This window comes from Labrus mixtus, chromosome 9 (assembly GCF_963584025.1).
Source record: "Labrus mixtus chromosome 9, fLabMix1.1, whole genome shotgun sequence".
Lineage (NCBI taxonomy): Eukaryota > Metazoa > Chordata > Actinopteri > Labriformes > Labridae > Labrus > Labrus mixtus.
In genome coordinates, this window is record NC_083620.1 from 13512146 (window position 1) to 13584045 (window position 71900).

Genomic DNA, 71900 nt, shown 5'->3' on the forward strand with positions numbered 1-71900 from the left:
GTCCAGTTTCTCTGGTAATTGTTGTGTTTTCTTCCATACTGTATGTTCAGTCTTTACGTTGATGGCCCCTTTGGAAGCCCATCAGAGGAAGTGTTCAACTACGATGTCAGCCTTTGCGTTGCTGGAGGAATAGGAGTCACGCCGTTCGCCTGCGTTCTGCATGCTCTGCTGTGAGTTATAATAAAAAATATCAACTGACTTCTGATGAACATTTAGAGTATTTTGCTATTGGTATGAATCTTTTCTTCCTTTCTTCCTCCTTGCTGTACACCCAGTGACGGCTGGACTGGTTTCAGGTTGCAGAGGTTGTACTTTGTGTGGGTCTGCAGGGAGCTCCAGTCCTTCTACTGGTTCGCTGAACTCCTGTGTGCTGTTCATCATAAGGTCCGGGAACGTTTTTTATTCTAAAGCCTTCTTTTTATTTGAACTCAAACACATGAGAATGTAAATTGAGTTAAAACTGTGGTTTATCCTCATAGTTTGATAACTGCTTGATCAGAATTAAAGTATCATGATGCTTGAATGTCAAAATAAGCACAGAGGGTTCACTTTCTGGAATTTATATTAACTGAGCCTCTGCAGCTTAAAATGTCTGTATATGCCCCTAAACGGTTAACTGGAAAATGTCGCCACTTTTCAGCAAAGAAAGTCCACTTGCCGTAGGCTATAAGAGTTAGAAACTTTCCATACCGGTGTGTCTCTTCTCCCAGTCAGGTCAAAGACAGTTTTGTGGGTTGAAAGGGGAAGAAGAGGGTCAAAGGTGAAAAGTGTAAAAGACTGCAGATTAGTAGGGAGTCATAACTGTGGCACCTGTGATTTCAAAGTCTAATAACATCAACCTCTGTATACTGTTGCTTTCACTGAAACATTTACTGAGTGACAATAAATAGTTTTTTACATTTTTAAATATAGATGAACGTAAATACACAGAAATGTCAGACTGTTGCCAGTGTGAGATTTATTGTATCCGGCGCCATCTTGTGGCTGTTTGTGTATTTTGCTGTCTTTGTTGTTTTTTTTATTAAGAAACAAATGTTGCATTTTAACCTACAAATAACTTTATTTGATCATACCAGATTTGTCAACGCCCCATGAAACATTAAATCTGTGTTTGTCATTTAGCTTTGGCAGGAAAACAGACCAGACTACTTTAATCTGAAACTGTACGTCAGTCAGCCGGACAGCCTGCAGGTAGGAAGGACACACACACACACACACACACACACACACACACACACACACACACACACACACACACACACACACACACACACAGTCTAACTTTTTATGTACATCACTTAATTTCTTTGTGTTTCCTAACCTGTTCATCCAAACATTCATTCATCCATTCATTGCAAGAGTGTATGTAAGTCCTTCTCCACTAGAGGGCAGCATAAGACAGAGAATGACTATCCTCATAAATGACACTGAGGTCTACTATTCTTTTTTTTGTGTGTGCCAGAGTTTAAAAATGTATGAACTTGTTAAGTAATTTATATTTTTCAAATCCACATTTTGATCAAAATGTCTAGCTGTGGCAAACAGCAATTGGAGACAATTTATAAAATCATTTTACAATACTTTTTTTAATGTGACAATTATCATACAAAAACTTTTTTTATTTGTCTTCCTCGGTTAAAAATAAAAACAGATATAGAGAAGAGCTACAGAGGAACAATTAACAAAACTGTTACCGATTTCATTTGACACACTTGTTTGGTAGTAGCCTACTGTTAAATCACTGCTAATGTTTCCCCCTTAGTGTTTCTAAAATGATCTAACTCTTTAAAAACAATCCAAACTCCTTCGAACGTCTGGTCTAGGAATGAATCGAATAAATAAGTCAGCCCAGATCATTTCAGTCGATTGAGAATAGTCCCATGGGTTGCTGGCTTCCCTTCAAACTGGGTCATATGATCTGAGAAGCTCAGCTCCTCGTTAGTATAGTGGTGAGTATCCCCGCCTGTCACGCGGGAGACCGGGGTTCAATTCCCCGACGGGGAGAGACATACCTTTTTAAAGGCACAGAGTGTAGAAGACGCTTTAGAACCAGCCTGTCATGACTCAGTGGAGTGTTAGGGGGAAGCAGCAACACTGCTAAAATGTCTTCATACAGATTTTTTTTGTTTCCACTTTTAGAGTCTCATGGTCCTGATGCGTGAGGCTAAAAGCTTCTACTCTGCACAGACATACAGATGTATTGATCTTGACTGTAAGACAGGCCTCATATATTACCTTTGTTGGTGTTTCCTCAACCTGCCATAGAAAGATCTGGACCTGGATCAGAGTTTCTCTGGGCCAAAAGCATTAACCTAAGACTTGTCACAAACTGACTGGCTATAAATAGACCACAAGTTGACCTTAGTGTCTATTTAAGGTCATGTCACACCCATGTCTTGAATGGCTTGAGAGATATTTAATTTACAGGCTTCTCAGTCTCTTACTCACAAACTGAAAAATCAGTCCTTAAGTTTCTTTGCTGACAGCTGACCACAGCTGCTTTTACTACAGATACCATTTAATGGCTCTCAGATTGCATAGACTGCTTTAATATGTAGACTGGAAGTGTAGGAAAGTGTAGAAGGAAAGTGTAGAATCTGGAGACTGATACTGAAGCCTGTAGATTGCAATTTATCAATGTTAGCAGTGCTATTCTGATCTTTTGCACTCATCGCCACTGCACTATTGTCTTATTTAGTCATGTCCATTTAGTCTTTGTTTATTTGATTGTTAATATTTAATTTGATATTTCTGTACACGGAGAGCACAGTTCATCAAATTCCTTGTATGTGTGAGCACATCTGGCCAATAAAGCTGATTCTGAGCTGAAACAAGCTGCTCTGTTTTTGGAGAATTTCCATTAAAGAAGGTGCATAGGGAATCTTGTTCATTGTCTTGAGAGTAATCATTTGTCTAAAAAGATTTTTTACCTTTAAAGCTTTTGCCAAGGTAACATGACTTTTTTTCTATATCTCATGTCATTAGATTTTTTTTCTGGTTATCAAACAGTCCCAAATTAACACTGAAGTCTGACCTTCAGTGGCAAAGAAGACCTTCAGCACAAAGATCGATCATTTTATTTTGTTATTTTTAACTGAAACTGCAGCCGCAAGGTAGATGTCAGATATATTGATAAACTAAATGCTACAGAAAAATCATTTTTTTTCATTTTTCGATAGCTTAAGTTCTTGGTGTGTGATACGTTTGTTAAAGGAGGATCAGATTTTTCATCAACACACAGTATTAAAACATTTACATGCACAGAACAAAATCATAGACCTCATGAATCATGGACATAGTCTCAGGGTGCATTCACACCTAAGCTGTTGATAAAATTGTCTTTACATTTTTTCCGTGTGTGATGTTTGTTCCAGTGCATGTCCGAGGAGAGGTATCGTCCGCTCACATCGAGACTGCTGGTTGGTCGTCCCAAATGGAAGTTACTGTTTGATGAGATTGCAAAGACTAATAAGCAGTGAGTAAAGCGAACGTTTTAACCAATCCACTATGACCCAAGTTTTCTATTAACTGTTGACATCCTGCTCACTCTGCCTCTCTCTCCCTCTGGTTTCAGTAAGAAAGTCGGGGTTTTCTGCTGTGGACCTAAAGGCATCTCCAGCACTCTCCACAGACTGTGTAACTCAGCCCGATCCTCTGGAACCACCTTTGAATTCAACAAGGAGTCCTTCAGCTGAACAATCATCGATAGACGGATGCATTTTCAGACATTTTTGTGGCAAATCTTCTACATTTGAAGTCAACCTTGGTTACTTGAAATTTTTTATTTACCAACTTGATATAAGTAGTGCCAACAGGCCAAAATATTTTGTAAACACTGTACTACTGTCCCTACTCATGATCCAGAAAGGCTCAGCAGGACACTTCAGCATTAGGGCCTTTTCCTCCCTGAGGGCGCTAGAAGCTACACCTGAAGCATCGGATCAAACCAACTCTGAGAAAAACCAAAGAGACCAGCTCAGTGGTTTGATGTGCCACTCTGCTTCAGATTTAATCCTTTCTGTGATACACATCAGTGTGGAGCAAATTCGTTTTTCTCGCATTGGAGTCCAATATGAGATAAAAAAAAAGCAACAACATAACCTGCAATTCCATGATGACAAACATGACAAGATGTCCCACAGGAGGTATTTCATCCCTTCGTGGATCAGAGCTGCAGCAGCATTCAAGGATCTGACAAACTGTTTTCTAGCCCAAACTCTAAAGAAACACCTAACTGGTACCAAACATCATCGCTCTACACTGAAACGTTTCAGCTATAGAGGGCGCCACATAGTGTCATTTCTTAGTTAACTTTTTGTCTCACTAGCTTTCCAAATCAATTGGTATTAGGTACAATATGAGACACTTCCAAGTCATTTTAACTGAGATAAAACTCATGTTTTCTTCACATCCAGAAACTACAGCTCCCACACTGTAGGTCATGATGGAAAAGTGTTGTCACAACCCCACTGGAGATTTTGCCTTTTAATGCTCAATTAACACCATTATTTCACAATCGTGTTTGAACTTATAGTTACAAGGAAACCATACACAGTTTGAGAAATCGAAACAAAGTCTAGCTGGATAAACGGACGGAACTGAAGCTCTCCAAAGTTCTGTTAGCTCTGGGTTCGACTTCTTTTGTCTGATCTCGGATAGAGAACTGATTATTGGATCGCTCCGTCACTCATCAAAATCCAACTTCGTTTGCTTTCATCAGAATGAAGCTGTCAAACCAAAATGGACTCATAATGGACACTTCTTTGTTTTTATGTTTTTAATGTTACTGTTCATGCTCATGTACAGGATGTTGATTTAATATGTTTCGATACAAAGCAAACCACTACACCTCATGCCAGTATATTTGAGTTTGTTACAATTTATTTATATTGTTAAACGTTGTTTTATATTGTGTGAAAACCTTCTGCAGGGCTTAGGCAATTTCTTAACAAGTGTCATTTTCTCTTTTTTATATCTTCAGAAAGTAAAGTTTCTGATTTAAAAGAAAAACTTGGATATGGTGGAATTTCAACCAATAGCATTACATTTGAAATGTTATTTGTAATACTTAAATGTTGAATGGTGTGCTATTATTTCAGAAAGCAACGTTCTGCAAACACTGTAAAATAATACTTTCATGACTGAAACACATGTTTTCTCCCAAAATGTAATCAGCTACAATTTATTTCCTTTTTAAAATTTTAAATGTATTTAAACTTTGAATTGTATGTCTATTTTCAGGATCGTCCTCTTTTTTTGAAGAACAAGACAAAGCCTGAAATAAAACACATTTTCTATTAATTTTTTGAATACTTTGACATAGTTAGGGAGACAATGTGTATTTTTCACCCATTATGCATTATTATTATTATTATGCCATTATGCATAGAGTTATTATTATTATTAAGGATATTTTAAAGAAACAGTGTTATTTTGACATTAGCTTGACATCTTGTAGCATTATTATCTCATGAAGTAGCCATAAATATATTAGCAGATGCTATTCAATATTACAAAACCCTGTTAGTGTAGGCTATAGCTAACAAATTCATGACCAAACATATTCCATATATTATTCCCAACATGACCAACGGGCACACACAAAAAAATCACACTGAGGGAATCTGTTTTGATCTTCTTTTAATGTGTTATGGACCAACTTATGATTCATCCTTGTCTTCATCATACTGCCTACATTATACACACTGTGTACCGCACACTGTTGTTCTTTAGCACCGGTGATATTTCACAAAAGAGTGTTGAAGTGATGTCACTTCAGCTTTATAGAGCAGGGTTTGAAGTGAATCGTGAATTTTAAATTGAAGAAAATCTGTGAATTTTCTGACCTATAGAAAGTTACACTGGAGATTTACATGACCATTCTACAGACACATATCTACAATGCAGTTTGGTTCATAGCTACTTTTAAAATTACAAAATGCATTTATCATCATCATTAATTATCTTCAATTTTATTCTAAAACTGATTTAGTAACTGTAGGTGCAAAGAACCTGACTTTTACACCATAAGATGACACTAAATCTAAAGTACAGCAGACTGTTCTGTCACATACTTCCCTCCATCTCACTTTTCAGATGAATTTTATTTGGTTCTCTCACATACAGCATCCACGTGTGTGAATTGTAAATAGAATCATAGATAAACAGAGCTCCATTCAATGGAAAGAAAAATGAATTTTGTTTTGCAGTTTGAATCTGTGTTTCAGGCTGGAAAGGAAAAAAGTTGCCAAGGAGCTCAGAATTCATTATTTGATGACCAGACAACAACATCGAGCACATAGATGTACTCCAGGTAAGTGCTTTAACCTGACACAAGTCACAGTTTGAGTATACATGAGAAAATGTTCTGTGTTGTTTAGACATCCTACATCTTTACGTCCTATTACACCTAATGGTTCTAATGTTTTTATATATCCTAAATGTACTATCTAGTTTTAATTTAGAGACTTTATCAGGGAGATATATCAAATATACTTCCCTATCTATCTTCACATTTGGATAAATTAGTTAATACTGTATTTGTTAAGTGAAATCATTATGAAACAAAGTCTTTCGCTGGGATCCATCTCATTCATTCTCCACGTATATAGCGAGTGTCCCTAATGGTTTGTGCATTCTCATGCAGCAGTTGCTGTAAGCTCAGTATCTGTGTGTTTTTTTTACAGAGTATTCTGATATGAAGTTGATCCATCATCTGAGCTGCTGTGCAGGAGCGGCTGTCTCTCTCCGAAGCTCGGCACCCTCTTCCTCCTCTGGTTTCGTTTCCATTTCCTTCTTACGACAACAATAATTCCAGCAACGATTGCTGCAATCAGTGCTCCGAGCATCCCGGCTCCCAGCAGCCACTGCCAGATGCGCTGCGCCTGCTCAAGGTATGGTGTTATGAACTCTTGAAGGAATCTCTGCCCTGTAGTGAAGAAACAAAAGGCGAGACAGTTTTGCTATGCATGACATGTTTACGACACGTTCATTTACTGAACATGAACAGTGTTTTGTACATACCAGGGTCCAACAGGTAGGCATACTCAAATCCTAGAACCTTGTTGGACAGAAAGTAGTCTCCGTTTCTGTAGAGAGGCAGGAAGGGCACCATGTAGTAACCGTCGTTATGGCCAATAGGGGCATTGGCAGTGGGGTAAATGGTGCGGGGAGGCTGGTGGGTCCTGAGCCAGCGCTCAAAGATGCTGGAGAAGAGAAGGAGGAAGCAGAGCGATGAGAAGGAGCACAAAAAAATAGAGAAGGAAAAATACATTTTCATGTCTAAACGTCCGTAACAAACGTCTTTATTTAAAGCAGTTTCATTTTATTTATTTAAAAATAGGGACAGTAAACATTAATGGACATAAACATGTAAATATGCCAGATTGTAGTCAAAGGCTTATATCCATCTGTAGTCCCTTGGCAGGTTGGTGCTACACACAAATACATACACTTTCTGAAAAGCACCATATCATTTAGATCTCATCTGGTGGCGTCAGCAGAAGTGCTCATAGTGAGTTGAGCTGAGTGGAGAGTTGTCAGAATTTTGTAGGCATGCATTCGTCCCATACATCATACTTAGAGAAGTTTGTGTGTTTCATCACCGCTGTACCTGTCAATAAAAGCGTGATGCAGCAGGAATATGGGGTCGTTGGCTGACCCCTGAACTGAGGACATGGTGCCGTTCATAAAGAGGTGCAGGGCGTTGTGCATTGTGCTCTGACCCGGCACTGCCATACCGGTCTCTGGACTGGCAAAACCTGCAGCAGGGTATGAAAAGAGGAAAAAAACTAGCACATGAAAGAGGATTGAGGGACATAAGGGCTTTAAATACATTAACACTAAATGTGCGCACAGACTGCCTCAAAATGAAGCAAAAGCATTTACTAGCTTAGACCAAAGATTAATGTTTGTAAGATAAAGCATTTCTAGTTTTGGTGCTCCTTTTTAGTGTGGGTGCTCCTTTGTGTGTGGGGGTTAGTGTGTGTCTGTGTATGGTGTATGATTCCTACCCTCCAGAGCATTTCTAAAGCTCATATTGGCGAAACGGTCCATGGGTCCCGTCTCGTACTGCTGGAGGCCCACAGTGAAGTCCACGTCACCTGATGTCGGGAGACGGGATACACGGGAAGGATCATGATTACCAGGGTTGCGCAACAGTGGACCCTCCCCAGAAGCATTGCACAGGACCTCTCGGTTGTTGTAATCTTCTGGCTGAGTGCAAATCACCTACACACAGACACACAGACACACACACACACACACACACACACACACTGAGTGAGCTACATTTACAGTGGTTAACATAGATGTTCATCGACTCCATCCATCTATTTGGGTTTAATGATAGGGACCTTTCATAGGAACATTTCTTGCAACATTGAAACGTAGGCAATATGCTATTCTGTTGTTTACATAATTTCTCATAAACTTCAGTCTGCCTAACTCGTAGTTAGTGATGACAAATGGCAACCAAGTAGATAATGAGTGCTGGTTGAAGTTCAAACTACAGAATACTACAAAATGTGTGATAACTTTCACTAATTTGCTTAGAATTAAGAAGCTGTCTTTGGTAAAATTGGATTTTCAATCAACTGGATTGACACTTAACAACACTTGAAAGTGAATTCAGATATAACATGTTTTGCTTTTGAAGGGAAAATAAACCATCCAATGTTTTCCAGTTGTACTAAAGACATTTCACTCTAAAACACAAGTTAGATCTGCTAATGTTCCACACACACTCAAATTTATGCTTTAACTCACATCAGAAAATGTTTCTTACCTTCCATGAGGAGAAGACTGAAGCAGGGCTGATCTGGTTGGGATTAAAAGAGCTGCGTGCACCCATCAGAGAATCGGTGCATACCTCACAGGTCTTGGCGTCCCTCCAGTCCCAGTATGGAAGGGTGAAGTTAAAATCTCCTGTGAGCTTCCGAATCTCGCTCTCCCACATGAGCAGGAAAACTCTGTGCCAGGGTAGAAATGCTGCAGATTCGTGGGCAAAGTCAATGTCTGCCCAAACGTTGCCCGGCCCTCCTAGGAGGGCATCCCGGGACACATAGTAGTGCATCCAGACAAACAGGTCATAGGTATTGATGTTGGCGAACAGGGGGTTCTCTCCATTTTCACCCATCTCTTTTCTCGTTCCTGTGGTGATGACAAACTCTCTGCTGACTGTGTTCTTGGCCAAATTCAGATAAGAAATAAACTTCTGTTGCTCAGCAGTCGACATGGTCAGGATGTTCCTGCGCACTGACACCCTGTACTCAGCACAGTTTGAACCCCAGTAACCAAACCTGCATTCACCACAATTATAACCTCCATAGTTTCCAGCACAACGACATGTCCTGTTGAAGAAAGCTAAAGGCCAGCGCTCTCTGTCATCAACCCCCCTGTGCGGGTACTGGGGCCCATGGGGCTCTTCAGAGACCACCACATCAGCACAAAACCCACGGCCTGACAGGGCACCACAGGCTGAGCCGTCACCCTCCCACACCGGGCAACACACTTTGGTCCGTAGGCCCTCTGAAGTCGCACATGCGCGAGGAAATTGGCAGAAACAGGTCCCAATGAGCTGTAGCAAAACTAAAGATACACATAGGATCCTCATAATGAAAAGTGAGAGCAAGTCAAACCTCAAGCACAGCAGAAAGGTAGAGTCCTGCTGAAAAACTGAACACAACACTCACAAACTGTGCAGATGAAGAGGATCTACTCAAAAAGCAGCAGCACAGAGGAGAAGAGTCACCTCTCTCTAGTGGAGAGTTCTTGTTTCAACCAAATCTGATAAAAGAAAAAGCATCTAAAGTTGAATAAAAAAGTAAAAACATCTACAAACTCCTCTGGCACTGAATTTAAAAGAAGGAACTGATGATTTTTGAGACAGGCTAATCCTCTATTCTATCATCTAAGTCACTAGAAAACCTCCTTCCAGCTCTTTCTTACACCCAGCCAACAGTCTCTAGTTCTCCCCCTACTCATTGAGGCGTTTTGGGGGCCGTCCTCTACCAAAGTGTGTGATCTCATTGTGATTTCACACACTTAGTAAGGCACACACACACACCCACATCCACATAGAACAAGCATGTGCGTTCACGAACCATCACATGCTCAGGATAATATTCCTGATTCCTCTTTAATTTTGTCTTGAGACCAGCTGACCTCTGCTCCACTATACCTCAGGCAGAAATGAGGTTGTGTTAGCTTGTGTATGTATATTTGCACACGACCCCCTCCTCTTGGCCTGCCTGGAATTTCTGCATGATCATGTGTGAAGTTGATAGGCTGTTGAAACAGAAAAAAAAGTGATAGATGAAAAAGAAATTGAAGATAAGGATGTGGAAAATTGTTATTACATAGTTAATTAAGAGAATGTGGTGTGCCACAGGCCTGAGGTTTATCTCAGTTTGTCCTTAGCTAAAGGAGTGCTGACTTGTGTTATTTTATTGAATTCTTTATTAAAAAGCTTTTTGTTTGTTTTTGTTTCAAGAGAAACCTTGAAAGACATTTTTCTTCTAGCTTTGTTGTTAATTTCCATTTAAGAATGCTAATATGTGTGTATAGGGACACTAGGCTGAAATCTTGAGGGACGATTAGAATACAGAAATGTAGTTTTGTTGTATTTAAATAAAGCTAATGTTTGACAATTTAAATGTATTAAAGATATTTAATACAAGATCAGCAGAAAAAGTGTGCATAACAATTTAAAGTAGCAGAGAAAATATTATTAGTGTTTATGGTGAATAAAAGAGGACTAAGAATAGACCCTTGTGGGACATCTAATAAAACTAAGCTCACTTGATTTTAAACAATGTTAAAATACAGAGATTTTTAAAGAGAAATAACCATAAAACCATTAAATGTGCTGTTCCTCAAGTCTTCACAAGGATTGCTCCTCTAAAAAAATATCATGACTCGCCAATGAAAAGTCTTAGCTCTGTAAAAAAGTGCATCACAGTGCTGATGATTGTCCAAGGCATTAACATAATCTAAGAGAAAAAACGTTTTGAAAAGCACAATACATACAGATCTTAGATTATTAGTCACACTGGGCCATGGATTAAAGAGTTCCAAAGATCAAAGATGCTATTTGTGCTGGCTAATCGGGTAAATTCTGACATGGACGAGAAAGGGCAGAGTCATCATTAGAGCCTTGATTTTTGAGTTCATATGTTGTTAACGTCAGTTTGACTCTCATTTAATGACACTTTGAAATTAAGTAATGCCCCCTGATTCTATTATGGAGACATGAATTAAGGATAACTTAAACATCAGCAACATATTATTGGTATAATTTATAAGCTTTGTTTCTGTATAAATATGTCTGTCTCCTGTCTGCTGTCTACCTGTCTGTCAGTTTCCTTCTTGGCCTAGCCATTTGAGATAGCAGCTAACCAATCATTTTTATTCTGCTTGAGGCTTCATGCCTCTCTTGCCAAGTGCTCGCTCAGTGAAGAATTAATGTCTGGTCTCTGTAATTCTCATCACAGAATATTGTCTAGACATTCTCTCTATTTGGGGCTAATAAGTAAAATAATTGTATTGATTGGTTGATGGATTTTTATCTCTGAAATAGGCTACTACTCTTTCATCAAGATTTTCACGAGTGACTGATGGATAGGAAGCTACTAACTTAGAAACTGTAAAGTTGATGAAAAGCAGCATATTCCATCAATCGTACCCTAAATGGTATCTGTGTTAGATCGAATGTGTTTACAGTATTAACAGTATGCAGATCACGGTGGCATTAATAGTCTTGTGTGAACACTTCTGTTTAACAAGTTAACTTTAAAAGATTAAGCCTATTAAATGTAATCATGTCTTAAAATAATACTATACAGTAGAATAATACTATACACTGTATTTTTAATTGCATTCCAGTACTTTGCAGTCTGACAGTGTTGTACACAAAGTCCGCACAATGCAAGGACGTAGGCCTACTACTTAAGGAACCTTTCCCGGAGGGTAAAGAGAGAGAAAGAGAGACAGAGAGAGAGAGAGAGAGAGAGAGAGAGGTTATGTTCTCATATTTTTTGTCTCCTTAGGTTCTGCAGGCTCGTATACAGTCGGGCTCAGGGGCAGACAATCATCTGCGCAATCCTAGGGATCACAAGCCGGTCACATGCTTCCGTAGCCAGGCACGGGTTGCAGCTTATCCCGCTGCAGGAACGCAGTAGAGCGCACAGGAATGACCATCACAGGATAAACCTGTCCGCAGGGCTCCTCTGCACAGACAGTGCGCACGGGTATGAGAGTGGGAGAAAGGAGCTTTTTCATTGAACCTACTGGAAATGTCACCTTCTGTTAAGCCCCCAAGTACACACAAGTAACTCCTGAATACTTCAACAACCATGTGAGATCACGTACGCACAATTACTCTTTAATCGCCTTTTCTTTTGTCCCTACCGGCCACTAGAGGGCAGCACGACCGTTTATAGCACAGCAAGACACTACAGGTGACTGACTGTCACAACACAGTTGGTGCAACCAGTCAAGAGTTTTCTCCTCATCAGCTGTTATTAAATACAGGAAAGGAGGGAGAATAAAAGATCTAAACCAGCTGGTGGTGTTTCTCCCAGATATTTAACTGATTTTCTCATCTTATCGAGATCATTACTATTAAAATAGATGATAAGTACATTTATACCACAGGGGAGAAACATTTGCACCAGTTTGCCTTCGCAGATCATTTGTTTTTAGGCAAAGAAACTGTTTTTCAGCCAAGTCTTGAAATCAGAAGCAGCTGTATCTAACTGGTTTGGTACTCTACGAGAAATCAAGTGAACGTCTGGCTCACAGGGGTGATGTAGGGAGGACGTTGTTGGTATAAAGGTATTGATCACGAGTGTGTGTGTACTTAAGGAAATAATATGAGCTTTAGATGTGGTTTTGTGGCTCTGAGTCAGTAAACGTTTGAGGGTATAAACTCCTGACCCCTGACTGGATGCTCCTCTTCTGAATCTAGACGGAGAGAGGAAGATGGATTGAATGTAAATCAGATGATCAATAAGTTGATGGACAGATAATCCATCAGCAACTACTCCCATTCATTTATTAATGGTTTAATATCAGGGGGTTTTATGCAACATTTTACAAGTTCTGTTGACTTTTTTTTTGCTATTTACTGCTTCATCAGACAAAGTAATCAATTAGATTAGGAAAATACACTAATTAATCAATGGTGAAAATAACCATTATTGCAGCCCTAAGATATATATTTAAATTGTGTCTTCCAATTCATTTCTGCAGGGTAACATTGCAGCATCCCCAGTGTGTGTGCTGTCCCTGTTATCAGGGCGTCTAGAGACAGCATGGCAGCTTGTCAACCTGTGCTGACAGTTAACACCGACACTGAGGCGGCTTTTAGTTTGTATGCACCCAGACTCTGGAACAGCCTGCAGAAGGATATGAAGACATTCTCACTCGATGAAGTGCGCTGAATTTGCATTTCTTTGCTTAAAGTGTGACAAATAAACAGAGTGATATGTATTACATATACTAAATGTAGGCTTGTCTCATAAGGGAGATACATGTAATCTTTTCCTAAAAATAATAAAGATAAGGATCAGGACAAACTTTATCATCCCCTGAGGGATATTTATCTTGGACAACATTGCAACACAATGCTGTAATCTTACTGGTAATCTTATAATTTGGTATAAATCTGCCAAAGAGGTAAGACTTTTTCACATGATTACAATGTATTTCAAATCACTTTCACATGTTTGCAGTCTCTTTGCATAATGTTGAGGTAGATGGACATATCTGCCTTTTTGTCAAAGTGTCACTTGAAACAAGCTTTTTCATAATTAAAAAATAAACGTATGTCATAATCATGATCACATTTAATGTTTGTGAAAACATGATGATGACATGAGCAAAACAATTGAGATCATCAGGTTTATTAGAATAAAACCACACAGAGTGAATCTACTATTGCACATTTTTGTGAGTAATATTCTTAAAACAAAAACACATGAATACTCAAATCTTCACTTGTTGAATGAAGCAGGAATGCAGCGGCATGTGACCGTGGATGTTTCATAACCGTTTCTCTGTTGGCATGATGCAGTTATAGTGCCTTTTTTCTCTATTTGTCCTACTTAGAGTGGGAATATCACATTCAAATGACAACCCTGTAAATCAGCTGTGTGTCTATGGCAACCATGGGTATCCACTTTTTTCTGAAATACCATTGAATAATTGATTTTCAAACTGTGACACTGCCTGTGTTGTGCTTGTGATTTGCGGAGGAGTGTGGTGAAAAGAGAATTTTACCCTATAGATGTTAAGATGTGTGCTTTACACTTATACACGGTTACGCACACACGCACACACGCATGCAAACACAGTACAGGTATGTTTCATGTGGTGCCCTTGTAGAAGTTTTTATGTTGCTGTAATCTTATTTTCTTCCAACCAGCAGACCTGTCGCTTTAATGATGAACTCCACCGTAGCCCACACACTCTGCTTAACAGTGTTAGATTACACACATACAGTGTGCTAACTGGATGATATTCATCTCTCATTCCCCACAATCCAATTCTCCATGCTTCTCACACTGCCCTATTCCATGTTTCAATATTAATTCAATTATTGATCCTAATTTGTATCAATCAGCTCCATGTGTCCTTCTTAGCGATTGATGAGCAGCTTGTTTGTGTGTTACTGTGTGTGTGTTTTATTGTGTGTCAGAGAGAGAGAGAGAGAGATTTTGACGTGCATCACATGAAAAATTGAAAATCGAGCTGATCCATTGGCTGCTTGTTGATTCTTTGTTTCAGTTTGTTTGTGTCGAATGATGACACCAAACATTTTGACATTTTATCAGTCTCAAACTGCAGTTATTTAAGGATAAAGAACATGATGGGATGACAGCAGGTGCAGAAACTCTTAAGTGTCAGGGTGTACATGTACTGTTGCTGTGTGTTAGAATGATCAAGTAAATCAAGAGATCTGTGCGCAGTTGTTTGTTTGAAGAGATTCACTGATGGAAAAGCAACAGTTCTATTTATTTATTGACATAGAAAGATCTTTCAGGTCTAACCTCTAATATTCTAACAAGTGTACATTTTCAACACAACTTGTTTCTTTGCAGCACACATCTGAAGAATCACTGCAGCCATCAGAGTCCCATAATCCATACAGTATATTCATAGTGCAGTCAAGTGATTGTGTTAATGTCATCAGTCAATGTGACATCATCTGTATGAATAACCTGGAAGTTCTTGCATGCATACTCATTATGTTGGTCATGATAATATTTAGATATTTATGTCGATGCATTCACCAATTTCAGTGGGAATGATAAAGCTCGTACATTGCTAACTCGTCCTCGATCAGGTACCCTTATGGAAATATTCTGAGCATCCACCTTTCTGGATGGGTTCCTTCAGAAGATCCAGTTCTGTGATTGACAGCTTCAGTGTTAAATTTATGGGACATCACCATGGTTACCTAGTTCAACTTAACGACATCATAATTTAAAGATATCATTTATATAGCTTTATTCTTAATACTTCTTAAAGCACATGATCATTATGTTATATGAGTATACTATATTGCAACTTACCTTTTTTCTGTCTCATTTTCGGGACCATAGAAGAAGGTCTAAAGGCACAGAGTGGGCAACAGGAACCTTCTGTGCCCAATTTGATTAATTGTAAATGTACTCAGGATTAGGAGACAAGCCTAAAATACAATTGGATATTATAGCTATGCAACAGTTTTTTTTGACTCATGGCCCCTTTAAAAAGCCTCAAAGTTGAAGGTAAATTTAAAAGCAGTATGTGCTTTAGGCCCATTTCATTTAAATTTGCACAGTCAGGATAATAAAATGAATCAACTTTGCCACAAAGTTAACCTGGGGTCCTTGGGGTCCATAAAGGGAAACAGCTTTGATGATTCTTTACCTTAGAAATATAAAACACACATCATTTTTTATTAGATTAAAATTGATTGTGTTTATGTGAGCAGGTACATTGGTAGTCCTTTGTTGTCCTGTTCCCATGTTTTAGCTTCTGAACTGGCTCAGAAAAGTGAAAGGGATCGACAGAGAGGGAGAGATATAGAGGTCAGGGTTAGTAAGGCTATCAGCTAAAGCCGAGTGTGTGTGTGAGAGAAAGAGGGTGTGTGAATTAGAGTAGTTGTGTACGTGAGTGCGTGCTTGGGTATGTCTATGCTCTTTTAATGGTCTACTAATCCCAAATGCATTTGGCTGGCAAATTAATCCAAGCCTTGTCATTGCCAAGCTCTAATACTTCCTCTCCTACCCAAAGCCTGCATGCTCCCCATCTCTCCTTCCATCGTTACTTCTTTCGTCCCGGGCTACTCTCGAGTCTCGATCAGTATCTTTCTCCAGATGGTATCTTGGAGGTAGGTGTGATATCGAGAGAGAGACAGACAGCAGACAGAGAAAGAGAGAGAGAGAGAGAGAGAGAGAGAGGATGACTGACCTGTGACGCGAGCGCAGCCTCCTCATTGGAGCGCGTGGCGCAGCGGTGAAAGAGAGAGAGAGGGAGAGGGAGAGGGAGAGAGAGAGAGAGAGAGAGAGAGAGAGAGAGAGAGAGAGAGAGAGAGGACAAGGGGTTTATTTGTTGCCATAGTGAAAAAGTAGATTACCCGCTGCCAGCATGATGCCGTGATGGACGCATGAGGGATGCTGCGTTTCTCCAGGAGCAGTCACCTGTTCTACATGCAAAGGTATGTGACTCTGCTCTTTGTTTTTGTTTTTGTTGAGGGAGGCTTGACCGGGTGAAGGCGTTTACCAGCAATTCATTTGTCCTGAGCCAGCGAAGTTCGCGTTTGGGAATGCATTACAAAGTGACAACAACAGGAGGGGGCTGGCTTCTCCAGAATCCCGCCTTTACGTGTTATTGACCCATAGGACTGGTCAGTAAAATAATAAGAGAGTTGATAGTTTGCACGTGTGGTAGGCCTATTTTATATGTCCTAGGCTACTATTATTCAACGTGCCATGGTGTTGTTTTAGCTACTAAAGCCAACTACTAATGACAAGCCATGAAGTGTAAAATTCCCCTTAGTGGATGCCTTAAGTAAGGGTTGATTTCCATTCAAAAATCCATAAGAGCGTGCAAGTTTTTATTGGGCTTTTTGATGATAAAAACGTAGGCTATTGTCACTCATTTAAGCCAAATAAAATAACTAACTTAAATGATTAAGAAATGATTTGAATCTACCATGCCTTAAAAGGCTGCACAGACAAAACTGCATTCAATATAGGCCTACCTTGGTTGCACGCAGTGGGCAGTGACAGTCTGTGTCCGTGTCATACGACTAGAGACGTTTGCAGGAGGAGCGGCAGGATGTTTCTGTTAGATTTGTATTGATTTTTAATCTTTGATGATTTGATCTCTGTGGGGTTTTTAAGTTGGGCGTCAGTTGAAGCTTTATAGGTTAATGGCTCTCCACTTCCGTGACCGCTATGAAACTTCAGATGTTATCGATCTCTTCCTCTGTCTCGTTTTCCCAGAACGCGGTGTCACCTCGGATGTCTATTTGATTGGGGGTGGGGGCAATAAGTCCTAATGCAAGAAAAGCAATACATAAAGCAATTCACAGGATTGGTGTCTTTAATTCTGATCAAGTTCATCAGAAGGCTATTTCAACTATAGGCCTATACTCCTATATGCCAAAGGCGTTTGTGAATAAAACAATTTTAAAAAGGCTGTGCATGGGGCCAACTGAGGGCACATGATGTGAAAAACACGTTTAGGTAGACAGAAGAAAATAGAGACAGTAACAGGTCACATAAATCATATTGAGGAGAGATGGTTATAGGTCTGGAGGATTCATTTTTTAAAGATGGGGAGTGGGAGAGGGGATGAGAAGGGAACATGAGGGAGGGTGAGAAACTTGCAGAAAGCAGAGGTGGGATGGGAGAGGGAGAGGGAGAGAGAGAGAGAGGAGTGGAGGGAGAGGGGCTGAGGAGAGGAGGAGCAGAAGAAGAGAGGACAAGGGGGTGGGATGAGGTGTTTGGAGAGAGACTCAGGTGTGCGTGACTTGAAAACGGAGGAAGGGTCTCGGAGGCTGCACAGCAATCAGAGGCAGCTCCGGTGAGTTGACATTGGATTACACAGTATCGGCATTATCTTATTATCTGTGATTATAACTTACAACCTAATTATAAAGCGGGACCTTGGTAATGACGTCAGAGAGAATCGGAGCTTCCAATAAGGTAAGGACTGTTAAGATTTCACAGAATTGTGTCCTTTCCACCAAACTCTAAATGATTTTGTCGCACTTTGTCATCTAGTGTTATCTCGAGCTTCCTAAGGGGGCATACTTGTAACGACATCTGGACCAGTTATCCTTGAAGTATGCTGCGAGGTTATTCCCCACAACTGTGCAACCCAGTTAAAGGGAAACAGCCAGTTGCACAGTTGAGTAGGATAGATCGCCTATAGTCATGCCAAGAAGACAGAGAGAGACCACAAACGAGCATTTATTCGGTGCACGCGTTGGCAATGTTCATTTCAGACGGTGTCTCTGTCATGCCTTGCACCAGTCGCTTTAACAAAACCGTGTGTGTTTGATTCGGTGCAAACGATAGACTACGATCTCCCATTGCGGTTGAGGGATGCAGCGCTGCGCCAGTCGTTGTCGTCTCCGGGTTCTTATTTCCCCTTGGAGAGAGGCAGTTTGACCAGACGCTGTGTGCATGCCAGTGATTAAGTATTTCCATAATATTCTTCACAACAGAGATGATGTATGGACGATTAAAGTAACCTATAGATATAACGTGTTAATAGCAATTAGGTCGTTAAGAAAACGATTGACTTGGTCACCAGTGAAGGCTGCAAGACCCTGCCGAAACAATCAATGCTCAATGAAGGGATTTAAGGTCAGAGCTTGTTTGTGGGACTTGTGCATGCTCTGTCTCACCTTGTCTGATGTGCTGCTGCAGCAGGTAGAGCTGTTACTGTGTTGGCACTCCCTGGCAGCATCAACTAAAGGAGAGTAGGTAACGTGACATACTTTTTTTGGCTATCTGATGTGAGAGGCTATATTGGCTTTGTCTCCACAGTGATATGGGCTCAGAGAGATTTAGATGATATTTGACATTGGCACACCCTTAACTGTCTGAAACGGTCCTTCACTATCACGCCAGATCTATTTATTGAGACGTTTTTAAACTGGATGTTTGGAGTACACGCACCTCCTGGCCAAATGGATGCCCTTCATCATAAGCAAGATCAGCTCTCTACTGGCGCATGATTCAAATAACTAGCAATTGATGGAAATGAATCACAATGCATCCCGGGGCTGAGGAAGAAGTGACAGTAACAAGTATACTGCAGTCCAGTTTTGAACAGCATTGTTGCATGCCTCAGCAAAAGCTTTCCCAAAATATTGCCGCTTCCTTAAATTGTGTAAACATCGTGAAGGCATATGACTCCCTTTAGTTGCAAGGTGATAATTGGAAAACACTATGATGCAATCGGTTGATGATGCTTTTTTTTTTTTTTGTTGCACCATGCGTCTATGGAAAATTCTGAATTCTCTTCTGTATTGGCAAGTCGGAATGTTACTGAAAGGCTCAGACATTCTCCATTATGTTCACGGGTAGATAGCCTATGTCAAAACTTTAAAGATGGTATTCCTTCAAGGGATGACCAAAAGACGACAGATACAAAGCATGCGTGTGAATGCACATCTCTCATGGTGGTGCACACAAGGTGCTTTCATGTTACATGTGCTGGGCCAATGATTTAAGTCAGTGTGTCCTGATGGAAATGTATCCTTATATGTTTCTTTCTCCCTTAATGAACGAATCATAAAAGGCAGTCTGTAAAGTTGTTCAGCTGCTCAGGTTATTAAACAATTAAATAACCAAATAATCTATGATGAAAACTGCAGACCCGGCCCCCTGCCCTGTTATTAATTACAAATACAAAAGTCTGTGTGTCATGCAGGTCAAGATAGAGCAAACAAATGTGTTTTCACCTCAGGGATTCTTTCATATGAATTATAATCCTCTTTGTCTGCTTTTTATGGGTGGTAAATTAAATGCCCTCCAATATATAAACATATCTGTCATCATCTATTGAAACTTACTGACCTGAACGAGGGAAGAGAAGGACGCTGAATGTTTTTCTCTGAGAGTGTTGTGTGTAAATATCTGTATAAAAGTTGAATAGAAAGGTTTTCTAACACCCGTGTACTTGGGATAGAGATGTAGATATAAATGCCTAATGGTGTGTATGTTTGCTTGAGGAATCAGGATTTGAGTCAGGCCTATGCAACAAGAGCTGATCACAGAGGAGCAGCACGACAGAGAGACACAGTATGTGACTGTGAGTGTGGGAGAAAGACAGACTGGAGGGCTGAAAATGAAACAGTGCCTTGTGGAGAAAGAAATATTTTGTATGGGGGGGAAAATGCTGTGACATTTTTAGTTGGAAGAGTTGAAATGATATTTGAAACTTTAAATGATTGTGCCAGTCGATGAAGAGAATGGGAGCTGGAGAAAGTGTGTGTGTGTGTGTGTGTGTGTTGGAGGGAGCTGAGTTTGATTTGTTCATTACTGGCGCAGTAGTTAGCCCTGTTGCCATCCTGACACTGTCATGTTAATTATGTTCAGTGAGACTCTCTGTCCCTCGATACCTTTTTTTCATCACTCTCACCTTCTTCTTCTTCTGTTTCCTGTCTTATCTACTCCTCTTTTCTTCTCTCTCTTTCTTCCTCTGCCGCTTCCTTCAAACACATCCTCTGTCGTCTCCAACCTTTCCCTATTTCTTATTCTCTCTTATCACGTACGTTCGTTTCTTTTTCATCTACCGTTCTCTTTTTCCTTCCTTTCCTTTATTTTTCCTCACATCCTTTCCTTCTTCTGCATCAACGCACTCAGCTTACCCACCAACTCCCCTGTCACGACCTTGATCCTGTTTTGCAAAAGCAATGGAGGCCAACCTCTGCTGTCTAAATGGTCCCCTGCTGTTTACGGTCAATTAAATTGCTCCATTGCAGTAAACGTAAGCATTGGTGTAGCCCCGAGGTTAAGAAAATTACAAGACTCACACATTAATGCAGAGGGATGGCTACTTGAAACTTTGCTCAAGGGAGGAAAGTGATGTCCCTCCCATTTGGCTGACTATTAAACACCATGTGCCGGCTGTATTACTTCTTGTTGTAGCTTGATGTGTCTCGTATGTCTTTCTGAACCATCCACTAAGGGGGTGACCTGCCCAAATATTGCAAAAGGGATTATTCACTGTTTCTAAACTGTCCTAGTCTATGTTTCAAATTTGAAACAATTAAAATTCTAATGAGAACAATGCGTTCCATTTGAGAGAGAAGACCCAAAAGCTTGTTAGAAAGTGATACCACAAAAGCAGCAGGAGGAAAGTATATAGAACATACTTTTGATTTGAGTAGGGATGAGGGACAGACACTAAAGGAAGAACATCTGGTATGATGATGGCTTTTTTGTACTAGTGGAGTTAATTGTCTAGGTTTCAAACTAATTGAAAATTAAGCAAAGTATGTGACTGCCAGTGGTTTTATGTGGCCTGGTTGGCGTCACAGATTTACGCGTGGGTGCTGTAAAAAGCTCGTCGGACAACCAAAGATTTCTCACCGCAGCTGTGAGGTGTGAGATGATGTTGCGATTGTATTACTGCTTTTAGTGTTGACACAGTGGTGGTGACTATGGTGATTTTAGAGCCGACCAGAGCCAGTACTCCAGTCATCACATTAAGCTTCATTAGAGAACAAACAGTAACTGCTCATTATGCTGGTCACCATAATGGCTGATGCAGCGGCCATTATCTTGATTTCATTTGCGCAGTTTGCATTCCCATTTCAATGAAATATAAAGTGTGCTGCTGAGAGTTACATTTATGGTGAAACAGGTGCACACACTGTCTAGGGAGAGTGAACAACATGCACAGGCTTTAAATGACTCAGTATTCATAGGAAGTATAGTTGCTGAAAACACCAAGTGTGGTTGGAAATGGGTTGTAAAGAAAAGGAAACCTTTTGAAAATGTTTGCATGCTTAAATTCTTTTAAACTTTACTCATATTTAAGGTGTTTTACAAAATATTGGTGTTCTTTTCTGTTGAGGTAATTTGTAAGACTTGACTTCACACAAGAATGATTCAGGAGACTCAGATGGCTTCTGCTGAAGAAAGTCTATATAAGATGAATACTCATGAGGAGAATGACTTAACAGAACACATATGAACTTGTGTTCTGCCAAACCAAATCTGCCAGACCTTCACCGGAGGCTCTCTATATATCAAAAAGACAATACTAATGTCAGTGCCATATTACCCCACCTAAATGAGGATGTGATGTCTAAAAGAAAGTCCTCCAAAGTCCTCCAAACGTTGCAGATATGAGTGACTGACATCAGGAGCAGTGAATAAACAAAATGCTGTCTGTGCATCTAAATCTAAATAGGTACAGAAATTAGAGACTAGAGACTAGCTATACAAGCGCAAGTCCAGTCACCACTCTACCGAGCCCTTTTGTTTGTCTGAGGTTTTAATGTACATTAGAATCCCTGATCGTAGTGTTGAATATATTTCCTAATTTTACTATGCAATGCACAATATCATGAAAAAATTCAAATGCCATACTTCTCAGAGAAGCACAGGGAAGCGTCCATATTGAACAGGGAGCTGATGAAAATGTAGAAGCTTATTCCCTGAACAATTTGAATACATATTTGTATAAAATGTATGTTCAATGTCTGATCAGCTAACAGTAACATATGGAATTGAGTCAACAGATCATTGTTATATACAGGTAGAAGCAAGTCGATTAAACTTTTGTCTCTAGACAAGTGTGAGGAGCATGCTTTAAATATTCTGCGCCAACTTCGATGTTCAATGTCTTTTCTGCTCTCAGGTTTACGTGAACATGTCTGACTTCATCTTTTACTGTGTAGAGTAACTCTACTTTGTAATTGCCAGCCAATTCTCAGCCAATGACACTAAGCCCAGATGTTTTATTTTTTTTATTTCCCCAGGTTGCACTGCGGCACCTGTCTCAGCTGTTGCAGTGATGGTCCCGTCTTGAAATCTGAAGAAAGGGAAGTTGAAAGAAAGGAATATACTGAAATCATCCATTTTCAAAAGTGTTTCTGAGCCTGGAGCGCATGCCTTTGCCATGGCCAGGAAAAGTGCTTCTAGGACGAGTGGTTTCCTGTGACGGCTCTATCAGCAAATTTGTGAGCAGCTTCTCCTTTGATACCTCAGTCAACCAAGATGATTCTTCGGCTGCTGCTAGTTCTGTCCATTTGGATGGGACCTAATCGAGTTGACTCTGCCCAGTCCAATGAACGGCGAGTTGTAGCTCACATACCTGGCGACATCATCATTGGAGCCTTGTTCTCTGTCCATCATCAGCCTCCTGCCGACAAGGTAATGTTGCAATATTGTGACTGAATATGTCTGCAGGATGGTGTTTATCATATTTATAGGAAATTCAGTTTTCTATGACCATCATGGTGAACCCGTCTGAATTTGAAAGAAGCACTTTGGAAATATTCCAGAAGTAAAGACAAAAAGAACACATTTTCCATTCTGTTGTATAAAGCGTCATTATGATTCTCTGCCTATTAAGACCAAAGAACACATTCAATTTGTAGAATGGGTCCACAAACCTGCTGCCCCAGGAACTCGCAGACACCCACTGACATGTATCATTTTTTCCCATCTCATTATAGATAATTGCCCACCCTGGAAAAAAAATGTTTTAACATGGCATCCATTAAAATAAAATCACTGCTAGTCCAACAGTGAAGCACCATATGTGTTAAATGTGTAATTTAAAAAAAAACGTGTTGATCCAGTCCGCTAAAAAGTTAAAATTTTGATGCCATTATTGGTAATGACAAAATTTAGACTATAGTTATCTAAATGTTGAATTGACTAAATTGGATTCCTTCTCTCAACCTTGTTTACCCTGAACAGGTACACGAGCGCAAGTGTGGTGCAGTGCGAGAGCAGTATGGCATCCAGAGGGTGGAGGCTATGATGCACACACTGGACCGTATCAACGCTGACCAGCACATTCTTCCCAATATCACCCTGGGCTGCGAGATCCGGGACTCTTGTTGGCACTCAGCTGTCGCTCTGGAGCAGAGCATCGAGTTCATTCGGGATTCGCTGGTCTCCTCCGATGAGGCTGAGGAGTGGGGTGGAGGAGTGTCCTGGGGAGGGGGTGGAGGGGGAGGAGGTGGAGGAGCAACGTTGAAGTGCTCAGACCCCTCTGCCACTCCAATGCGGGGCAAGAAACCCATTGTGGGTTTAATTGGACCAGGGTCAAGCTCCGTGGCCATCCAGGTTCAGAACCTTCTACAGCTGTTCAACATACCACAGATTGCCTACTCTGCCACAAGTATGGACCTCAGCGATAAGGTGAGGCCATGTAACCTGTGGCTACAAATGTAGCCCCATACATGTAAAAGAACATCCGAATGTTACATTTTCATTTTGAATAATTAACTTGATTTTATTTCCAATGCCTTTCCAGAGCCTTTTTAAGTACTTTATGCGTGTGGTGCCTTCAGATGCCCAGCAGGCACGAGCTATGGTGGACATTGTCAAGAGATACAACTGGAGCTACGTGTCTGCTATAAACACTGAAGGTAAACCACCTACACACTCTCCTGTCTCTTACATTTAAACATCTCATCCAAGCTCAGATTTGTACACACTCCTCCGCCTTATTATACTGTTTCTGCTCCTCTTTACATGTATTTACCTGGATGTTATCCAGAGTGAATGTCAATAAGCAGAACTGTGGTCCAAATGGAAAGTCCTTGATTGCTCTAAAATGTCACATTAAGGAAGACATTTGTGATTCTTCAAAAAAAGGAAACTCGAGCTGAGGAGAAAATCAGTATTTCTGGTGTAAGGACAAGTAGAAAGAGGAAGGAAGGGGACAGATAAATGTTCCTGAGAAGAGTGTTTATAGCAAGAGTGAAAAGAAGTGTGTTTTTTTAAGAGAGATAGACTGAGAGTTTTCAGCTCCCCGAGGTGAATGTGATTTAAATAGGATTTATTGTTGCCAGGTTGAAGCTAGCTGCTGTAGGAGCCAAGAAGTTGATGAAGCAGTGTTGTAAAAAAAAAAGCGGTATATGTCTTCAGCATGTAATTATTGAATACAGGGGCAAATGGGGTCACGAGATAAGCTAGTGGCCACACTGCTAGAATATCTGGAGGTGATGGAGGGGGGATGAGGGACAGTGGAGACAAAAGACAGTGGAGTCCCAGATAAGCTACACACCGCTTTCCATATTGTAAGAAAATAGAGTTAAAAAGACTCCTTTATTATTAATCCTGATATAAGTAAAAATTTGTTGTATTTCTTATATTGGGGTGGATGTGGCTCAGTTGGTAGAGTTAGTCTGCTCTCAACCAGAAGGTCGGATACCCAGCTCCTGCAGCCAATGTCTGATATGTCCTTAGGCAAGACACTTAACCCCACGTTGCTACGTCAGTGGCGTATGTATGTGTATGAATGGGATTAGTTGCTTCTGATGGTCATAATTGTAGCTCTGTCTTCACTTAGTTTGCATAAATGATTGGGTGCATACAAATCACTCTGCATATTAGTAAACATTTTGTATTAGAAATAACCTTTGTCATGGGTAAGATATTTAATTTTGCCTCGTCATAAGGCCAGGAAGATCTTGACAGGACTGTGTATGTAGTGCGTATGTCCGCATGACGGTGTGCTGCTACAAATCTCAGTTGCATACAGATGGTATGTATGTTTCCATGAATACGTGCTTAAGAGAGGTTTTGTGCCTCTGAGTGCAGATTTGTGTGTTTGTTATGTAAGTATTGGTCTTTCTACCTCATCAGACAGGCGGGTTTCACCTTGAAACTGGTCTTGAAGGTCGGCAGCTGCCTTCTCTAATACAATCATAATCAAACACAGAGAGTCTGAGAGGGAGGGTGGCAGAGAGAAGAAGCAACGAATTAGGAAGGGATAGGAAAGGGGAAGGGAGAGATTCAGAGAGACAGAGAGAGAGAGAGGAAGAAGGAGATAAGGAAGAGAGGCAATGGATAGGGAAGGCATTGGAGGAATTATAAGAGAGGACAAGCAGAGGGGGTTGAGTGAGAGGGGGAGGCTGGGAGGGAATTGAAGAAGGAAGGGAGAGAAGGAGAAAATGAAGGGTTTTAAAAAAAAGAAGAACACAAATGGGGGATGAGAGACAAGGGAGAGAGAATGAGAGAATGCAATGAAAGGAGTGCTAGAAAACCACAGAAGACAGAGTTCAAGGTGTTTGTGTGGCTGTGGATGGAGATAGATGTGCTTGTGCTTTGGAGAGATAAGAGAGCATAGAGGAGCTGCAGATTCAGAGAAAGATGGGAGTGAGTGGGGGGAGTTTATAGAGACTCATTAATTCTCTGCATTAACATTTGCATCTGGAGGCAAGAGACGAAAGAAACTGATACACCAGAAATTAAATAATACATGTAATATCAGCAGAGTAATTACACTGAAGTAACTGAGTAGCATCATTGGAGGGAGAGACACTGTGAATATTATTTTCTTATTGGGAGATAGTAAATATTGTACATGCCTGATTATATGCATGTTAGGTGTAGATTTTACAGCCCTGGAATACATATGGATGGATGGATGGATGGATGAATGATTGGATGGGTGGATGGATGGGAGATAGTAAATATTGTACATGTTATGTGCATGTAAGGTGTAGATTTTACAGCTATGGAATAACAACCAAGTCTCTTGAGGCTGGACTGCATCTCTTTCAAATAAAGGTCACTATGCAAAAGACGATGCACAGCCTAGTCCTATTAGGGTTATCATGATACCAGAATATACATTTCACAAATTGTACTTTGCACAAATACGATGGAACTGTTCCGGTACCATTCGGTACAGACGCACACTTTTTCCAACCTTACTTCTGGAAGGAGCATTATCTCGTAGTCATGCATTATGAATACAGCTGTATCCTCTCCATAAGTGATTTCAATTCATTGCTCAAATGCAGATATGGTATGCAGATTATTACATTCACTTGAAGTAGAATAGGTCTGTAATAAGCACCAGTTCCTTTTTGTTGTTTTTGTAACATCATGTTGTGGATGGATGGATGGCCGGACGGGACGGGACGGACGGACCGACAGACAGACAGACAGACAGACAGACAGACAGACAGACAGACAGACAGACAGATGGATGGTTACGTGAATGTATATAAACCATATTGTAAAGAGATTATGTATGCATATTATGTAACCTATATCGAAATCTTTTATCAAAGTATGTGGTCTGCTTAATCATAAACAATCTTATAAAAAGCCACACATTCCTGCAATTTGCTTTCATTGTTCAGTGTTGTTTCTTTAATGAGAATCAACAATATCGCCCTCCCTGCAGTTTTGTATTCCTTAGTTTCACTCTGCCTCCCGCTCTCATTCCTTCTGGTGTTGCTTTCTTCAGTTCAATTCAATTCAGCTCAATTGGTTTTATTGACCTGAAATGTGACATGTGTCACCAAAGCACGCTCCAACAGAAATTGATCAGTCTCTCAATAATTCTAGATGTCAACCTTCTCTCCACCGCTTCATCGCAACTCTCCATCCTCCCTCCCATTTTCTCTCCTTTCTTTTCCCCATTTTCTGCTTTATTGGCTCTTTTGATCCTGCAATGCTGATTTTCACATTCATCTACCTTGTCCGTCTTCTCTTCCTTTCTTTTCCACTCATACTTTTCTCTCTGTCTGCACTTGGGGGATGACATGCCATGGCCTTTGCAGGACTAGGGAAGATGAAAGTGGGATGGATTTGGAATGAAGTGTTGAGATAGGAATAATGAATGGGGTAGAGAAGATTGACAGAATCTTCTCACATGTTACTGCCGTCTCTGGCACTGTTGACTGAGGTTGACAATACAAAGTGGGTCATGGGCCAGTTTCTGATGGGTCCCCATGTAACGAGAACTGTACTGTGTTTTAATGAGCCTATAGGTCATAGGACTAAATCAACTCAAATTGGCTTGGGCACAGATTAAAAAACTTATGTTCTAAAAATCAATATAACGTCTTCTGGTAAGATAGATGGCTCCTGTTGCCCTGCATTTATCTTTGGCATGAAATAAGTTCTTGAAGAGGGAAAATGTGTTAGCGTTTGTCATGGTAAATACATCAAGAATGTAATTTTCCTGCAACTGTGCAAAAATGTGAGCAAGCAGTTGCAATTAGTGGCACTGACATATGTTGTTGAAAGTGACTGTGATCTGAAACTCTTTAAAGTCCAGAGAGGGAGATTTCTGGGGGTAATGGCCACAATTGAAAGTGGAGACTGAGTAAAAACTACACGGGGTAAACCATGGTTATGCTTGTATAACTGCCGACATGTAGGCCTACAGGTACGTATGCATCCCGTCTGAAGTGTGCAGCTTTTCAAAGGCAGAAATGTGGGGTAATGGATATTATGAAGAAATATCACTTTCTTCACTTTAATTAATACTAGTCCTAATGTAAAATAACTCCTAAAGGGTCGAAGGTTAATAGTTTTTTTCTCCTCATAAAACTCGACTTTATATTTTTTACTAAACCACTACCTGACATTATAACCAAAGTAATTCATGCAGGGATAAATATGTGTTTTAATGTCTTTATTAGATAGACAGGGCAGTGGATAGCGTTGGAAATCAGGGAGAGAGAGCATGGGGTATTATTAGGGAGCCCCCCTAATAACACATACACAGTATTTGACTCACAATCTAGTATTTAATTTTGTTACTGAAACAAACATAAATCATGGTATTTTGTGTTGTGTTATTTAATGATGTGCGCTATTACGCTATTAGCATAATATATATATGTACACATATATATATATATATATATATATATATATATATATATATATATATATAGAGAGAGAGAGAGAGAGAGAGAGTGGGCATTGACTAGCAGCAAAGGAGCCACAGGTCGGACTCGAACCTGGACTGCCCGTCTGAGGAGCGTAGCCTCCATACACAGGGCGTGCAAACTAACCACTAGGCCACCAGCACCCTGGGATAAATATGTTTTGACAAACTATGTTATGGATTGTAACTACAGCTTCATGGTTCTTAATTTAACTCTCTTGAGCTTAATGTCTCACCAGGCCAGAGAAGTGCATGCTAAATGGTTGCAGACCCATCTTCAATCTCCAGAAAAGATTTGCATCCTTCATCGTGTATGTAGTGATGATAACTGTACTTGCCTTTGATAGAACAAAGATGAATCCACTATGTCCACCGCAGTTTGAGGTTTCTCTCTTCATAAAGAATGTGTTTGTCACTGTTACAGTCTGTTAGTTATTAACTCTCTTCATGTCTCAGTGCTAATGCCAGCTGTCATGTACGTGAGTGTTATATCAGCTGTTATGTTATCTGTTACCTTGCTGAACTCTGTGCTCGACACATTATGAGTTTTAGTGAACGTCTTCCCCTGGGTATTATTGTATTTGTCACTTAACTGCACATTGTTTTAGCACCTCAGATGTTATATGGGGTAGTCGTATCAATGGTGAGGAAATAGAAGGAGGATGCCCATCACTAAGCAATGTTCGTTATTTTTCAGTGGGTGAAGCTGTGACTGGGGGGGAAGAGGGAGAAAAAAAGGGGAAAAGAGGAGGAAGGGGAACAGGGAAAGGGGGGGGGGCATGTAATTGCATGTATTAGACCTGATAAGAGTGACAGAGGATAGTAATTGAGTAGGGTGGAGGAAATGTGAGAAGTAGACGGGAGGGATGCAAATGAGGTGGCAAAGACAAAGAACAACCCCTGTCTGTATTTAACAATTGACTTCCATATTTGCACTATGAGAGCTAGGGTTTAAGAAGCAAGTAGCTCGAGGGGGGTGATAAGGGGCTTCACAGACAGTCAGCCGAGGACCCTTCAGCTTTGCATTTGATTGCATGTTGTAAAGTATTGCAAAATACCAGATAAGAAGTAGAGATCAAAGAAGAGGAGTGCAGAGGGGGGCACAGGGGATTTTGTTGTTTTCTTATGTTTTTCAGTTTTTCCCCCCATTTTAACTGTAAGTTTCTGTTCTTGTTTGTCTTTAAAATGAAAGATTTAAATGCAGGGATTAAAGAGAAACACATTTGTGCAGTGAGGTAAAAGGGACAAAGGGCTGAGGGGATATACTGTATTTGAATCAGAGAAGCTGTAAATATGGCATACTGTATGAGCACTGGAGATTCCAGTTGTTGTTTTTTTTTTAAAGATTTATTTTTTGGCTTTTTTGGCCTCTAATGGAGAGATAGGACAGTGGATAGAGTTGGAAATTAGGGAGCGAGAGTGGGGAATGACATGCGGGAAAGGAGCCACAGGTGGGATTTGAACCTGGGCCGCACGCTTGAAAGACTATAGCCTCCATACATGGGGTGCGTGCACTAACCACTGCGCCACCTGCGTCCCTGTTTTTTAGTTTTTTAGTGGAAAATGACAAAGCAGATGACATCATCTCATCTGAGAAGGGAGTTTAAGCGCTCCACATGTAGATGTTGACTACACACTAGTAGTCGGATGTAGTTGAACGTATTCTCGGGAGTTGTGTGTATGTTTCTGTGTGGATTGCAAATAACAATCAAAACTAAACAAAACAAGGGGTAGAAAGGTATGTAGGCGACAAGGAGCATAGAGCTCATATAGCTATAAACACAACGGACACATGCCTTGAAAGAGAGTGGGGTGCAATTTATTGTCTTGCTAATATGGAAATCTAGCAGTGTATTGTACACATAGTTTTGCTAGAGTCTGACAAACATGACGTGTTTGAGATATCAGGTCAGTATTGTTTAAAATTCAGCACCCAACAAGCCTGCGAGTGTGTGAAACCTAGAGTGTTTCAGTGTTTACTGGAAGGCATCCTGCAGAGTGAAGTAGATTTTGGGTTCAGCAGTGAGGGCGAGAGGACAGACAGACACCTTTTTTTTTTGTTCATCTGTTAGCCTACAACGGATCTCGAACTGATGAATGTGTGTGAGTGTGCGTGGGTTTCTGTTTTGGAGAGATTTGGGCAACACGTGTATTTGTGTGAGTGTTCTAGTAATGTAAAGTAGCACAGCGAGTGTGGCTATAAAACTGAGTGATAAAGAGACACATGACAGCATGACAGGCCTACTGAGCTACGGAGAGAGAGACGTCTCACACATAAATCCCAGTTGAGACCAGAGTGAAGTAGGTTACAAGCTTTATCGATTTTGATGAGGGTAACAGTATGGATGTGTGTGTGTGTGTGTGTGTGTGTGTGTGTGCGCGTGTGTGTGTGTGTGTGTGTGTGTGTGTGTGTGTGTGTGTGTGCGCGCGCGCGTGTGTGTGTGTGTGTGTGTGTGTGTGTGTGTGTGTGTGTGTAGGGGAAGGATAGTCTGTTCCATCTGTCTCCCTATCCTCTCACTGAGACACTAATTACAGGACTTTACACTTCGCTCTACCACACTCATCATTGGCCTGACTACACTGACACACACACTGTGATGCAGCAGCAGTCAGGGATTGTGCGACATCCTCTACTTTTAGTCTACATTTCTTTTCCCTCCATTTTCCCCTTTTTTCTCTGTGTGTTCTCCTTTCCCGCCATGACTTACCACCTCTCTCCTTTTTTTCCCTCTTATCTGTATCCTTCCTCATTTTCTTTCTATCACTTTTTCTCCTCTGACCTCTTCTCTTCTCCTCTTTTCCTCATCAGATTAAGCAGAGTGCAGATCAATGCTGCCTAATTAGACCTTATTCTACTCTTGATAACGCCACCAGTATAAAGGAGGAAACATTAGAGGACAAAACAACCTCATTAAGCGTGATCGAGAGGAAGACCGCTAAAAACTGTGAGAAAGAGATGTTTTTGATCTTTCCTTCAATCAACACACTGAAGAGAAAGAGATAAAACGGGAGGGAGAAAATCAAAGAGGGGAATCCTATCAAATTCTTTGCCAGTGTGTACAACCCGTCATTAGCATAAATTCCAGGTCACCCACTTTCTCCGGCAAAGAAATGGGTGCCACAGTGGGGAGACGCTTTCTCTGACATAAATTTCAGCATTTATGGGTGGTGCGGGAGCAGACGGTTTTCTACAATGGGCCTTCATTTGAAAATCAGAAGAAAACATGACTTCTACTGTTATTATTTTGACTAAAATTAATTGTCTATTAGGAGCAATTTGTGATAAGTCATTTTCTAATTCAGTTTGCGAGAGTCAGTCATGACCTGAATTGAATCCATAATGCTCATTGGACATCTTCCTTTTTCTATCTGTCCATTTACTCACATCCATCCATGTTTCTCTGGTTTTTACATAAAAAACTGTACTTAATCAAACCTCCCTTCTCATTATTTCCAGGCAACTATGGTGAAAGTGGGATGGAAGCATTCAAGGACATGGCAGCGAAGGAGGGCATCTGTATTGCCCACTCTGGTAAGATATTCAAGAATCTCAAACATTAACGTGAAATCAAGTTGGAAACCACACTGCATTTCATACATTAGCATTTCCACACAAACAACAATAAGCAACACACACATTTAATTACCTCTAACATTTTGTCGAACAAAGACACCACAGCGGCAGCAGCTGTAAAGAACTCTCCTGCAGTCTTAGCCTACATGCATTCAATAAACAGGAAGACACATATTTTACAGAATAGGTGGACCTGTTGTTTTATTACCTTGTAAAGACTTGTGTTTCACACTTGTGGTGTCAGGTGGTTAACACCTGAGGACAATGATTTCATGAAGTTGAGAAACTGTGACACATAATCAATTGAACCCAAGACTATAGCAAATGAAGAAGTATATATAACAGAGATGTAACGGTCCATGTTTGTATGTGTCTGACATGTTTCTTGCAGGCAAAATCTGGAGCAATGCTGGAGAGCAGAGCTTTGACCGTCTGCTGGAGAGACTCAGGGCCCACCTGCCCAAGGCCAGAGTGGTGGCCTGTTTCTGTGAGGGCATGACTGTCCGCAACATCCTCATGGCCATGAGACGTCAGGGACTGGTCGGGGAGTTTCTCCTCATCGGCAGGTCAGTTGAGCCATTATGTGATGTTTTTCTATATTAAGCTGGTATCACAATGTGGAATAACAATGAAGACTACATCATTTTAATACAGAAAAAGGGTAAAAACAGAATTCAATTACCAACAAAAGTTCCAAACAAATAATCCACAGAAGGGGAAAAAAAAACTCAAGGAGCCACAAGGAGAACTTAAGATAAAATGAAGGAAGGTAGACATAATGAAAATAAAATACATTATAAATATATTATATATCTAAACAAGAAGGCCTCATCCCAGTTGAGCAGTAGGTAGTTTAATTCCTTACATTAAGAATCCACAGTGTTTCCCCTGAAAATAACCTCATTACGTCAACAACATAGCTGGGATGAATCAATTGCTTCTTTTTATCTTCATTTATCCTCGATTGTTTGGTAGTTTGTGGCATTTGAATAAGATTGGATTAGTGAAAACAGTATGGGATTGCTTTTCCAACTAGTGTGTTCCACATTAAAAAGCCAGGCAGCTGTACTCTAACTGTGTGATCCTTTGGGGATTTTAACCACTGGATGTTTTTTGAGGGCAGATGGAGAAGCAGAGCTTTATGTCTACACTGTTTTCAAATATCCCTCTTATGAAAGCTGTTGCTTGTGAACACAGCACCCTGTCAGATATAGGTGTACAGAAGGGATTCATTTCTGTCCCTCATGGTACAAGTTTCAAAAATGGATCCCCCCTAGGGCTTATTATTGGACCTCAAGTGGACCCTTTTTGCAATTGTTAGGCCTTAAAAGGTACATTTATGTTGAAAATGTGAATTGCAAATCACATGTGACTTATAGAGCCACCAAACTGAGAAGTGTCATTTCCTGTTTTTGATTAATTATGATGTGTTTCTTTTTATTTATTAATTAATAACCATTAAGGAAATTAATGATAAGCTGTATAATCCATTCACTATAATTGGCTGAGCTGAGTTTGACCAGTAAAATAAATGTATTTCATTCCTCTTTCCTCTGGTTCTTCTTTACAACAACAAACAACAAGGAAAGTTTGTCATGTGGCTGGCATTCCATTATGAACTATAAGTAATCTCTCTGACTTCATGGTGAAAAAGCTTCAGATTTCTGCCATGTGTTTAGAAATGGCAGCGCAGAGTCTGTAACACCATTACTGAGAAACCTACTGAATGGTGACCAAAACAAAACTGCAACCAGACTTTACAGCAAGACTTTTGCCCATTATGCATTCACGAAAACACACACAGACACACACTTTTAATAATGTTGGAGGTGGTTTTCACCTTGCCTGAATTCCTCCTACAAATCCCTTGCAAAAAAATAACCTTCCAAACCTCTTGGATCTACATCTGTGCGCAAGAGAAGTAAGCCCATGAAGTTTTTGTTTCCATAACAACTGTGTGAGAAATAAAAGATGAATAATTATTTTAGCACCTATGCCGGCCAATACAAAGAGAACAAAACAGCCCTTGAATAGATTTGAATCATCATCACATGACCATTAAATGCCACAAATGTATTTCTGTTCTACTCTTCCTACAGTGATCTACGCTGTGCAGCTAAATTGTAGCCAGCGTCATTTTCGTTTTCATCGCCACCATGATGCTCATTTTCACCATGCTCATCCTCTCATGCTCATCTTCATCTACATCATCCTCGTCATCCTGCTGAGAGCCAGGTATAGTCTAAATCCATAATATAATATGCTGCAGAACATATGAAAACAGAGACAAAGAGGTTCAAGTGAAAAGTGAAAGGGATCAGCTAAAGTTCAGACTCTGACACCATGACATAAGTTGAACTTCTTTTTGTCGTACCAATCCATAATACAGAAGGTGTGATGGGTAGTGTTGGTTCAAATGATATAACACAGCAACACATCATTTTTAAATGCTTGCCTGAGGCTACAAAACAAAGGATAAGCCCACAACTGTGCTCTCCCCTCTGCTAACAATTACCGTGAATTCTGCCCTTGAGCAAAACACTTAACCTCCAACTGGCTCTTTGGAGCTGCTCAATGGTCTCTAGAAGAAATAAATGGAAGCCCCCAAATGTGAATATGTGGATTGGATAAAAGTCAGACTGGAAAGATAAACAAATCATAATCAGAGTTAGGATCCCAAAACTGCCATTCAAAACTGCAGAAACCTTGGAGACACACTGTGCATACCAATGTACCAATAAACTTGTTTTCTTTAGTTTTTTTGTTTTTTTAAAGTGAGTTGAGGATTCTTATCATTGTCACTGGTGTCTCAATGTCATCAACAGGCGGGGGATAATGGGGAACAAAAGAGCAGCTGGATAGCACATGGCTCCTCCTCAGGACAAAAGTTAAATTAGCACGTTATGACAACTACTGAAGGTCATATTTGACAACATGAAAGCAATATTTGATATTAAATCCTTGAATTCAGGCAGAAATTTGTTGCTGCTCGGTGAAAAACAACTTAGTCCTATTTTTTTTAAAGCATGCATCTCCATCTTATTAAGAGTAGACATCCCTCTCTCCCATTTAATACTGAATGGTTATTTGTCACATTTAAACATCTTGCACTAATTAAAAAAGCATTTAAATCAGCTAGTGCTCTCAAGCCATTAGTTTTCCATTTATGGTTTTCTGATGCTCATAGTGTGCAGAATGCAGAAGATCTGAAAGGTGTTTTAAACATGTTCATTTTTGCAGCACATCTTGTAGTCTCCTGCCAGTCAGTTTCGATTAAAAAAGGGTAATTGAATATCAGCCTTCGTTAGTATCAGGACCATAAATGGGCCGTGTTGTAAATTGGAGATGGTCATGGGTGGGTGCCCTTATTACTGGGAGAGTGTTAAAGGAACTTCTGATTAGCCCAGTTGGTCAAACACTTGTTTGATACCAGGATAATTACATTACCAGGAGAGCATACAGACAATGATTTAGTTACCTTGGGCTGATAAAAAGTAATTAATGGAGAAGAATATCAAACCATCTCCAGATCTCAAGATCACATTTTCTCACCGTAGAGATGGATGTGGCGGTGTGCTGGATGCCAAATAATGATTTAACTTAATTGTCTGATCCATCTGGAATGCTCTCTGTCGTCATTGTCTCCTTTTTATTGTCTGTCTCACTCTTCAAATGAGTTTAATGATGGTCAAGATGCTTTTTTTTTTTTTTTTTGCATTTCTTTGATTTTCATACATCCTCCACCTCTCATGATGTCTGGGATCCTAAATAACAAAATTAAAACTTTGATGCAAATGTTGCACCAATTTTCCAGTCTGTATAAACTGATCCATATAACACATTTGCTGTGCATAATATAATTAAAAAGGTATAATGCAAAGCTGTATTTTACAAGTGTTGTATGTGGACCTGATCAAAATAAATGAACATAACATCTAACCAAAGTGTATCTTGTATAACCAGGAAAACTAACCGGTATTATACCGGTATTCTGGTATTATACATGAAATAACAAGGGAAGGTAATATAGAGGGAATGCACTTTACAGTTTGTCAGTGTTTAAAGCCTCAGCAGACATAAGTTGTCAAAGTTTTTTTTTTTTTACATGTTCTTCTTCTAGAAATAATCCTAAAAACCCACATCAGGTCTGGAGGCTAACTGTCATATGACAAGAAAACTATGTCATTCACACACACACACACACACACACACACACACACACACACACACACACACACAAACACACACACACACACACACACACACACACACACACACACACACACACACACACACACACACACACAGTCTGGAATTGGAGCCGGAGTGTATTGATTGCTTCTGTCCTATAATTCCTCATGGTGCCAGCAGGCTACAGACCCATTAATGAATAGCTGGGCTGAGATAAATATCTATTGCCTCATGGGACACACGAACACACATCCACACATCCCAACATACACACTTACCTTCCAGCAAAACTTCAAGCGCTATTTTGTCATTAGTTTTTCACTAAATCATCTTAATGATCTCTTTATCTTTACCCAAATGAAAATTCCCCTTCATTCTCCAACCAGGTTTTATCAATGATGGACACACACTGTTCTGTAATACTATCCTCCAATAGTTTGAAGCCATTCATAAGAACATGTTTCATATATTCATATTGTGTTTGTAGAAAAATGGACTGCTACGCTGTCCCTCTTTGCTATACATTTCAGTCCAGACAATGGAGGGCAGCCAGTGGTCATAGCTTTGACTTATAAAGTTGCCTTCACAGCAACAACATCTCTTTGTTTTATGGTCAGCCATTACTGCTTGAGTTATGTTTCCATTACAAGCACTGTCTGCCTTTTATCTCTTACTGTAAACCTCATTAGTAGTATTCATAAATGGCTCTTTTTTTCTTATGAAACAGATTTTAGGGAAACATAATGTATCCTTGGTGAGGAGACCACTACTGTTAGAGAAAAAGCTCAAACTTAAGTTAGAAAATAAAATTAAAATGTGTCCAACTGAACAAAAGGTTCTATCTAATGTATCGGGCCACAAGTTTTGCAACCTTACAGATCAAGTAGTGGAGTTTCATGTCCAGCCAACATGAAACCAAGCCTTGATCCTCTATGTTCTCATTTTAGACACATACTCTAAAAAGTCTCCACTGTTGAATGAACTCACAGAGAATAGTTTGAATCAAAAGTTAAAAAAACAGACTCTCTCTGGAGATCATCCAGCACAAGGCTGCACCCCTTCTGCCTGCTGTTGCCATGGAAATATCCCCTACCATATTTGGATGAATCCAGCATAGCAGCTGTGGTGAAATGTGGCGCATGCGCATGTGTTTATATGAATGGCTTTGTGCATGTGTGGGAGCATTTATATGAGTGTGTGTGACCGTCAGGGAAGGTGTACTGTTTTCTGTCATATTTAGAGTACCAATCAGCAATATATGAGAAAGGTGTTATTGCTGATGCCAATGGCCAATTCAGTGATATACATAACTCTGTTCTTTTGTTACATTCCTCTTGTATTTCACACTCTCCCTCATACTTATACTCTCATGCTTCATTATCGGTCCCTACTTCTTTCTTTTTCACCCCTATCGTATGTGACTGAATCTCATCCATTCTTTCTTTCTGTTACTCTGTCAAGCTGCTTGCATTTTGTCAGCTGGTAAGAGTGTGTTGTACGAGCACAGAGACCCTGAACTGACCGTTCAACAGAGGTCAGCCCCCTGCAGTGTCCCACTTCACACCACAGCTGTCTGTTAAGGCTGCACTTCCTTGTGGTTTCATGTCGAAATAATTTGAAACAGAGAGGTTGAAGGGCAATCCGATGGCAAAACATCTGAGCGACTCAAGATGTCTCAAACTGCATGCATTTAAAATTGATTTTCCGTGGTTTGTACACCTGCATCGTCGTGAGCAAAGATCAAAGCACCTAGTCAGGGCAGAGCAAAGGAAACAGAGCGGTTAGGGGCAGGAAAGCTGAAGAATGGCAAGGAAATGGAAAGAAGGGAGTAGATGATTGAAAGGAGGAGAGATTTGTAATGGAGGGTATAGAGTAGAGAGAAGACAAGACATGCATGTGTAGTGTGTATGTGTGGCATTCAAAAAGCAATGCAATAAGACATTTCATGTTACACATAAAAAGCATATCGCACACTGTAGGAGAATAATTGACAGAATTCCCGTTTGTCCGGGATGCATCCGCACTCGCAAACACTTACACAAACACACAGAGGTGCTGTAAACACTCACATATACGCTACATGCACACACAAACCAAGTCTAATTCAGTTTGTGAGTTATTGGTTTTGTGTTATGTTTGCTACAATCATGTTAATTAACCCTTGATTAAAACAAGAGATGCTTCATGTCATTTAATTGGCAAAATGATGGAAATTAATTCTGCTCGGTCTTTTCATAGCTTTGCAATAAAAGCCTGCAGGTAATTAAACACATGGGAATATGGAAGAGAAGAAAGATAGTTGGATGACAAGGGAGGAAGGGGGGGGATATGAGAACAAATGCGTTGGTTTTTCATATAAATACATGTGTGTTTGTAAGACTTTACAGTACATTGTATGTGTTAAATGGCCGACATAGCAGGAAGTGTATTTTACTTGACTCAGAAAGAGGGTATGAGATACAGTGACTGTGTGTGTGTTTAAATCTAGTGAGTGATTGATCTCTCTATTCAGTAGTGTTGTCTCAAAGGTAAAGGTAATGAGATCAATAGACGGTCTGTGGCTTCTATGTTGAGGCTGTACACCTGTACATGCACACACATAATGAATGTGTTTGACATTGGTGCTTAAACGTGAGTTCAGAGTCCAAATGGGTTGGAAGTGGGTTCAAAAACTAACAAGGCAAAATCAATGAATGATTTTCCATATAGTCTGGACAATGGTCTCGGGCTTTAAGACTGTTTTGTGTTTTCTGGCTATGTTTGAATTGATGGAAGTGCTCTGTCTTATCAAGCCTAACATTGTCTAAAGATTGTGGCTCCTTTGGGCAAAGAACAAGCCAAATCTGTTCTTCAATTGTGGCATCTTTGTTTGATTTTTAGATCAGACAGGCTTGATTTAAAATGAAAAAAGAAAAAGATGATTGATCCAATATCTGACCTGTCCTCTACTGTATTTTACTTTGTTCTGTGATGCAAGCAATCTCTAACACTTATTACTTTGTCAGGAAACAAAAAACTGTAGCTACTACAGAGACAGTGCAAGCAGAGCAGAGCAATCATTTTTATTGTTAAGCATTTTTCACAACTTTTTGCTGCAGTTTCTGCTTTACAGTGAGAAAACCATCTATGCTGTTTGGTCCTCTTTATACTATTGTTTCGGACATGTCTGAACTAGTAGCAACCCCTGACCTGCAAATTGACTCAAATTATAACTTAATTTCATTAAGGGCTGATGGGTAATCGTGTCTATGGAAGATTTACATATGAAACACTAACTTGCTATTTTGCGAGGCCATACTTAAAGTTATTACGCATTTTGATCTAGACTTTACGTCTAAAACAAAACTTGGTGGTTTCACTATTTTGTTCTCCAACTAGTAAAGAAACAATTTATTGAATTTGCAGTCAGGTCAAAAGCTTTAAGGGTTGGACTCAACTGGTCTTGATTCAAACCAAGGTTGGGGGGATAATTCTCCAAGGCTCTTTCTTCCCAACTTGAAAGGTCAATCCATCCATTTGATATCTGACTTATCACTGATTTCTCTGTTCCATGTTGGCCGTTTGGTCATGTCAACTTTTTGTTGAACCTCTGATTTCTGGTCTTGGTCTTTTATATCAAGAACCTTTTTTTGTCCTCCCTTTCATTGAGTTTGTTGGAACAAAGTCACGCTGACTTATTGTTATGGAATGTCAGTAATTTTCACATTGCCTACACAAAGTGAAGATTAAGTGAAGTGTTTAACACCAAACATGACAGATAATGTATTCTAAATTTCACAAAAACTCCATTATAAAAGTATTAACAAAACTCTTAAGTTGGCAAATAAGCAGTTTTTGTGTCAGAAAAGGAGCCATCAGCCTGCGTGTGATGACAATATATTTTTTGAAAACAGTGGTTTGTCATTAATATTGACATTCTTTTGTTGACAAAAGAAGAAAGTTACAAAGCGGAGAGCCTGAGATGTCTTTCTTTGTTGGAGTCAAAAGTGTCAACCACTTATTAAAGAAGTCTGTCAGCAGGTTTTTATCTTCACAATAAAAACCCCAGTGAAACCTACACTGACTTTCGTTTTCTTTCATCAGGTTGGGTGAAGTCCTCGAAGACAGGTGATCAAAAGTCTGCTGAAGTGAAACGACCAAATATCATAGACATTTTTATTCAACTCGCAGGTTTTTGCTGCCAGTAACTGTCTGTCTCTTCTCCTCCTTCTCTTGTTTTTGTGACTGTACTTTTCCCTCTTCCTGCCATCATTTTTCTGTGCTTTATTCAGGTGTCTGAGTTTAACATGAGACGATGGTCTTATAAATGTCTGAGTAGGAAGACTCATGGAGATATCAAGCACAATAGTTTTCGTTTTTCTCCCCTGAAACTCTTTGCACATAAACAGTTTTGAAAAGAGACTAACTTTAAAACTCAGGACAGCAAACAGCTTCTTTTCTAAACTTTAGGCCATTAGGATGAGAGCCTGCAGAGGCCCGGACAGATAGTACTTTAGAAGTTTTATCAAACAATACAGTATGCAATATTCAAGTATTTACTGAGTTGGTCATAGAAAAAAACTGACACTTAATGAACAATTTCAGTTTTAAAACTGCAGGCTTATTTAGCCTCAATAAAGAGAAAAAGGCTTAAAATCCAGTGGAAACATTCAGCAAACACACAAGAGGGAACATGTACACTCTTCATTATCCCTAAAAAAACAAAAGAAGGGTCCATACTGGACTTCTTCATGACTGTTCCCCTGATCATTGTGCATATTTCTCTGTTTGTTTGTAATGGCAAAGCATAGAGCATACAATTAGTTTTGCTGTAGATTGCATATACATTGCGAAATATATTTACGCAATAACGGGAGTATATTCTAATCTCAAGCTTTGTTGATGAATTTGTGTGATCATTTTCATTTTAAATGACTTTTTTTTTTAGAGAGGTATAAGTGCTACTGTGAATGATGTATTGTGTGTGTTCCCTTTGCAGTAGGTAGTTCTGTACCTGCAGCAGGATTTTAGCTGTGAATATATATGAATGGACACTGAAATACAGTTCTTCATATTGCACCAAGAACTTAATGGACTTGCCTTAGCAAATTGGATTAAGGTTTTCAAGCAACAGAAGTTGAACACTTTGAACTCTTTTAAATAACCCTACCCACACTTGGTACAACTATTAACATTGTGACAGAGAACCAACAGATGACAGTTTGTTTTTGACCTCAGTGGAAAAGAAAGGGAGTTATATCTATAGTAACTATAGTTTAAAAAAAAACCCGTCACAGTTCTTTCTTGTTCCTTGTAAAGAATATCTCCAAGTCATGATTTTTTATTTTTTTGCATTTTAAGAATGTACACAACATTTAAAGAGGATACTACTGAAAAACTAACAAACAGACAGAAACAAACAAAACAAAAAGGAAAAAAGCTGGTTACATAAATTACATAAAAAGACACATCTGTCATAGACAATTAAATCTTAACAACTTGTCTCTGCTTAAGAAAGCCTCTTCTATCCACCCTTCATTTACTTTTGGCCTCAGGAACTGTCAATCTGCTGTGAATAAAACTGAATTTATCCAAGCACTTGCAAAAATGTCAGACATTCAGGCACTTGCCCTTACTGAAACCTGGATCCGCCCAGAAAATACAGTCACACCAGCTGCTCTTTCTGTTGACACAGTGTTCTCACACACACCCTGCTCTGTTGGACGTGGAGGTGGTACAGGTATCCTCATTTCTAATACCTGGAAATTCAATAAACTCTTCCCACTGAGCAACAACTCCTCATTTGAATATCACACAATCATGGTTACTGCTCCTATTAAAATGTACATTGCTATCATTTACCGCCCACCAGGGTGGAATCTGAATGATTTTGTTGTGGAACTGGACATGCTACTCTCAGAAATCCCTGATGATGGAACACCACTGATTGTAATGGGAGACATGAATATACACACTGATAAAGCCCAGGCAACAGACTTCCTTGCTCTCCTATCCTCATTTGACCTCACGCAGGTCCCAACTCCTCCTACCCACAAAGCTGGCAACACTCTTGATTTAATCCTGACTCGGAACCGCTCGACAGCAAACCTGACTGTCACCCCTCTGCATCTTTCAGACCACTTCTTTATTCAATTCACAATCTCCTTGCCAGAACTCCCTCAGGCACAGCCACAAATGGTGTCATACCACCAAAACATGCGATCGCTCAAGCCAGCTCAGCTGTCTAACGAGGTAATGGCTGCCATGCCTGCCCATAAGGTCTTTACCGCACTCTCAACAGACGAGGCTACAGACATACTCTGCTCCACACTAGCCTCATCTCTGAACAAGCTCTGCCCTCTGGTGTCCAAACCCGCTCGCAAAACCCACCCTAGTCCATGGCTCACTGAAGTCATAAGAGAGCAAAGAGCAGGGCTGAGGTCAGCAGAGAGAAAATGGCAAAAATCCAAACAGTCCGCTGACCTCAATGACTATAAGCAAAGACTTGTCTCATTCTCCTCCAGCCTGAAAACAGCCAAGACAACATATTATCAGAACAAGATATGCAATGCCAAAGATACAAGAAAAATGTTTTCTGCTTTTAACTCACTGCTTCAACCACCTCCTCCTCCACCCTCCGATCTGTTCGCACCAGACATGTTTGCCTCATATTTTACTGAAAAGGTTGCATCCATCAGTAACCAGTTTTCTGAGCCTGACCAACTCAGCCCAAAGGCCCCAACCAAAAGTGCCTCACTCGACTCATTCTCCTCTCTGACTGAGGATGAAGTATCTAAGCTTGTGCTAGACTTTCAGCCCACCACCTGTCCTCTGGACCCAATACCATCAAGCCTCCTGCAGACCATTTCCTCTCCGCTTAATGCTGCACTTAAGCATATCATCAACTCCTCTCTGTCAACGGGTGTGTTCCCCACCGCATTCAAGCAAGCTCGGGTCACCCCTCTGCTCAAAAAACCCACACTAAACCCAGCCCAGGTTGAAAACTACAGACCGGTTTCTCTTCTGCCCTTTCTGTCAAAAATACTTGAGCGCACAGTCTTTAAGCAAGTCTCTGAGTTCCTGTCCAGTAACAGAATCGCTATGAGCTGCCAGAGCTGCGGGTCAGTCCTCAGTTCTATTACTGCTAGACCTGTCTGCTGCCTTTGACACAGTCAACCATCAAATCCTCCTATCCACGCTCTCTGGACTTGGCATCTCAGGATCTGCCCTCTTAGAGTGTCGTGGAAGGAAGAAGTGTCCAAAGTGCACAGCTAATCCACAAAGGTACCTCAAGCGTCAATGCTTGGTCCCCTTCTCTTCTCCATATACACAAGCTCACTTGGTTCAATAATCAGTTCTCATGGCTTCTCATACCACTGCTATGCTGACGATACCCAGCTCTTCCTGTCATTCCCGCTAGACGATGTTACAGTCTCAGCAAGAATCTCATCATGCCTTGCTGATATCTCTAAATGGATGAATTAACGCTACCTTCAACTCAATCTTTCAAAGACTGAGCTCCTTGTCATCCAATATCCAGCTTGGAACAACCAAACTCATGCCCACAAAATCTGCCGGAACCTGGGTGTCATGATTGATGACCAGCTAACTTTTAAGGTTCAAGTAGCCTCGATTGCCCGGTCATGTCGATTTGCCCTGTACAACATCAGGAAGATCACCTTACCTGTTAGAACACGCTACACAGCTCCTGGTACAGGCTCTTGTGATATCATGCATCGATTATTGCAACTCTCTACTGGCAGGTCTTCCTACATGCACTATCAAACCTCTGCAGATGATACAAAATGCAGCAGCACGACTGGTCTTCAACCTTCCTAAAAGAGCACATGTCACTCCGCTGTTCATCTCCTTACACTGGCTCCCAGTTACTGCTCACATCAAATTTAAAACTCTCCTGCTCGCTTACAAAACAGCGACAAAAACGGCTCCTCCTTACTTTAACTCTCTCATCCAGGTCTACACTCCCTCCCCCCCACTACGCTCTGCCAATGAAAGGCGTCTGATCCAACCTTCACAACAGGGTCCTAAGACGCTGACTAGACTCTTCTCCTCTGTTGCCCCCCGGTGGTGGAATGAACTTCCAAACTCCATTCGATCTGCAGAGTACCTCTGCACCTTTAAGAAAAAGCTAAAAACCCAGCTCTTTCATGAATACCTACTAACTTAATGATGATGGTCTCGATATTATTGATGATGATGATGGTAGTGACGATGTTTTTTGTTTGATAACGATGACTTATAAGATGGTTTCTATACTGATTAGAGCTCTCAAGAACTGCAGTCAATGTTGTGCTCTGCCTCTGTGCAATGCCTGTCAGCACCTGTGTGTCCAATCGGACTCAAAGCTGATCGTTTGCTCTTACTGACATTGTTCCCTTTTTTCTAGACCCTTGCTTGTGTTGTACTTACTCTCTGATGTACGTCGGTTTGGATAAAAGTGTCTGCTAAGTGAATTGTAGAATTGTAGAATACAGTAGCTAATCAATGTCTGTTACATTTATGTTAGAGGGATACAATGTAGTGTATCAATGGCAACCAGGTATTGTAAATGCATGTGCCTACATACAATCAGATCTGTGTGTACACGTACACACATCTGAATTCACATTTTAGTTAATATGCACATCTGTAAATATACATATTTAAAGGGACATTACGAACACACTATCATTTAACCAGAGGATCATTAAAGGTGACAGAAGTTATATATCTCACACATTTTTCACATCTTTCTTCAAAGATATGAACCTGATTTCTAATTCTCAAAATCATTTTTTCCATTCCATATATTTCATTTACAAGATCCTTTCATTTTGAGTTAATTAAGTTGTCATCTTTTAACCAAACCAAAGAGTAGACATTTCAGTGGTGTCGTTTACATCATCTTTGTACAGTATTTCAGGATTGGACAGTATGTATTATGAATTTAACAAATAAGGAATTTCAACTTCTATCATGCGCTCAACGCTCAATAAAACTAGTCATCCTTTTGTAGAACATGACACTTGAGGCATTTCTTTAAAAAAAAAAAAATCAAATCATGGCTGTTTCTACACATTCCCTTCATCTTTTTTTCTCTCTGTTCCCATTGAACTAGACGGTCTGTTTGATGAGCGTTTGCGCTTGCTCTGCAACATGAGAAGAAAACATTGGCTGATTCAAGAACAAAAGAAGAATTCACAGGAATTGTTAATGGGATTCCAACTCTCACAGTCTCTTGACGGGGAATTAAGAGGTTTTCCATATGTAGGGCAGACCTGCGGGCACGCCAACATTATGTAGACAGACAAATATACTAACACAAATCTATAGATCTATATGTACTATGATGCACATTTGTTTACCAATATCTGCAGCCTACAAAAAAATATACATGTGCATGCATATTACACACACACATAGGCATGGCCTACCCCACAAACACATCTACATACACATATTCATCCTCTTACTGCTCTCACAGGGAAGGGCCTCATCCTCTTACAGCACTCCAATGGGAATAGTGCTGCGAATTAGAGGGAATAGGAGGTGGAGACAGGCAGACTGGTGAAAGAGACAGGGACATAGCAACAGTAGAAAAAGGAGGCAGAAAGTAGGTTATTCCGATTAAATTGATGTCTGTGGTTGGGTGAGTGTGTGGTTCTGACTCCGTGTGCTGGTACAACAAACTGTGTTGTTTGCGCTGTTAGTCTGTTGGAAGTTCTCAATTTGGCATTTTGCTGCTCATTTTCTGAGATTTACACTGTGGGATTAAACCCACTGTTACGTCAGTCAGCCTGGTGGCTCAGCAGACTAACAAACACACACACACACACACACACACACACACACACACACACACACACACACACACACACACACACACACACACACACACAAGCAGGTGCACAAACAACATTTTTTTAGTTGCCTTTTATAGTCGTTGCTATGATAATCACACAAGAATATAAAAAGTTCCCTTTAGGTTTTTCTTTAATTTATTTTACCTGTACTTCTTACTGTACGCTGTTTTTTTTGTGAATAAATTGATGACAACAAATACCTCATTATGATACAAATAACTTTTATTTGTTCTCAGTCGACTTCTGTTTCCATTACCATCCTTCTTTTTCTCTTACTCTCTCTTATGTTTCAATAATCGGCAGCACCTTTTCCACCTGGAAATACACTTGCATCTCATCCATCTGACATTTGAAAGGCTATCTATAATGTGTTGGCCCACTGTCTCCTGAGGTACCTGGACAGGAAATGAATTGGCCTCAAATTTAGCTCTGACTCTGAACTAAGTTTAAGTAATTTAAATAGGTAATTAAAAGAAATATGAATTTGAAGATGAACTGAGAAACGGCCTCTGGTTTCACAAAAACTGTGATTTTACTGAAAAGGGAACTGCAGTTTTTTCAGTAACAATATATAGTTTTTTCTTCTTCTACTGTATGTAAACTGAAATGATATTGAAGAAATGCAATGCAATCTCACAGGCCGAGACAAGAATGCAGCGAATCCTCTTAATGTAACTATTCTCCTTTGTCTTTTTGAGGTTTTTTTGTTAAATAATCTCTCTGCTTTGGAAAACAGATGCTTGTAGTGATGCACCATGCATTATGAGTTGCCGTCTAGTGTGTTAATAAGTAACAGCAAGAAATCTGTCATTAATTTGATTTTCTAATGACTGAAAATGGCTGATTCTCACAAATATATGAGGAATTGGACTGAATTCTGCTTCAAGCCATGTTCAAAATGAACAACTCTGACATCAAATACTGTAAGTGTTGGCTTTTGGAACACACAACTACAACATAAATTGGTGTGTATTGTGCAAGCAGAAACCTCAGGTTCGCTCAAACACACATTTTTCTTACACATGCAGTAGATTGTGGTAAGCGTTTTTCTCTGTAAAGGGTGACAGTGTTGGTTTTGTACTATTACTTAAAGCAGGATGAAGCCTCTGGGTCTTTTGGGCCTTGATGACTTTTTTTTCTTTCTTTTGAATCGTAACAGACTACTTTTAATGGTCATAGGTTCAATGGTCTAGCATTGTACTCTGGCTTAACCTTAATTCACCAACAAGATGTAAAAGCTCAATCATGAAAAAAAAGAGAGAGAGAGAGTTGAAATATGGGGTCATGACCTGCAGATTCTAATCCTTTAGTGGAGGTTGTTGTGCTGCTAAATGGACGAGATGTCAGTGACTGCATTCTAAAGTGGATTGAAAGTTGGACTTTCCTGTCTGAAACTTGGCTGACTGATGTCCCTGCAGTTTGTTTTGTTCGTTTGAAGCTTGGTTAAGATGATGTCAAGGGTCCGTTCACAAAATTGTACGCACCCCGTTTGTTATGTTTTGATGACTTGACACAAGACCCTTTCACAAACTAACTGCAAACAATTTACAGACAATTTTCTGTCATTCACGTCCTGATATTTTCCTCCCCCTTCAAACTTGCCCAACACATCAGGAGATAGCACGACATGCATTCCCACCTAGAAATACTCTACTGTGTGTCTTGGTAGAGCACGCAGAAGTAGTGTCTAGGTAAATATCTTTACAAAATATTAAAGGGCATCTTCACGACACACAGGAGTGAAACAGTGCGCCATGAAATGAGGACGGCAGCCAAGAGTAGTATGCAGAGAAAGTCTTTTCAACATGAAGAACATCATCAATATGCCCATTAATGGGTCGTCATTGCAGCGATTATGACCTTTTTCTTTCCGCTCAAACATCTGCTGTTGACATCATGCAGACTTTGTGCTTGGAGGATGGCAGAAAAAAACGTCTGCTTCAAGCCTGGATGAACAGATTCAGAGATTTGCATTCTAACATAACAGCCTACTGTTATTGTTGGGACATTTTCTAGATTGCAGTGCATGTGTGAAATGGACTAAATCTTCCTCAGTAGTCATTTGATGTTCCAGAGGTATCCAATGATCAGATGAGGCTTTATTTAAACCTCTTTTAATGGACCTGGTTGTAGCATTCACTATTTACTTATATACTTGGTATATATTTCTGCAGCATGCCTTATCCTTCTATTTAGAAAATCACCAAAAACCAGCAACTATCAGTCTTTTGTAAAGGCTTTGATTAAAGTCAGATTAGTTGTGGTGACCTACCATAATCACAAAATATTAAACGCATGAACCACTGACTCATGAGCTATTATTTTCTATTTAGCAATAACAATCCATCGAGTCACGTTTTTAGGTGTTAGATAACCTGATTGTCTTCAATGTGTAGTTATATTGGCACCAGTGACCTTTTTTGTAGATCAGCAGGTTGTAGCCACGTATTGGATGAACCATTTCAAATTGATATAAGGGATACTTTGGATAAAATCTCTGACTACAGCTCTCCATTCTGTTTATCCATGAAACCCGTCACCCGTTCGTTTTCTGTCTCCCTCACTTTCACTCTCTTCCGGTGAGCTCAGTGAAGATGGGTGTGATGTGTGCCGCATCACAGCCCCCGCACAGCTTGTTACCATAGCAACACTGGAGACAGAGAGCCAGAAAATTATAGAAAGTCAGAGATTCAGTGAGAGAGCGAGCGAGAGAGAAGTTTGTCTGTGACAGAGAGGGGTATTAGGATGTTTACTTGTGTGCTATTTAAATGCTTCCATCTGTGTTCTCTTACTATAATGAGGTCAGTTTTTCAAATCTCTGCACTTTCATCCTTTGCTTTCGGTCCGATAAGAGTAGGGAGCAGATTATTTGAATATACATTGTCTTATTCTGTCACTTGTGTGTACCTGACAGAGGGTAATGATCACAGGCAAAGCCATGCCCTCCAACAAGAATCACCTGACTGCAATTATTAAAGTCATTGCTGTGTTAATGTCTGCATACAATTTGTAACTAGCCACATTATAGGTGGACAAACACAAGTCTCCTCCACTTTTGAAAAGAGGCTCTATCTATCCATCCAATGCAATCTAAACTAAATCTGTGTAAAACCTTAACATCTTTTACCGAAGCCAGGGTCAGGTGATATAAGAATAAAGTTTGTTGTTTAGGAAAACCAAAAACATCCTCACAACAGTCGACAAATGTTTTCCCCATGCAGAGAGGAAGTAGAATCTTTTAGCAATGAATGAATGAATGAATGTCCTAAGTAAAGGCTCGCTCACACCAGCTACACCAGTCTTAAGTGAATGTATTATATCATCAGTTTAACTTTTCTTAACCACAAAAGAAAGTTAGAGCAGCACACATTTCATTGTAAGATAATTGTGACCAAATGTAATAGAGATTTGCATATAACCACCTTAATGTCTTACTAACATTTATGAGTTAAAGCACCTGCAGTTCTTAAGCAAGCAAAAACTCAAAGGAGTTATATTTGCATGAATAACTTGCATGGATAATTTAATGAAAATTACCAAAGTTAGGGGAGAGCAGAATCGGGCTCTGGGTGAAAACCACATATCTGCAATCATCATCATCATCATCATCATCATCATCATCATCATCATCATCATCATTATCAGAACTTCTGTCCCTTGTAAATTCACATGTATGTGCTTAAACACTGTCTACGGCCATAGTGTGTATACGAGTTGAAATGATTTAAATGTTTGTACTTGCAGTGCATTTTTTATATTTGAGTTGTACTTTCATCTGGTTTAATAATTACTGATAGCGTCTTTTCTACACGTTGCACCGTATTTGTAATAATAGCTGTCACACATTAATGCAAATAAAGCTTATTTAAATGTATACCAAAGAAACACAGAGACAGAGTGTGAGAAGGGGAAAGAGGAGAGCAGTATCTGAGACATCAGCTACAGAGCCACCAATGAAATGTTGGAGAATGTTATAGAATAACATGCAACTAATATGCTGTAGATCCGTCTTCTACTCTCCTCTCTGTCTTTCTCTGATCACTCTCTCACACACACACTTGCACAAGCACAAGCACACACACACACTCACTCACACACTAACACACATACTCTCACACACGATTCTGTGGGCGATAAGCTGGATGTCTCGTTACTGGGCATTAGCTGCACCTCTCCTTGCTAATCCCTGCTGTCAAACAGACAGGCTGGTGGTGTGTGTGTCTAAGTGTTAGTGTGGGCATGCATGTATGTGTGTGTGCGGACAGACCTACCATTATAATTATTGCCATCGTGTAAAGCAGGGAACAGCTCAGACTGCTGCTTCTAAGTCACCGGCTGATCATTAGGTTACAGAAGATTGTCCATTAACGGCTGTGTGATTATTTGTGTGCATGGTGTGTAAGGGTTTGCACATTAACATACACTGACTGAATACTTGGTATAACATATTCTGTTCCCTGTGGTTTCGAAGGTCTCTGAGTTGATTCAACTTAAATCACTGCAGCAACTCTTTTTATTCTAGTAACTTTATTTTTTACTCACCTCTTGTATATTGTTTGTTTTATTGTTGAACATGCAGTACAGTATAAATGTACAACATGCATAGTGTTTGTGTATGTTATGAGACATTTTTCAAGTCTTTTTTTTTTTTTTACCATGCTTGTATGTGAGTATGTTGACCACAAGCTCGGACACTGCCTTTGAAACTCAGTGAAACGACTAACCTTTGGCACATTGGACTTTAAATCAAATGTGCAGGCTAAAAAGTAAGGGACTGCCGGAGGAAAAATAAATGCGAGGGAGGAAGTTGGAAAAGTGGAGAAGGAGAAAGAGGATGAGGGAGCGAGAGACCAAAAGGCCACCATGGCGATAAAGATAAAACAGAAACAGTAGACACAGCGAGGGAGAGAGTAAAGTAGCATTGGTGGTGCATTACTTCAGCAGGTGATATTACAATGTCCGCTGTGCTGAATATGAGAGATAACACTTTTATGTGTGAAGCAATAAAAAGTGATGAAGCCAGACCTGGAGGAATAGACCGAATATACAGCCTGTATCTCTCTCTCTCTCTCTCTTACTCATTCCTCCTTCGCTTCTCGTCTTATGCTTCTTTCTCTTCTGCTCAACTCACTTCATTGCTTTACACTCTTTTCCGACCTCGTCGAGAACACACGGTTATCCAACCTTACAAAACACTGCCGTCTACTCGTGATCCTTGATCCTCCCCTCTCTTTCTCTGTCACTCAGTCTATCTCTCCCCCAAGAGATCGTATCTGTGTCACTTTATCCTCTCTGCGACTCATTCTCTCAATCCTTTCTTATCTCGGTGGTTTTACTTGTCTTTAACCTCTCCCCCTCTTTCCTGTGTTCTTTCACGACTTTCACTCTCTGCCACTCGTTGCTCTGCTCCTTTTTCTTTAATCATCCTCATGCACTGCTCTGTTTCCCTGTCTCGGTTACTTTGCTCTAGTTTTAGGTTTTCTGATTTTTATTCTTCTCTGTAGCCATCGAAGGTTTGTGTGCTAATGACCCACTTGACCCACCTAAATCAGTTAAACCAAAATAAATTATTTCTAATTAACTAGAATATTTTAAATTTAAAAAACGGTTGTTTTTCGCTTTTTTTTGCACACCAATGTATGTGTTTGCGTTTGCCAGTCTTCTTAACATCCCTGTGTGTTTGTGTTGCTCTCACAGCTGATCACATCCAGACACAGACCCCAGCTGGAGAGGAATAATGTCTGTTTTCCACACTCATCCATCTTCTTCTTTTGTACCCTCCTTCTATTCCATTCTGACACCTTACCATCCCTCTAACTCAAGTTATTTCCATCTTTCCCCCTTCTAATTTGAGTGCATCCCCTGCTTTGACCTTAATTGATATGTCATTGCGACCTCTGTTAGAATCTAGATGAGTGATTGTGCTGCAATCAAATGAAAATTCAAATAGATAATATTCACACATAATCAATTAAACTTCAATTTTAGCTGCATTGAAAGCTAACAGCAAAATGAAAATACACTTCACAACAGCAGTTCAATTCCAAGTGTATGTTCACAGGATAGTGACATCATTTAAGGGATGTCTTCATTGTACTTTTTGTCAGACATGTGTGTGAGCCCTATAATCTATGACGCCAAAACAGAAATGTAGATGTGACCTTTCTTCAGAGATTTCTGATTTCATGGTCAACAAAGATGATTGCTGAATAGGTAAAAAGCTTAAACTTGAAGTTGAATGGCATGCTTTTGCCAATCAGAGACATAAAATGTTTCCAATTATGCTTCAGTAGGTGGAGCATGGGATAAATGAATCATCAGTTTACACTGGGGACACACTGATGGAAATACAAACAGTGATAGTAACAAAATGTGAGACATGCTTGAGGAAGAAAAGTCAAATGACTTGAATATAGTGTCGGTTTAGTCATTGTCTGTTTATTTATATTCCCTCTGTCTTTTTCTCTGTTTGTTTATGCTCTCTTTGTCTAAGACATGACTAATAATGCCATTCTCCTCCTAACCCTCCTCTTTCTGTCTCTTCCACTGATTGAAAGTGAATGTTCTCTGTAATGAAAACAAATTGAGTTGGAAATTTTCTTATGAGTTGCCTCCAACACGACACGCTCATAGTTTGTCCTTGTTGGTAGAAGTCTGAAATAGCAGTCTCTGAAGTCATTTTCATGGTTCTCAGATGGGGGGGGGGGGGGGGGGGGGGGGTCTCCCGAAGCAAGACATGACGTAAAAAGAGCGACACAGAAGTGCTAGACAAAGCAACAGAGTCTTTTATACGACGATATGCAATGAGAATATTGCCATATATATATATATATATATGTTATAAGTTAGTAGTAACTAGTAAGAGTCCAACAATTGGAAATGCAAGGAACAGATAGAAAGAGTAGCCTAGAAGAAAGTGATGTGTAAAGTGGTCCGATCACTCACATAATTACACTGTTGGGTACACACATGGACAGGGCTTGCATCCACTTTATCTCACTTGGTGTTATAAACACACACACACGCACGCACGCACGCACGCACACACTCACACACACACTCACACACACACACAGTCACACACACACTAACACACACACTCACCCTCACACACACACTAACCCACACAGTGTTTGGTGGGTCTGTGTGTGAGACAGTTCTGACATTTGGCTTAATGAGTTTTGTTTTGTCATGATGAACTTTGACCTTTATTTGGCTGAGGCTGTTAATAGATGTTTCTCTTCTTGGTTTGGCTCACTTCTCTATGGGCGGCGATGGGCGAGTTACTGAAAATATGTAACTAGTAACAGTTACTATACTATCAAAAAGTTACTGAGAGAGTTACTGCATTACAAAAGTAAAAAGTTATTTAGGTAAGTAACTTAAGTGTTACTTTTTTGCTTCAATACTTATAATACTACCTTGCTATCCGTCTGTTTAGTCCTAGCTTTCATGATTTGAAATCAAGCTGGCTGTTTGGGTGGAGTGGCTTCTCCTTGGCCGGCCGGGCTAACATGACCTGGGTCGTCAGTGTTTGCAGCGCCCGGCTCTCTGCCAACTAAATTAAAAGTGTGTTGTTTGGCTAGGTGCTTCGTGAGATTCAAATTACTATTCTTGGGTGGTAGACAGAGTGTTCCTTCCTGCACACAGACTTCAACTCACAGCTTTATTCTTGTCGATAAACTCAAGCGAGGAACAATAATGTATGCTCCCACTAAAAAATGGCAATAAGTGTCATTTTGTGTCAGTGCACAGTCATCTACAGCCCACCCTTTCAACCAAAAAGGGGACTCTATTAGAAACACTGATAGCGTGTGTGTTTTTCACTAGTTCAACTGTGTGTGTTATTTACTGTATATATTATTATATATACCATGTTTCTTGAAAGAGTGGGCTGTAGATAACTTTGTTGGCTGACACAAATTGGCACGTATTGACGTGTTTTAGTGGGAGCAACTATAACCGGCTTTTTGAACTGCAACCAACAATGAATATTCACATAATCCTTTGACAAAGAGTTTATATTGGTGTTTCTTTGTTGTTTGATATTTCGGGGATTTAATTTTTACTAACAGGCTGTGCATGTACAAGTCGGCTGCCAGAGTTTTGTATGTTCAGGGACATGCAGAGCAGCTTACATTACTTTGGTATGTATTCCACTTTTCATTTTTCCCTTCTGTCAATTGTTACTGTCTGTCCCTGTGTGTTCCCTGTTCACTTTTGTTGTCCATTCAGCTAATCAGTGTTGTCAGGTTTGGATGGTGGACTGCTGGTTTGTGTGTGTGTGTGTGTGTGTGTGTGTGCAGTATGGTTGTAAGCAGCAGATGCTCATCTAGAATCTCTGCCAGGTTGCCATGGCAGCTCGAGAGTGGGTGGGTTGGGGTCAGCTGGCATGTTATTATTGAACCCCAACATTAATTTCGAAAGTGACCTCTTGGCAGCACAGCTTTAGACCAGCTTCAGATATTTTGCCAATACAGAATCTGACTGAATGCTTTTTGTGAGAACCGAAACAATCTTCAATGTTAATAGAAACATGTAATTCTGTACCCAAATATACAGTAACAGCTCTGAAAAATCCTGCTACCAATATCTAATCACTTATCAAATGTTCACTCCTGTTCATTTGCCAAAACAAATCTAAACATGTATTGTGACAAAGCCCAGCATGACTGAGGTCAAAGGGAAGCAATATCACAAATGAACATTTGCTTTAATCCCCAAACACTGTTGATCACCACTGAACAAATTTCAGGAACTGACTTCATTTCACATGAAATGTTCACCGGGGATAGCTTTAAGCTGTAGTTCAAAATGTGCCGTTTTCTCTTCATTTGGTTTGATTCAATTACACAACTCACTGTTTTCTACACTTACATTAATTTGAATTTAGGCCATTACCATGTTAGCTTTTATGCCTCTAAAATCAGAAATTTTAAGGAAATAATGTATTGTTTTTTTTTTTTTTTTACATGATTTTCATTTAAAAAACATTTTAGAATGGGGTAGGATACAATAAAGTAAATAAAAAAACGTCTATCAGTCAAAACATGTCACCCTGTCATGAGCATAAATAACAGGTTGAGTCGACCCCTTACCGTAACCCAAAATGTTCCTATTAGTAGTGACCATAATAAGAAAGAAAGAAAGAAAGAACTGAAAATTCCTAATCACAAGCAAATGTGTTGCAGTTTCTATTTCTACTTGAATGAACAGAGGAGGAGGAGGAGGATAATAGCCTCAGGGCTTAGCATGCAGAATTGTTTTGCTAAAGTTCTTCTTAAGGTAATGCTGGCTCAAACACTGGCACACTGTCCAATCTTGCAAATAAAATTTCAAATATGGATAGATGTCTACTGTAAATTGAATAGTTAATAGATAACTAAGTGTGTGTGGATGTGTGTGTGTGTGTGTCTGTGTGTGTGCACTTAAAATCCAGTGTGCTCTAATGAGAGACAAAGTACAGACAGCAGGTTGAGCGTGGGCAAGAAACTATGGCAACGGCCTTGGGATTCTAGACATGTAGAGAGAAAAAGAGCGAGAGAGGTAACCAGGATGTCATTAAGAATAGTTCCATTTGACCAATAATAGAGGGATTGATAGGTCAGCGGGATCTATGATGAGACAAGTCCATCCCCCCCTTAAATACAAACATTGATGCACACAAATCGATGCTTTGCATTCTCATAAAGCAAGATATCTTCTGAAGACCTCTTATTGTAAAAGCAACACTAGCACAGTTACATATTGTAAATGTTAATCCGTAGACGTGCATATTTTTGTGTATGTATGTGGTGTTCAGAAAAAAATTCATACAGCACACAAGACACTGCAGTCTTTTGAATTGAAGGCAAAAAGGGAAAATCCGCCTCAAAAAGCACAGTTTGAAGACAATAATAATAATAATGAGCAGGTGCTATATCTTAAAGCTAAATGTATGTTTTTTGGAGATACTAAAATACTGCTTCTTACTTTTGGCAGCCTTTGTGAGTGGTTGTATTTTTGAAACGCTTATTAACTGCAAGTGCTTTTGCTATTTCTGGGCTACAATTATCAGAAAAGACCATTTTCAAGCTCTGTGTTAAGCTTTGACACCCAAATTGTAGTTTTCGGTCTGAAAGACGCAAACATTCAACTCCTACTGTTCCTCTCTGCCTACTGTGATGCAAGGCGAGTCACCAAGATACATCTGAAACAGACACAGGTGGATACTGACCTAATTGTGAGTTAGGAAAAAAGCCCTATTGTCTACCATGCTGGGTGAAGTGGGCAAACTACCACTTCATGTAGTTAGGACACAATTGAGAACTTCCACAGAAAGCCAAAATTAACCATGAATTATAAATAAAGAAACAAAAATAAACACTTAATCATGACATAAATATGTGTTTAGAAGGAGGTTGCATTGTTGTTGCATTGTTCCAGTATGTGTGGGAGTCATTGTGATAACTGGTAAATGTATCATGTAGCATCTCTTGTGCTGTTATTGCAAGATAGAGAACAGAACCAACACGATTTTCTAGTTTAAATATTTTTTTATTGAGGCAGCAATAATAAAACATTCAATATTACAGATGTTTTCCTCCTTTTAAATTAAATTAAGAAAAACGAAAATAACAGGCAAACATACAAGTCAACAGGTGTAGTGAGTAACACTAAATGAACAACAACAACAACAGCAACAACATAAAATAAATAAATAAATAAAAAGATAAAACAATTCACACATACCACATACGCTTTTATACCCTGTGTAGAGGCTGATGTTCTGAATAACAACGAGTTATACAGTAGGGATAACAAATGTCTGTCCCTGCCCCTCATCTGAAAAAAACTATCAAACTTTGCTGATTCAGTTTTCTCCAATGTCGGTATATATTTTTTGAACATAGTTCCTGACCTGCAAGTATCCAACATGATTTTCTGTCAGAGATCTCATCAAACATTTCTTCCTTTTGGGGATATTAGAAAATTGTTGATTAAACATTGTACATTAGTTAATCAGCGATGCGTGCCTCCACTTGTTTGTTCTGATTTTCATTAGATGAGAATATGAAAAAAGAGGAATATGTTGTCGATTGGATTTAAAACCTTTGTAGCAAAAGAAGAGTTGGAGCTATCATTCTAGAATTTTTGTAACACTTTGTCGATGACAAATGGACATGTGGTCGTGAGTATGTTTGTGTCTATGTTGCAAGTGTTGCTTGTCAATCTGGCCTCTGAGGAGCTGCAGGTGTGACCCTTTGGGAAACTCACCAAACATGTGATGAGTTCAAGAACGAAAGAGAGGCATGAGTTATAAACAACAAGTAAAAAATAACTGTGCATTTGTATGCGACAGACATATCAACGGTAGAAAGTGTGTGTTGTTTGCTTGTAAAAGAAGATCCGAAAAAAAACTGTTCAAAATGAGAAACATGTATTGACAGATGGAGTGCATTGGAATGTGACAGAGCTGGAGCAATGGGAAAAGAGGGACGATGGAAAAACAGAGTGAAGGGGGCTCAAGGGAAAGCTGGAGGTGTTAATGAGAGAGGGTGAAAGAGACAGATGGAGAGAAAACTGTGAGAGGAAAAAAAGAAGAAATCTATTGGCAGGAAGAGGGTGCTGATTAATGGTCATTGATTGTTTACCTCTGGATGCGTTTCCAGCCCCATCGCCTGTCAATCTCTTTGATTTCCTCTTGACTTTTTCTCTTTTCTCCTTCTTCTTACTTTCTTTCTTTCTTTCTCATATTGTCAATAACAACACTTCGATAATGACAGAGCATTGTGACACTGGAGACTCAAATGGTCAATGGATTGAGCAGCAGTGTGAATGTCTAAAAGTTACAACAGTCAATAGTCCTACTTGAAACTATTTCAAGCCCCATTGATTTACCTTGACTCATTTTACAGAGAGGTGGCTTGAAGTCGAGAACGTGATGCAGCACACTAAAGCAGAAAATCAATGTACCAAAGTCAATATTGTTATTAAAATGGTTATGAAAGTGTCTACAGCTTCTTTGAAATAATAGAAAGGCACTCCACCATTTTGATTCTGACCAACTCTGAAGACTTGCCCTTGAAGTGATGTAACTTGAAACGGAAATAAACAAAGATATACATGTGATTTGTCTCTTGTTTTGACAACAACCCCACCAACCGCCTTAGAAAATATGAAACTATATATACACACACACATCACATGCTAACAGACATTTTTATTTGGACTGTTAAAACTGCAGCCTGCCATGTACAGGTAAACCATTTAGGAGCTTCCACCCTGATTTATGACTCAGCTTGGAGGAAGAAGGGGACAAAAAAAGAAAGAGGGACAGTTGGAAGGCACAAATAGCGATAGACAGAAAAGGCAGTTTACACACAAACACACACACACACACACACACACACACACACACACACACACACACACACACACACACACATTTTGGGTCTCCAGTCAGACTTGGGCGGGTTGCACTGCTGTAAGAGAAAATTAGTTTTGTTCTCTGGAGGCTCATAGAGAGAGAGAGAGAGAGAGAAAGAGAGAAGAGAAAGATAGAAAGAAAGAAGAGTTTCCATTGGAAGAGTTGAGGATCATTGTCTTGCTGGAGGCCATGTTGGCAGTAGTCATGAAAGGGGGAGAAACGATTTGTCATTCACATCCACTTTCCTCTCCTTCCCTTCCTCTCTTTATCTCCCCCGCCTCTCTCTCTCCCACTCACACACACACACACACGCACGCACGCACGCACGCACGCACACACACACACACACACACACACACACACACACACACACACACACACACACTGTGCCATCTGTGCCTCCTAGAGGAGAAGAGAAAACCCAAATTTTCCTCCCAAAAATGCAAACTGCAGGGATATGTTTCCACAGTCAATGTGTGTGTATTCATTGTGAGGTTGGTTATATTCATCTCGCTGGTGTCTGACAGGGTATGGCTGCTGAGCTGCAGCCAAAACACTCCATTTGACCTAGATCATCGCAGCACCCGGCTAGTGTGTGTGTGTATCTGTGTGTAATGTCGATGCTTTTTTTGTCCGCGATAGGAAAACACTGCTAATCGTTCTGCGTGCCTCCTTCCAAATTTTTTTTTATCCACTATTTGCTATCACTGATGTCTCTCGCTAGATTTCCCTCTCTTTCTGTTTTGTTGTTGTTGGTGTTGACTTGAATGATCTTGGCCATTTAAAAAAAAAAAAAAAAAAAAGACAGTCAATCAGAAGGCAAAGGCCATCCTGGAAGACCCTCAGCACTCTCTGCATGCAGAGTTTAGACTTCTGCCGAAAGGGAGGAGGTTCACTTATGTTAGGAGAGCCAAATCAAACAGATATCTGAGGCCCTTTGTCCCATCAGCAGTTGGGTTTCTCAATAAGCTGCAGGCATTGTTACCAGTACACTTCTACTATGGACTGGTGGTCTTTGTGTCTCTTATCCCACTCATGCCCATCATGATGATATCCATGGGACCTATGTAATATACGTATGTATTTATGTCTTTCTGCTGTTTTTATGATGTATATTGCCTGTATGGAACTCTGCTGCAAACCAAATTGCCCCTCTGGGACAATAAAACAATTTTCCAATACAATCCAATCATTTTTCCTCCTTCTGGACTGTTCTATATATCTGAATAGAAGTGGGAGAATTGCAGGTTAACTCATGATATGATACAATATGCCATACATGGCCCATGATACAGATAACATCTTAATAACACTTCTCTGTGATTATTGATATGTTGAAGACAATAATGATACATCACAATATCCAATGAACTGAAGAATACAAAATGCCCCTACAATGGTATAGTGCAGGATTTGTTTTCCCCACTAAAATGTCAATATTTGGCACCTGTGATTCCATAATTGTATCATAAGAGTCAGGAGACAACATGATTCCATATTAATATTTTGTCTCTAACCTTAGATCTAGTCCAGTTAAGCTCCCAAAAGAGCCTGTTCTCAAAAATGTATGATCAATGATTTGGCACTGTTTCCCAAAGACAATGCAGATTTTGTTTTAAATATGAAAATGTCATCCTCACAGACAATGCAGTCTTTGAGTATGCCTAACCCTTTTCCTGTTCTCGTGTTTCTTTGCAGTGATGGATGGGCGGATCGGTATGATGTAACAGACGGCTATGTTAGGGAAGCGGCTGGTGGTATCACCATCAAGCTCCAGTCAGCCGATGTGAAGTGGTTTGATGACTACTACCTTAAACTCCGACCTGAAAACAACCACAGGAACCCCTGGTTTCCAGAGTTCTGGCAGCATCGTTTCCACTGTAAACTCAAGGGCCACCCACAGGAGAGCAGCAAATACAACCACTCCTGTGGCAGTGAGTTAAGCATACAATAATATTCTTTGATGGCAGGTTTGTTGTAAGTGTGTAAGGATAATATGTGACACTTTGAACACCTGTAGCAGTGTGTGGACATTGACATCACATGGTTACAGTTATTAAGTGCTTCTTATTTGACAATGACCACCTGTTGTACACAGAGAAGGATGCTGCAATGTTTCATTGGGTTTAATTAGGTACAATAGTAATCTGCAGTTTTATTGACAAGCTAGTTCTAATATAAATAACATACACTCACAAAGCGTACAACCTGACTGACTTACTACACATACACCTACACAAACAACATATGGATGCACTCTGCTTTCTGGTTCATCTGGAGATATCCCTTGTGGCTGTGAGTGAACCCTCCCTTTATTTCTTTGTATTCATCTCCCCCCCATCTCTCTCTCTCTTCCTCTTTCATTCTCTCCATTCATACTCAAAGCATTGTGTGAGAGCAGCATCAAAGGGAGTCATGTCTCATGTATTCTAATGAAATGGGACATGAAATACTAATGAACAGGACACAAAAGAGGCAGAAAGAAATGCAATGCGGAGGTGGGAAGTGGCTGATGAGAAGAAATGAGAGAAGAGAGAGGGGTCTTTGATGTCAGGGGGGAAAAAAAGCACTCTGCGTGTCATAAAACTCAAAGAGAAATTAAGAGTTTCTCCGATATACCTGCCTTTCTCTTTTCAACCCTCCTCACCAACCCAATATATTTCCCTCCCCCTTTCTCTACCCACCCACCTCTATGCAGAGAGGGAGTCGCTTCGGCAGCAATATGCTCAGGACACCAAGATGGGATTTGTCATCAATGCCATCTACTCCATGGCATATGGCCTCCATAACATGCAACGGGCACTCTGCCCAGGCTATCAGGTAGGTGCTGCACTGATGGATGAATGGAGGGATATGCTAGGACGGAGATAAAGGGATATCATGTACAAATGGTGGAACCAAAGGGAAGTCCAAGATATTTATCATTGAATTAATCCATAGTCGTCATATCTGAATTATTATCACACTACATAAAAATCGAAGACCAAAATGGGAACCTGGATAAATACATATACTATTTAAACATCTTCTCTTCTTTATGAACCAGTTAAGAAATTAAGACAGAAATATACAAAACTGAAATATATTAGACAGAAAATACAGAAGATAATACATCAGCCTGTATCAGTTTCTGCTTGCTCGTTTACTTTAGCATTAATTGTAAACAATGTAAACTGGTACATAAAATTAGCAGGCACAAGGATTCTATTGAACACAATTTCCAACTTGGCGTATGCCCTCACAAACCTCCTTAAATGAAACAATGATTTCAGAGATGTGGGTCACCAGGTTTCTGACTGTTAATATCTTTTAGGGCCTATGTGATGCCATGCGGCCTATAGATGGTTCTACACTGCTGGACTTCCTGATGAAAACCAACTTCACAGGCGTGTCAGGAGAGGGTATCTTATTTGATGAGAATGGAGACTCACCTGGCAGGTACGTACTGTAACTGAACAAAAGATGCCATTGATTTTTATTTTTTTATTTTTTTTAGGTTTCAGGTTCACATGACAAGACTTTGTGTGTTAGTGTGTCTTTTTATGAAACTTAATTTGAATCAACAGGTATGAGATCATGAACTTCAAAAAGATGGGGAAGGACTACTATGACTACATTAATGTTGGCAGTTGGGACAACAGAGGCTTGAAGATAGATGATGATGAAATCTGGCCGAACAAAGATTCAATTATTAAGTCAGTCTGCAGTGAACCTTGTGCCAAGGGACAGATTAAGGTAAGATGACAAGTATTTTATTTGTTCACTTTGCTTGACTGAGTAACAGACCCCCCAAAAAACATATTTTAAAGTCCATGTAGGTTTATTGAATTCTGATTAAGACTGGATGGATGTATGAGATATCATTTTTGATAATTAGTGAAAAAGGGCACAGGTATTACATCACTTTAGGAATGTAATGAGCAAACATACAGCTACGATCAGACATTCATGTTCATGTCACCTCTTCCAGGTGATCCGTAAAGGGGAAGTAAGCTGCTGCTGGACGTGCACTCCCTGTAAAGAAAACGAGTACGTGTTTGACGAGTACACATGCAGAGCCTGTGAACTCGGCTCCTGGCCAACTTTTGACCTCACAGGTGAGTCGCTGCCCGCCCCCCCCTCCCCCACACACACACACACACACTCCCACCTTTGTTTTTTTATTTGGTATGGGCCACCAGGGCCGAGTGGAGCCTGCGACCAGTGCAACAAGGACTGTAGCCTCTTAACATGGGCCGATATTTTCACTCAAGAAACTTGAATAGAAATCTCATACGAACAACAAAAGTGATGCAAGTGAAAGAAAACTGTACAATGATCATTAATATGTGTGTGCCTTGAATGTTTGTGGGGTCAAAGGACAACTAATGGTTTGTAGAATAAAAGAAGCGGTGTTTTACCGGATACAGTGTTCGATAACACTCTTATTTACATAGTTTGTTCTACCGTCATTAGGGGAAGGAAACTAAGTGAGGAGCCGTCTGTTTCATCCTCCCCTCCTCTTTTCCCCTCTCCTCCTCCTCCCCCTCGACTCTCCCTCTCTCATCACTCGAATTTGCTACCAACATGGTCACCAGTGTTTTAATTATTCTGCATCAAGAGCAGCTTTCAATGCAAATACGCTTTCTGTTGCAATGAAAATGTATTTCCCCTCCATTGCGTTGGAAGCAGTTGGATATTGCCTTGTTATGCTCTCAGCTGCTCATTATACTGCTTGCTAGCTCCTCAACATGCTCAATGATTAAAACATGAATTGAGCCTTGCTGGAAATTCAGATTGGGCTCCACAGCCAGGAACAGAAGCATCCTTAAAATGAGCCAGTGAGAGAAGGACAAAGGGAAAGTTGAGAGTGAAAGCGTGATCGGGTTTAACCATGTGATACTTTTGTGTCCCTCTGTGCATGTTCATGTGTGTGGCCACGGTAAGTAGCTTGTATGTCTCCTTGCGAGGCTATATGGAACAGTAATAATGAGGTGTAAACAAGCTGGTTGCCCAAGCTGGGAAAGAGGAAGAGAGAACAGAGGAGACAGAGAAAGGTCTCAGCTGGTAGGGACAGAGGTACAGTGTGTTTGAAAAATAGTAAGCAATAGGAGGGGTTTAGAGACAGCAATAGCACGAAAATAAGGAGAAAGCAAAAGTTAACCAACAGTGGCTTAGAGGGAGAGGGAAGAAGTGGCTCAGAAAGATAGAAAGATGGAGATGAAAAGAGGCTCTGACAGAAGCAGCAGCCAGGGAGAGTGAAAGCAGCAGAAAAAAGGGAGGATTAGCTTTGAGATTTGAGCCTCTTCACTGATTGGTAGAGTTCCAGTCCAAGTGTTAGAGTTTAAAGAAGTTTGTCTCTAAACTTTTTATTGACTGAACCCCGCCAAATGGTCCCCCTCCCTTACGTAAATGCAGCAGCTTAGCTTAGGGTCAAACACAACACCCTTTTCTGCTGGTTCTGCAAGCTAATTGAGTATTAAAATGCAGAAGTAGCCGATATGTTTAGACTGCTCTGGGAAAACTATTGGGCAATACACTGATCTGGGATTTTTTGCCCCAGCACTTAAGATATATGAGAGCACAAATAATTAGGGATTCACAGCAGGTTTGGTTTCCTCAAACTTACATGGCCCTCACCCCTTAATAAGAGGAAGTACAGTTACTGTTGTCCTGCTGCTCCATCTTTACTTATTCATGTGTGGGTCCCTCTCCATGCTTTAGATTCTAACTTGTATTTTACTAGATTTTTCATCATGAATGGTACTTATAGCTATTCGGTTATATTCGGCTGCAAATGAGCCACATCCTCTGCAGAATACATCCTTGTGACTAATTTTCTGTCTGATTGTTACCATCCCATTTGCTCCCACTCAGCAATTAAGCTGTTGTTTATGCCCCTAGACCTATCCAAATTGCTGATTTGATAAACTCTATTGACTGAGTTAAAGACAAAGTCATTAAATGATTCCAGTCTTTTTCAACGACTGCTCTCTCTCTCCCGCTCTCAAAGATTTGCAGCACTGTACAAACAGGTGTGTGTGTGTGTGTTGGTTTGTGTGTGTGTGCGTGTGTGTGTGTGTCTCTGTGGGAAAGAGAGAGTGTGAGGGCAAGGGGGAAGAAACAAGAGAAAATGGAGAAAAGATAAAAGGGCACAAAAACGGAATAAGTGAAGATGTTCGAGGACAGAAAGCTTTCTTAAGTGTGTTCCTGCAGACCTACCAGAGAGGTAATTTCATCAAGGGTACAGACAGATAGTAATTAGACCTGTCCCTTTAATTAATGACACTTTATCTCCTTGCTTGGAAGAGAGAGAGAGAGAGAGAGAGGGAGGGAGAGGGCGAGAATTAGTTGTAAAGGTTGGAGGGATGAGGATGAAGATAAATAGGGGAGATATTAGTGGGATACGAGAGGAACAGAGTGATGGATGGGGAATTAAAAAGAAAAAAAGAGTGACAGGAAACCGATATGAAGACTGAATGACAGGGGAACGAGGGAATATTTGAGAGATGGTAAAAATAGTAAGTGTAGACAACATTTGTGTTGCTGGATCAAGAATCATTGTTTGTTTAGTCTGTGTGTATCTTTATTATATGTTTTACACTAAACCTGTCCAATAATATCCAGTCTGCAAGCTTTACAGTATTCACATGGTGCAGGATTTGAGTGCAGGCAATGCAGGACATAGTTGAGACCTTCCCACGTGGGTCCAACATGCACTCATCTGATCCTGACCTGTGGAGGTCACTGGTCACTGGTACAAGTGTTTGTTTGTTTGATGCTCCTCCTGCATCAAATGTAGGTCAAAGAATGATGTAAAATGGTATTAAAACAAAAGAAAATAAATGAAATGACAATAAATTCTTATTTTAAATACACGTTCAAGATATAATCCAGATGCTGCGTTTCACATATTTCAAATAAAAGTCCCTTATTAGTAACGATGTCTTCACTTACTTCTATCCCCAGGCTGTGACCCAATCCCAGTGGAGTACCTGCGCTGGGGAGACCCTGAACCCATTGCTGCTTTGGTCTTTGCCTGCCTCGGTCTGATGTTCACATTCTTTGTCACTGCAGTCTTTATCAGGTAACCAATCTCTTATATGACTCAGAAAATATAGACTATAGAGGAAAATGCTGCTATATGCAGTTTTCACATTTCTACTCTTAATCCTTTATTTTCAGACTGTATGTCAAAATACTGAAGATACTCTGCATATTTGTTTCTGATCATACTTGTTTGTCTCAATGTGTCTGTGTTCAGGTTCCGGGACACCCCAGTAGTGAAATCATCCAGTAGGGAGCTGTGCTACATAATACTAGCAGGGATCTGCCTCGGGTACCTATGTACCTTCAGCCTCATTGCCAAACCCCACGTCATCCACTGCTACCTCCAGCGGCTGGGAATAGGACTGTCACCTGCCATGAGCTACTCTGCACTTGTCACCAAGGTAAGGTGTGAGTGAAGGATTTGTTATGAGGTGTATGGCCCTGTTGCAGAGAGAGATGCAGGGGTAAAGGAGTAACCTCTAAAGGCTTGGTACAATCCTGTGATTAAATCAATGCTTACCTGCCTTTGATCATTAATGATCCGTGGGGAAAAGCCAAAGGAACAGCTTCAGATGCTGGAGAGTTAGCAGCAGTGGTGCATCTGTGGACATAATCGGAAAGATATGGGGAGAAAAACAGCATCTTCAGAGTTTTATCCCTTCTGCTTCATTATTCGTTACAGTGAGGGAATGCAGGTTTATCATTAAAAGCAGCACATTGGTCTATCCATCCCTTTCTCTAAGGGTTTTGTAATAAGAGCTGAGGTAACAGGGAGGTTAGATTAAACCTAGGAAACTGCAATTGCTTTGCTATAAAAAAATATACCTCAAGCTTATTGCACTAGATTTAGACTGCAGTGTGTAATATTTCTCTTCAAAGTGTTTTTCACTAAAATAGCAGCGGCAGCAGTTCAGAAATACAGGAAGCAGATGTTTATCATATAGGAACAGGGTTTACAGTATATAGTTTATGAAAAGGTCCTGATTGTGGTTGTTGTGTGATTCAAACCCCCAAGACAAATCGCATTGCTCGGATCCTGGCAGGCAGCAAGAAGAAGATCTGCACAAAGAAGCCTCGCTTCATGTCTGCCTGTGCTCAGCTCCTCATTGCCTTCCTCCTCATACTGCTGCAGCTGGGCATCATTGTGGCGCTCTTCCTCATGGAGCCACCTGAGGTAAGCTGAGTGTGGCTCTGTGTTGGTTTTTCAATGGAAGTGGGAGAGACAAATTACCAGACATAGAACGAGACATAAAAGAAGAATGAGTTGAATCTGAAAAAAATAAATTACAATGTAATAAGCCTTTTTATCTCTATTACATAAGATGTTTTGTAAGACTGTTTCAATCGAAACGAGTGAAGTAGTTAGAAGTTCAACCTGCATAATGCTGTTAGAAGCTACGCTTGTTAAAACATCTCAAGACTAGAGTTTTCTTGAGACAGGAAGCTTCATAACCATGGTAGTTTAGGGAGGAGGAGCTTAAAGGTAATTTAAGAGCTTGGTTAGGTAATCTCCCTTTGTCTGTGATCATGGTGCCACGGCACTGCAGAAACTAAAGTTTGTATATGGCCAGTGTTAGCAATGAAGAAATAGATTGACGTCGATACATGTTGGTAATCACTTTAAAGACAGATAAGACTGAAGCTGAAGATGCCCTTAATTCCTTCTTTTACTCAATAGATGCATCATTTAAAAAATCATCTCTTCAGCCAATCCCGCTTTCATCTGTAACTTCAGCTTGTACTCAATAAATGCTTGAATGGCTCTTGGATCCATTTAAATGTGCCCACCAGCTCGAGGTTCCATGGACTTTTTTGAGATATGGTCAGGCTGGTATCGTTCTATCATATCATGAGGACGTAAAAAATGACTTCACCTTAGTCCACCTCAAAACTGGTCAGCAGTCTGTGGGGCAGTATGTTCCTGCTATGGGCATACATCAGCGAGTTCACAGTGCTCTTCCACTGAGCTTGTTCCACACACACAGGACGCACAACAGCACACATACTTGACAGTTTAGCAGAGTGCATTTGCTGATACATTCAAATTGAGTATTCAACAGAATAGAGTGCCGGGGGACGGAGAGCTTCTGTTTGTTTCCAAGCTCGCTCCAATGCGCGTTCTGTCTAACACGCACAGAAACACATGCAGACACACACACACACACACACACACACTCATGCTCTTATTCCACAATGAGCTGGATTTATAATAATTGTTATGAGTGCCACCGATAAAATAGCCCCCAGATATTAATAAAGACTGTCCAGTGTCCATTACGTAGGCATTAGAGAATGTAGCGCAGGATTTCAGCAGAGAAAACAAGTAGATACATGTTTACAGCCTACCTTCATTTGATATTGAAATATAACTTCAGCCAGCCATCAGCATATTTCACATAGTGTCCTGTGTGTGTTTTGTGTGTTCAGGAGCACAATGAAAGGAGAGAATTTAAATGATCTAGTCCTAGTTTGGTCTATTTAAGAGTAAAGACTGAAATCTGCCACGTGAATAGCAACGCACCAGCCTGCAGGTAAACCTGGCTCTTACTGGGAACGAGAGCTGACACTCTGATTGGTTTGATTCATGTTTCACCCCAAACACAATCAAGTGACTTGATCATACCTCTTTGCACTCTGCGCCTTATTTCTATTAAGATGGCTTGTTTACCCCCCACACCCCTCATGTCTTTACAGGTAATCCATGACTATCCCAGCATCCGGCAGGTATTCCTCATTTGCAACACCACTAACCTGGGTGTGGTCGCCCCGCTCGGATACAATGGCCTGCTCATCCTCAGCTGCACCTTCTATGCCTTTAAGGTACAAGCTTGATTTGATACCAGCTTGGTCTACATTAATGATATCTTGCCAGTAATTCCTTCTTTTAAAAGCTCAAAGGACACATGTTGGTGGAGAGATAGATGTATTATATACTGTTCCTGTTTCACTTCATGCTGCCATAGGAAAGAGAGTCACTTAGACAATATTTATAAAGCAACGATTTAACCACATTTTTATCTTTGGCGCTGTACAACCTCAAAGCAGTTAAAACAAACTTGGTTTTTTTTACTAAGCACATTATAAAGCAAATGTTTGATTATTGGCTGCCTGAAGCCATCCATTTTCCATAGAGTGTGAAAGCAGAGACTGCAGCTGAAATAAACTCAACAAATAAATTCAACGTGTTTGTTAATACAGCAGCAGAGAAAAACTATATACAACCCTGCTGGTGCAATGTTATGACCCCATGTTTCAACTAATTAACTTGCAAATAATGAGGTTAGCATCAGACTGATAGTGGTAATACAAAAGAAGATTGTTAGCTGTGTTCATTGGGGTTCTGTAAAGGCTAATAGTTTCCCTCTTCGCTTTGTTTTCCTAATTTAAAGCAGAAACCAAACAGTAAATTAGCTCCGATAAAGAAATGAATGTAAATGTTCTTACACTTCCTCTCTCTCTCTCTCTCTCTCTCTCTCTCTCTCCAAGACCCGAAACGTCCCCGCTAATTTCAATGAGGCTAAGTACATTGCCTTCACCATGTACACCACCTGTATTATCTGGCTGGCCTTTGTACCCATCTACTTTGGTTCCAACTACAAAATTATCACCATGTGCTTCAGTGTCAGCCTGAGCGCCACTGTGGCTCTATGCTGCATGTTCGTACCCAAGGTAAGACTTTCAAATCCACAGTTTCTACCTCTCACTCCTACACTGCTTTGATCTGTTCATTTCTTCACAGTTTTCAGTCTCCTTGAATGCTAAGCTTCTGTTTAAACCTAGTCCTGCTTGTCAGGGATCCATTAATAGTCTATATTAGGACACACTCTGTGGTTGAACTCATTTCAAATCAGTGCACAGACTTTATTATACTGCAGGTAACCATAGCAACATTCTTAATCATGCATTGAACTCACCACAACATTTTTGTATGTGGTAGGTATTCAAGTTGATGGGTTTATTTTGATATGTTATGACACTTTGTTGAGTATTCAAATTATTTTTTTTATGAATTGTTAGAGAGCAAATTGTTACTCCTTCCTGAAGGGGATTTTCTTTTTTTTTACATAAAATAATTTTTGCCTGCTTATGTGGATTTTAAACCTAATTTGTGATGCTTGAGGAAGTCAAATTATTATGTTTTGTGTGAGACCACTTTTCCAGTCTGAAAGTATTCCATTTGTCTCAGCGGTTGTTGCACAGGCAGTGTTCAGAGTAAACAACATCTAATTGAAAGTGAGACTCCAATTAAAGTTTTTAAATAAATAATTAGAAACTTGAGGTGGCGTCTTCATTAAGGGCCTGCATTGGAGCAGAAAGCTTATTTAAAACAGTATTAGGTTTTCTCCAAACTTACACAGTAACAACTAGATGTTCCTGGGGGGCTTCAGAGAGAAAGTTTTCCCTTTAAACAGCTGACAATCTATCAATTAAAATAATTAGCTGTTCCTTTTGTTGAATTGTCTTCATACATGAAATTCCCATCAGGTGGTTTTAGCCTTGATCACAGAACATTAATTAAAGCAGGGTTTTGTATAGACTGTATCATATTCAAAATGTCTATATATAACCAAACCTTTTCAATCTTCTCCTTTTAGAATTGTACTTAGATAATATATATGATATCATTTTTTTTTAGGTGTACATTATTCTGGCTAAACCAGAGCGTAATGTGCGCAGTGCCTTCACAACCAGCACAGTGGTGCGCATGCATGTCGGTGATGGAAAATCGTCCTCAGCCGCCAGCCGTTCTTCAAGTCTGGTAAACCTGTGGAAGCGCAGAGGCTCTACTGCAGAGACCCTCAGGTACATCTGAGTGTGTGGATGTATGTGTGCGTGTGTGTGTGTGTGTGTGTGTGTGTGTGTGTGTGCGTGTGTGTGTGTACTCCGGGGGGGCTTATTGGCTGGGTTAATTCCAGGTTACTCCTCAGTTACAGTCCAAGGCGCCATTTCTGTAATGGCCCCACTTAGAGACTATTTATGGTGTGTGTCCATATGTGTTTGTGCATGAATGGGTGTGTGTGTGTGTGTGTGTGTGTGTGTGTGTGTGTGTGTGTGTGCATGTGGTGTGTAAGTCTGTGTCCAAGCCCTCTGTGAGATTGATTCTCTGAACTCCCCCGAGTCTGCTTGACTGTTCCTCTGACCCTAACATGAACTGCGGACAATTGCCTAATGGAGACATGGCAAAGATGGAGAGAGGGAGGTGTTTACTGAGAAAGGGAGGCTGAGGAGAAACTTGAAAAGATAAATTTAAATACATTGAGTTGAGAGAGGATGGAAGTAATGGCCAGAGAGATGAAAGGCAGAATGATGGCATAGAAAAGAGAAGAAAAATGCTCATTGGAAAGTGTGAAAAGGAAAGACATAATAACTTTCACAACACTCTTAAGGCCATCCTCAAGTCATCTGCGGTGACAGGGAACTTATCAAAGGACACAAAGGATGTGACGCATGGCCACTTGCCCAAAATGAAAAGGGAGAAAAACATTTTTTTTTTCATTTGTCAGCAGGTTACTCTAACTCACCACGCTTGGCAAGCAAGATTTCAATCACACTCCTATGAGACAAGTCAGGAATGTTTCAATCGTTCTTCCTTTTATCTCCCCCACCCCCCTCTCTCGTTTGCTCCTGTCTTCCTCTGTGGGTGGTGGTAATTGGCAAGGCTGTCTGTCTCCTCAGTGCAGGACTGAAAGCTGTTGCCATTGAGCTCCTGCCATCGTGTAGTTGGAACAGACACAGACACACATGAAGCCATGCAGAAATAATGATGTATGAATCAAATGTTTGATTTACTGAAGAGTGCATGGTTTACATTCATCAGACATTTAAATCACCCACAGACGTGGAGAACATGTACATGTATAACAGTATGTATCAAACGGTAAATATCAATTGCAGGTTGACTGGGACAGCATACATATAAATATGTTATAATTTAAGTATGTGGGTATGTCTGTGTATGTGT

The 71900-nt window shown here is 40.2% G+C and overlaps 4 protein-coding genes, 1 long non-coding RNA gene and 1 other non-coding gene across 10 annotated transcripts in view; 5 read left to right on the forward strand and 1 right to left on the reverse strand.

Moving 5' to 3' along the window:
- The window catches only part of LOC132980312 (NADPH oxidase 4), a 30567-nt gene extending 26004 nt beyond the window's left edge, over positions 1–4563 (forward strand). For all 5 annotated transcript variants that reach the window (XM_061046373.1, XM_061046372.1, XM_061046371.1 and 2 more), the window contains 5 exons: positions 51–170; positions 276–384; positions 1123–1191; positions 3375–3475; positions 3575–4563. In XM_061046373.1, coding sequence (XP_060902356.1) covers positions 51–170; positions 276–384; positions 1123–1191; positions 3375–3475; positions 3575–3695 — 520 coding nt within the window. In that variant the 3' untranslated portion in view covers positions 3696–4563. The remainder of the gene's footprint in view (positions 1–50; positions 171–275; positions 385–1122; positions 1192–3374; positions 3476–3574) is intronic.
- Positions 1933–2004, forward strand: trnad-guc (transfer RNA aspartic acid (anticodon GUC)). Its single transcript has one exon. It is a non-coding gene; the product is annotated as a tRNA-Asp (tRNA).
- Positions 4564–5623: 1060 nt separating the features above from the next.
- tyr (tyrosinase) lies at positions 5624–10033 on the reverse strand. Its single transcript, XM_061046377.1, has 5 exons — positions 8786–10033; positions 8013–8229; positions 7613–7760; positions 7024–7205; positions 5624–6928 (listed from the first exon to the last, which is right to left on the reverse strand). The coding sequence occupies exons 1-5, from the start codon at positions 9611–9613 to the stop codon at positions 6681–6683; spliced, it is 1623 nt and encodes a 540-aa protein (XP_060902360.1). The 5' UTR covers positions 9614–10033; the 3' UTR covers positions 5624–6680.
- A 14192-nt stretch (positions 10034–24225) lies between these two features.
- On the forward strand, positions 24226–33204 carry LOC132980315 (metabotropic glutamate receptor 5-like). The gene is made up of 4 exons (XM_061046378.1): positions 24226–24392; positions 24508–24622; positions 32351–32425; positions 32859–33204. Exons 1-4 carry the CDS (start codon positions 24255–24257, stop codon positions 33068–33070), a joined length of 540 nt encoding a protein of 179 aa, XP_060902361.1. The 5' UTR covers positions 24226–24254; the 3' UTR covers positions 33071–33204.
- Positions 33205–33745: 541 nt separating this feature from the next.
- Positions 33746–39659, forward strand: LOC132980316 (uncharacterized). The gene is made up of 2 exons (XR_009674155.1): positions 33746–37403; positions 37443–39659. It is a non-coding gene; the product is annotated as an uncharacterized LOC132980316 (long non-coding RNA).
- Positions 39660–56411: 16752 nt separating this feature from the next.
- LOC132979936 (metabotropic glutamate receptor 5-like) overlaps positions 56412–71900 on the forward strand; it is a 21255-nt gene continuing 5766 nt past the window's right edge. The window contains exons 1-11 of the mRNA XM_061045759.1: positions 56412–60843; positions 61608–61729; positions 62223–62347; positions 62476–62644; positions 62880–63006; positions 65858–65975; positions 66153–66339; positions 66954–67112; positions 68633–68758; positions 69425–69607; positions 70575–70741. Coding sequence (XP_060901742.1) covers positions 60477–60843; positions 61608–61729; positions 62223–62347; positions 62476–62644; positions 62880–63006; positions 65858–65975; positions 66153–66339; positions 66954–67112; positions 68633–68758; positions 69425–69607; positions 70575–70741 — 1850 coding nt within the window. The 5' untranslated portion in view covers positions 56412–60476. The remainder of the gene's footprint in view (positions 60844–61607; positions 61730–62222; positions 62348–62475; positions 62645–62879; positions 63007–65857; positions 65976–66152; positions 66340–66953; positions 67113–68632; positions 68759–69424; positions 69608–70574; positions 70742–71900) is intronic.

Coding starts and splice junctions, on each gene's coding strand:
- tyr (XM_061046377.1), bottom strand. CDS start 9,613: ATGAGGATCCTATGTGTATCTTTAGTTTTGCTACAGCTCATTGGGACC. Junction 8,230..8,785: donor CAGTCTTCTCCTCATGGAAG/GTAAGAAACATT, acceptor GTCTGTGTGTAG/GTGATTTGCACTCAGCCAGA. Junction 7,206..7,612: donor CATCACGCTTTTATTGACAG/GTACAGCGGTGA, acceptor TCTCTTCTCCAG/CATCTTTGAGCGCTGGCTCA.
- LOC132980315 (XM_061046378.1), top strand. CDS start 24,255: ATGCGGGGCAAGAAACCCATTGTGGGTTTAATTGGACCAGGGTCAAGC. Junction 24,393..24,507: donor GTATGGACCTCAGCGATAAG/GTGAGGCCATGT, acceptor ATGCCTTTCCAG/AGCCTTTTTAAGTACTTTAT. Junction 24,623..32,350: donor GTCTGCTATAAACACTGAAG/GTAAACCACCTA, acceptor CATTATTTCCAG/GCAACTATGGTGAAAGTGGG.